This window comes from Carassius carassius, chromosome 33 (genome assembly GCF_963082965.1).
Source record: "Carassius carassius chromosome 33, fCarCar2.1, whole genome shotgun sequence".
NCBI classification, from domain to species: domain Eukaryota; kingdom Metazoa; phylum Chordata; class Actinopteri; order Cypriniformes; family Cyprinidae; genus Carassius; species Carassius carassius.
The window spans coordinates 18,014,934-18,087,022 of record NC_081787.1 but is presented as its reverse complement, the minus strand read 5'-3'; the positions used below and the strand labels follow the sequence as shown (position 1 = coordinate 18,087,022).

The 72,089-nt window shown below is 36.6% G+C and overlaps 2 protein-coding genes across 2 annotated transcripts in view; one reads left to right on the top strand and one right to left on the bottom strand.

The window, feature by feature from the left end:
• LOC132113897 (PH and SEC7 domain-containing protein 2-like) overlaps positions 1 to 19,979 on the bottom strand; it is a 40,369-nt gene extending 20,390 nt beyond the window's left edge. Inside the window, exons 1-3 of the mRNA XM_059521945.1 lie at positions 19,741 to 19,979; positions 10,337 to 10,785; positions 8,241 to 8,948 (exon numbers count right to left, since the gene is read on the bottom strand). Of these exons, the coding sequence (XP_059377928.1) occupies positions 8,241 to 8,948; positions 10,337 to 10,707 (1,079 nt within the window). The 5' untranslated portion in view covers positions 10,708 to 10,785; positions 19,741 to 19,979. The remainder of the gene's footprint in view (positions 1 to 8,240; positions 8,949 to 10,336; positions 10,786 to 19,740) is intronic.
• Positions 19,980 to 33,923: 13,944 nt separating this feature from the next.
• LOC132113896 (SH2 domain-containing protein 4A-like) lies at positions 33,924 to 50,933 on the top strand. Its single transcript, XM_059521944.1, has 6 exons — positions 33,924 to 34,093; positions 37,242 to 37,622; positions 43,458 to 43,605; positions 44,040 to 44,130; positions 44,898 to 45,171; positions 50,390 to 50,933. The coding sequence occupies exons 2-6, from the start codon at positions 37,442 to 37,444 to the stop codon at positions 50,536 to 50,538; spliced, it is 843 nt and encodes a 280-aa protein (XP_059377927.1). The 5' UTR covers positions 33,924 to 34,093; positions 37,242 to 37,441; the 3' UTR covers positions 50,539 to 50,933.
• Positions 50,934 to 72,089: the final 21,156 nt, after the last annotated feature.

Here is a 72,089-nt window from a genome sequence, read left to right as displayed (position 1 = left end):
TTGGATGAACAGAGCGAGGTGTGAATGAGTTCCTGCATCTTGTCAATTAGCCAAAATCAAAAATCCCCCTTTGTGTGTGTGTATTTTCTTACTGCAATACATCAAACCAGCAGGGTCAGACAGAAATGCATTATGCATCAGAACATGCAATGAAAACATTCTGGTTAAGATGGGAATTTATCCAACCAAACACACGCTCACACTAAATAGACCTTTAGGCTATGTATTTTATCCAAAACCATTTGATGAGGGAAGAGATGAGAGATTAAAAGGTATAGTTCACCCGGAAATTCTAATTCTGTCCTCATTTACTCACCCTCACATCATTCCAAACCTGTTTGCATGTCTTTCTTCTGTGGAACACAAAATAAGCTATTTTGAATAGTGTTGGTAAACAGATAATTTTGGGTCCCATTGACTTCCATAGTATTTTTTGTCAATACTATGGAAGTCAATAGGACAAGAATTCATTTGGCTACTGATTTCTTCAAATCTGCAAAATATATTATCTTGTATTCAACCAAAAGGACTAAAAAGTTGAAAATTAAGACAGAATGTTTTTTATTTTTGGCTGCACTCTCCTTTTAAAATCTAACTTTGGATGAGACTGGGGTAAGTTGTCACGTGGGCAATGTTTTTTTTATTATTATTAGTGTTTCTGTATGCTGGTATTGAACACCTAGTTCAAACTAAGTTTTAAATTACAATAATGAATGTAAACTCTTTCCTTTAAACTAGTCTAATGTCATCATATTTTTGTACAAGCTTTGAGTAACAAGTGAATACAATAAAACCACACTGGCATCAATTCAGACCAGAGTCAAATAAAAAGATATAAAAAAAGATTTTATATATTACATATTGATGCCCCCCCCATCATAAATGTCAGGTCAGGGCAGACTGAAGCATCTTTATTCCAACAAGTTGTCACATATCTTTACAGGTTGTAATTTTATGCAAATAATCAATTATAATATTTGCTGGTAAAAACAATAGTTTTATGTAGTTTATGTATTTGTTGGATTGTATCCTTTTAGATTTTTTTCCCTGTTTTGTTACTGCTTTAAGATTGTAGTTGAAATGCCTCTAATAGGCTAACAGCTGGTCATGTTGCATGTTTTGTGCATGTTGTCACAAAAGGTCGATGTCTTAAATTAACTGTATCTTTTTTTCCCTGATATATAATGGTGGAACTGTTCAAGAGCTTATTTTAAGACTTCAATGACTTCATAATAATAACAATAATAATAATAATAATAATAAATAATAATATTGTTTCAAAAATAAATATACGCTAACAAATTGGAGTAAAACCGTGAAACTAGTTCCGGTCACCACTATAATATTCAAAGAGTGTCCCATAGACAGGAAAAACAACCAACAGATGTGTCCAGAAAAGACCAAACCAGAAAAAAAGAAAACTCAATACTTTTAGCTTCAGTAACGTCCCTTAATAAATTTCACATAGCACAAGAATAAAACTTAGGCCAACACTTAATGACACAAATTCAAACTAAGTTTCAATTTTTTTTGTAAGTCTATTGCGTCAGTTGCAGGTCTTTTAAAGCGATATACACTGTGTAGAAGAAACAAAAGTTAGAGAGAAAAAAACTTACAGAAGTCCCAGAAGAAGGTCGAAATGCACTTCATATTCATCTTTCCACATCTTTCACTGGAGATCAGACATCAGTCCCGCGCGGAGCGAGAAAAATCCCTTCAGCTCCATTCGCCTTCAGGCGCTTTACGCAATGAATGATCAGGTTTTCCCCCAAATGGAACAAGTTTTCGACGCTTTTGCGGCTAAAAGGGGCTTTCTGCCGGTATGTGTCAACGCATCCCGTTTATGGTCTTCGATAAATAAATGTTTTGACGCGACTAACTCAAAGAGAAACCGCGCGCGCGTGTAGCTCCGGCTCGTTGGCGCAAACGTCTTCCCAACGTGAAGTTCCTTAAAGTCTGACACAAGGGAAGGGGGCGGAGAGAGGCGCTCTGGATGTATTGGATTACTCAAATTGAGTCCTGCTGGGGCCACATTTCCATATTTCCAATGATGAAGTGGCGATCTGGACCGGAGCCCGGGAGCGCCAGGCCGTAGTCTGGACTGTCTCGCGCCGCCGTGATTACTATCACAGGCGTGCCTCTCTTCATCACTTACACTCATCGATGTCAAACTCGACTGCATTTAATCATTAGCATAACTAACAGAAACAAAGACGAATAAAAACAGTTATTTTACCGTCATGGCCTGGTATATCAGCAAGTAATATAAATAATACAAAAGTAGCTAATTTAAACTTGATTATAAATAGGTCAGACATCATGGAATCAAACAAGAGACCTTTATAATACTGCATAAAAATATGACACGATTTAATACTCTGACATTCTGAGGAAAATTAATGAATGAGTGAATTCATGTATAAATATTGTTATGATAGAAATCAATTAAATTTTTACTGTCTATTGGATCTCAACTATTCCAATCCAATCTACTAGTTAGCATTTTCGTTTCTTGGTAACTATTAAGTAGATAGTAGCCTTAGAGGTAAAGTTAATAGCCATTTCATTACCACAAGGAACAAGTAAAATATTTAAGCTCACAACAAACTGGAACATGTGATGCAGCGCAATAACATTTCCATGTGACTCATCTCCATAAAGGCAGAATGGATACAGATAATGTCCAACACACTCACACACAGACCATGACTTCATGACAAAATGCTCTATCATTCTGAATTCATCCAGCTGTAACACTGTATATTTAACATTTGCAGTTACCTCTTCAAGATCAGGATGTGGGGCCAAGCTGCTATGATGTATGATACAATAAAGTGCCTTGTTAATGTGTGTGAGTGTAGTCTGTTATCTGGTATATGCATGCTTCAGTAACCTGCAGCCACAACATGTTTGTCTTCTCATCAACAAACATCAGATCATTCAGCTGAATGACCATCATAATTGGTTACAATGATCATCTCAGCTGACGCCGCCCTACAATAGAAAATAATCTTACTGTATACTGTCTCTGTCTGTACTTGACCATTGAGAAACTGATCTGCACCAAAAGTGCTGGCTTTGAATAAACTATATTTTAAATGTATGTAATTTGATTACATTTCTTCTTTACTTCTCTATCTTACCATTTGAAACTTGGCAGTACTGCAAACATTGTTGGCTCTCTTCTTGGAGAATTTTATAATAATTTATAATAATTTTATTATTATTAAAGTATTTATTAATATTTTTAATTAGCTTTATTATTATTTTTATTTGTCATAGTTATGTTTATATGCATATATATAGGGAGAGCACAGATTTACTTAGTACACTTTAAAATGATTTCAGTTTGTTGCCAAGGCAAAATTTCATCAATGTTTCATTCATTTTCAAATGTTTTCTTAATCTAACTTTTATATTTTCTATTCTTTTAGTATTATTTCAATTACTGAAAACAAATTTGAATAGTTTTAGCTTTAGTTAACAATAAAAACACTGTTTGGAGACTGTTTAGATTATATAGAATTTATTATTTATTTCTGTCACAAAGAAATTCTGGCTGGATGACATGCACATGGCTTTTTCACAGCTCTTGACACTTCACTGGAATACCCTTGACCTGAGATTTCATTTTAGCATTTTTTTCAGGACTTAAAAGCTAAAAGCTACAAAATTACAGAAAGGCACCATAAAAGTCATTCTGGACTTCAGTACATTTATTTTTATGGTGCTTTTTTTTTAAGCTTGACAGTTCCAGTCCTCATTTACTTTCGTTATAATGAATAGAAGTCAGGATATTCTTCAAAAACCACCTTTTGCGTTGCACAGAAGAATATAAGTTATCTACGCAAGTCATATGGAACGACATGAGGGTGAGTAAGTGATGAAAAATGTTTGTATTTGGTTGAACAATTCCTTAAAACATTTCTTCTCCATTCTTGCAGTAACTTTAAGCTGCTGAGCAACTGACAGCAGTACTGAAGTGTCAGACAGAGATAGGATGGAGCTAATTATAGACTGGGTTTAAACCCAGTAAAGAAAGACTTCTCTGTGATACAGTTTTGCGAGGATTTAACAGCACGGCACAGTGCGAATGACAAAGACCCATCATTATGTATTCTGACACATACACACACACTTATTAATAACATTTCTCTCTCTTCTTAGCTTTTGGTGTTACCTCTACGGTGACCGGAGATTATTCTCTCTACGTATGAGTTTAACTTCTGCACTTCTAATAGCTCAGCAGAGTCTCACGGTCAGCTCACTTTCATCTCGGCTCATCCGCGCTCCATTAGCCGGTCCACACACAGTGCTAAAGAGGCTTTCTGCTCTAGCCAGCAGTATTTCCTTGAGCTAGCAAACTAACTGACCCGTAGATGTTTAACGGCTTATGCTCCTGAAGACTGAAGTAATGTATTCTAAAAAGTAATATATTCTGCTAAACACCTAAATGGTCACTGATTATTGAAAAGATCGTTACCTATACAGCAAAACATTTTAATATGTAATAATACATTTTATGAGGATGATTTAGGAGGATCAAATTACTGCATTCCATTTAAGTGTTATGAAGACAAATATTTTTTTATTTTCATGTTAACTGTATATATATATATATATATATATATATATATATATATACACACACACATATATATATTTATATATACAAAAGTTTGAACACACCTTCTCATTCAAAGAGTTTTCTTTATTTTCATGACTATGAAAATTGAAGAGTCACACTGAAGGCATCAAGGGTTATTTGACCAAGAAGGAGAGTGATGGGGTGCTGCGCCAGATGACCTGGCCTCCACAATCACCGGACCTGAACCCAATCGAGATGGTTTAGGGTGAGCTGGACCGCAGACTGAAGGCAAAAGGGCCAACAAGTGCTAAGCATCTCTCGGGGAACTCCTTCAAGACTGTTGGAAGACCATTTCAGGTGACTACCTCTTGAAGCTCATCAAGAGAATACCAAGAGTGTGCAAAGCAGTAATCAAAGCAAAAGGTGGCTACTTTGAAGAACCTAGAATATGACATATTTTCAGTTGTTTCACACTTTTTTGTTATGTATATAATTCCATATATAATTCCACATGTGTTAATTCATAGTTTTGATGCCTTCAGTGTGACTCTACAATTTTCATAGTCATGAAAATAAAGAAAACTCTTTGAATGAGAAGGTGTGTCCAAACTTTATATACTAGTAAAATACTAATAGAGTAAGCAAAATGCCTTTCTCTTTGTTGTACGAAAGTATGCATGTGTGTGTGTGCAATGTTTATCTCAGCCAGTGTGTATATGTCAGAAAGAGAGAGACTGTCTGTGTGTGTGTGTGTGTATAGCTCTCCTGCATCCTGTAGGGATAATCATCAGCTAGACTGCACTCATCCGCTGATCCTACACACACAACCAGGATGGAGCGGAACCAGGCAGGAAGTTTACGCGCATGTGCGTGTGTGTGTGTGTGTGTGTGTGATGGGGGTGCAAATGAGTGTAGTTTGTGGGTGTGTGTGAGACAGCGAGAGATAAAGAAAGAGTAGATGAATATTTTTTTTTTGTGTGGATAGTTGCAGGGTTCAGAAAGGCATGGGGGTGGTATAGGAGGTGAGTTCATGGCTGAGATGATTGTTTCTGTGCCTATGTCACCAAATGGGTGAAAAAAAAACCACACAAACTAGCGACTGCCTGTGGTACAATTCATAAAAATGCATCACATTTCATGTCACATATTGACCTTTTCTAAGGCAGTCAGAGCTGACAGATCAATCACCTAATCAAGTCTAAACTCAGGTCAGTCTCAGTGGAGAGGTAATGAAACATGGACCTTCTGAAAATGAATAGATTACTCTTAAGATGGCAGGAGAGAGTGTTATAAGTTTCAGCAGTGTGAATTCCTAATTGAAAATCATTGCTATTGTACATAAAAGCATGCATTCACTTGCACACTCACTCATGCTCCGCAAATAATGCTTTGAACAACTGAGGGATTTGTTGATGAATAGTTTGGGACTCGCTTGCAATTCCTCTCCAATGCACAGCTATATCCTAGTTTTAGGTAAACAGGGATTTCCATTAAACACTAATCTAATAGTCAATGATGGTCTGTAATCATCAGTGTAACTAAAGTCCATATTCAGGATTAGGATTGATAAAAAAATATAATAATTCAAGAAGTGAAAACTTGTATCCGTTGACTGAAAATGTGAATATTGAAGTGACATGTGCCCTTCAATGTTTACGGTGGTTTTGGTCCTGTAAGTGAGGCCTCTGGCTAGCATTCAATTAAAAATGTATAAGAGATATTGATAATTTTTTTCACATAAACATCCTCCTGAATGCAAACATCCTCTCCCTTTAACTAGAAATTGCAAGTAGCAAATTAAGGTGCATAGCTGCAACGTAAGCTAAAGGCTGTTGGTTTTTTAAATAAAGACGCTTTCTATATTTCCCACACCACCTTCCTGTTTGAAAAAAATTACGCATCTGGTCCACAAATGATAATGTATAAAATAGGATGAAATAGATTAGGATAGGATTTCTATTTATATAAACTTTTCAGTTTTTTGTCTCGCACAAAACTCATGCAAACTATGTTTTAATTAACTCCCTTTGCAATCATGATGCTTGTGAGACTCTGTGGATTTGCTAATTACCAGCATATGCTCTTTTCCTTCTGTTGGCGACTGTAGACACAGTGCAGCACTTGTTCTATTCTCTGTGATGGTTTTATCAACCATATTCAACCACCATGCAACTCTAAAGAACTACAAACGAAGAACACATGTGGCTAGTGTAGCATTATCAGCCTCTAGTAGACCACAGGCTAATAAAGTTAGCCACTACTGCTGAAAGAGGGGAGTTTTAATGAATAGTGTGCAATATGGAGATCAACTGGATGCAACAAAATGTAGCATTGACTCTGTCAGTGAATGAAAACTAACTGCATAGATACAGAAGGACACTAATGGACGTATAGACAAGTGGCAGTTGGATAAAGCACAGTGTGCCTGAAAACTAGAGCAAGGCTCTCGTCGTGAAAGAGGGAAGCCAAAGGCGATGATGTCACTCCCTAAAAACAATGCCTCATTCAGGCAGACTGCGGGACAGGAAGCTGCTAGTCATTTAAAACTGGGGAGAAAAAAAACGACAACATCTGCTTGCTGCGTCCAGTCCAGTTGGACGCAGAGAGAGGGAGAGAGAGACGGCAGCAATATTAGATCTATCCTTCATTGGCTCCCAGAGGTGGAAATCTTTAATCTTAGATACTGGCACAGATCTGTGCAATATAAAGAAGTTTCCAGTTGGCTAGATCACAGTGTATTACTCTCTTTAAAATGGACACGATAGGCTACCCTCCTAAATGGTCTCATTTCCAACCCAGGCTCACTGGAAAATGTGCCTGTGGAAACATTTCTGCAAAAATATTAATATTACGATGCTTCTTGCATGTTTTGCGACACTTTCAAAGTGAAATGTCCAGTGAGTTGCACTAAAAGCACTTGCAGTTTTATCCAGAACAGATGAATTCTGACAATGTTTGCTGTTGAATGTATCATGGAAATTCGTAAATTAAACTCCCGGTGAGTGGCTTTAAAATGTGAAAGCATATGCGAGATAAAACACATCTGCTTACTTCTACAAGTGACTTGTGTTTCACGGGACTTGTACCCGGGTGCTCTGCATCACAAGTGCAGCGCTGTACCAGGTGCGCTACCAAGCAAGTTCACTACTTCCGAAAAGCCACACATTTAGAGATAGTTATGTGATGAAAATGTCATGATGAATTCATTTACAAATCATGCACTATGGTAAAAGTGTTTTGTGATCATAACATACACTGTAGTATTGTGCAAGAAACTCTTTATTAATCAATAATCTGCCCAGTAATCATGATTTGTGCAAAAAGGAATGCAAGTTGTTGGTATTTTACTGCTACTATTGTTTCATATCACTATTTCATTTGGAATTGTATGTGTTTGTACATTTTTGTAATAATGTTTTTGAATTGAGCCTAGGTTGATCATTTCTATACATTTCTGTTCAGAGTAACAATTGGCAAACAGTCATTGACTGTGGATTGAATCTTGACTCTAATCCAGAGGAACCATTGTCTATGCTGGGATGAAATCATGAAGCATGAGACTTGTTGCTCACTAGTTAAAGACCATGTTTTTAACTAGTGCTGCATGCCATCTACTGGGCAGATAGAAAAAGAGATTTAGTTGCATCCTTACCTGATAGAGTTTGGCATCGTTCCTCCATTCTCTCCATTCCCAGGCAGCTCAATGTGGAATCCATTAGGGATGCTCCATTGTGCCGGCTGGCTCAAGACATTTTCCGACCTGCTTCCTGGAATAGTGGTCCGTAGTGGACTTGCAGAGCTTGCTTCATCCCTTGCCATCTCCGTCCCAAGCTCAGCCTCACTCTCAGCCCCTTCCTGCACGGTCTCCAGCTCCAGTTCTGGAGGTTCAGGGCCTACTAGGGCCCTCTGCTGGATGAGAGGGGTGAGGGGTGCCTCAAAGCTGACGCAGCTGTCTGTCTCATCAGTGAGCGATAACACATCCAGTGAATCCAAACTGCTGTAGCAAGTCCCGCCTCTTAGAAGCTCTGACTCGACGATGCGTTCAAACGTGGAGCTGAAGCCGTCCTGGGTCTCTTTCGTCCTGTCGTACTCTTCCTCTCCGTCGTCCTCTTCCTCCTCCACAGCCGTTGTCTTGGCGACCTGCTCCACAATGCTCTCAAATGTAGAGCTGAAACTGTCCTGATTTCGGGGCTCCCTTTCCTCTCCGCCGTCCTCGTCCTCTATCTCAGCATCTGCTTCTTCTACGGAGAGCTCAAACGTGGAGCTTAAGGCGTCTAGGTTCCCCTGTGCTGAAGGCTCCTCCAGGACCCCCTGCTCATCCTCCTGCCCTTCGCTGTCATCTTCGGTCCCGTTCTCAAACCTGCGGTAACAAAGATGCCAGGTAATGTATTCCCAAATGTATCTGGTAAAAATCACATCACACAGAAACACCTGGCTAAAGAGGTCTTGCTTTTGACTACACAAAGGCTCTTAGCCTGGCTGGCATGCAATGCATGTGTTCCTATCTTTAGTTGGGCTGCTGTCATCGCTACTGCAGCGGAGGAGTCCCAGCAGAGAGAAGCATCATTCAGGACAGCTCCCCTGCCATGTATGGTGCTCAAAATATCTCCCCACCCTCATTGTAACATGCTGCCACACTATTGTGAAGCCTGACACTGAAAATTGCACAGTTAAAATCTGTAATATACATGTTTTGTATTCAAAATATTTCGTAAGACATGACAAGCCAGGAATTGTGAAATTCATTTCACTGTAAAAATATGGAAGCCTTATCTTTCAAGAGGGTTTATTTACCTTTTTGGGTCTGTTCAGACTACAGCTTGATCCTTTCTTGCAAGATCATTAGGATGTGTGTTTTGGAAGCCAATTTTATTTGTTATGCGCTTTTGACCAGTGAAAAATTCACAACTGGCTTTCTTTCAAGGGTCGGATTTTGAATCAAATTGGGCACAGAAGTCAAACTGAAATTAGAGTTGAATTAATAGAAATAAAAATAAATATTTAAATACTGGATTAATGTACATTTCTTTGATTTTAAATACGTTTTAATTTCACTTTCTTACATTCAAACTGCAATTCTGCTTCCTGTTTGCTTCCTCAATTTAAATTCAGTTTAAGTTCAGGATTTTCAATTCCATTCTGAAGAGCACAAAACTTATTTTTTACTATAAATGCTGATTCAGGGGCTTATGCGTATTATTATTAAGTATGTCTACCAGTGCGGTTACAGTTGAGCTACAGTCTTCATCAGTCTATTCAAGTATATTTGATATATATAGGTGAATATTTGAGGGGTTAAGTACATTACCATTCAAAGGTTTGGGGTCACAGTAGGATTTTTTTATGTTTTTGAAAGAAGTCTGCTATTCTCACTACGGCTGAATTTATTTGATAAAAAATACAGTAACAAACAATTATATAGTGAAATATTAAAATAACTATTTTATATATTTTAAATTTAAATTTATCCCTCTGATGGCAAAGCTGAATTTTAACTGAAATCTTCATTACTTCAGACTTAATTTTTTAATACATTTCATAAAAATTTTCAGGATTCTTTGATGAATAGAAAGTTTAAAATAACAGCATTTATGTGACATTTATTTCGATCAATTTAATGCATTCTGGCTGAATAAAAGTGTATTTTGGAAAATGTCCAAAAAAAAAAAAGATTAAAAGAAGAATTATTGCTTCAGTCTGACAGAAATAAAACTTTTGAAATGTAAATGTATATCTTATTTTACTAACCTTAGAGCACACAGGGACTTGGTTGAGTCGTTTTCTGGGCTTTGAGGCAGCAGCGACTGTGTGTCTTCACCTTCACTGATGTCCCTATTACCATTTTCTGTTACAGGATCTAAGCAGCTGCTCTCAATCTCACTGTTTCTACCTTCCTCTTCTAATGTCACCTTCTCCTCTGCACTGGACTGTGTGTTTCTGTTATTCTCTGTATCTCCATCTTCTGCTTCACCTTGCTGTTCCTCCTCTGTCTTTGTCCCATTGCAGGGCTCCAGCTCTCTCGCCATTGAGCCGTCAGCCTCCTCCTCTCCAGGGGCTGGGGGTGTATCTGGAGGTGGTGTGTCTGTGTGTAGGGGGTCATGCTGCCCCTCCTGACTCATGGTGGCCTCCTCAGTCACGGTGTCCTGGCAGCCTGGGGTCACAAGGTCAGGAACAAGGGAGGGGGGTAGAGTTCACACCTATTAAGAAAGAATGTGAGACACAGCAATGAGATTTTGGATAAAGGTGAGCCCTGAATAATAAAGGACAGTGACCTACTGAAAAAAACTGTCTATTCATAATCTATTGAAATCTTAGAGATATACTTCTTTTGACATGCTCTTAAAAACAAAGGTTCTAAAAGGGGGCTTTTGCAGTGATTCCAAAGAAGAATCATTTTGGGGTTTTGTGGAATGGAAAGGTTCCATGGATGATAAAGGTTCTTCATAGAACCATAGTTGCCAATAAATAACCTTTATTTTTAAGAGTGTAGAATAGACTCGTGTGTGATTACAGGGGTCTTTAGCTCAGGAGACGCATTTGATTTGCAAGAGACTTCTTCCACTTTTGCTCTTCATTTAATCCCAGTACTGTCTAAGAGAAACAACAGAAACCATCTAGAGATTTCATTTGGGATGTTACTTTCCCATTTGCTGAATACTGCAGTCCATCAAATCAGACAAGAGGTGTAAATGTGTCAGGCCTGCGTGTAAGACCACAGCTCACTGCACATTATAGATGACGTTAAGCATTCCGAAGACTGAAGTAGTCAGGTGCCAGGATCTTAAAGTTTAAACAGCAATTCAGACTCCATTATCTGCCATAATCTTTGTGTTTTATCAGCCCTGCAGAAGTACAGGCCGGATAGAATGCATTATCTTTGACTCAGCAAACCTGATGCACCACTGATGTTTTACAAGCTAGAGGCAATACAACACACAGACCAGAACCATCCGCGGAGGGTGAATTTAAGGGTCAATCTGAGTCTAATTTTAAATGCTGCTCTGATTTCTAACATCTGCTCTGGTTAATCTTTCCTAAACTCAGACAGTATCACTGGACAGGACAGATGTTCAGTGGCACATTACAGCAGTATTCACCAACCCATTTTACTTCTGTATTGTTACATATTTCCAAGTGCAACAGGATATTCAGTCAATACAAATGGACAAGACTTCACTTTATCCATTAGATGTTAACTGCATTGTGAAAAGAATAGCATCTGCCGAACATTAATCAATAGACTGCATAGCGATGGAAAGACTGATCCTTTAAATCGCTTGGATATTTGAATCTCATTCAACAAAATAGACTAGTCTTTACTCAGCAATAGCCAAATTCCCAGAAATACTCCAGTTAGGTATCACTGTAATGCATCCAAAGACCAATTATGATGAAGTCCCGAGTCCCTGCTGCGTTTTCTGATCCATATCTTTCACTCATTTGTCACGTGACGGATGCAAAAATGAAAAGTTAAAAAAAAGTGGAGAAAGTTATTACATTTTGAGGAAAGATTACAAATAAATGGACATTTTGTGGACATTCTTCATTAAGAATAATGTGCCTTAAGGAATCTGGCATAATAAGATCAGGAATGTGTTGTTAGAAAAAAAAAACGGGTCTATTTCATTTTCACATTGACTTTGAAGCTGAAATCTGCTACTAGCATCACCAAAAAGAAATGCAAAATAATGACAAAACAATTCACACAGCTTTCCAGAATACTACCTCCCCTAGAGTGTTCTGGATTGGTCGATCCAATAAGTAGCTCCGCCCAAAACTTTTAAAACACGTCTCTTACGCTGACCAAGGCTGCATTTATTTAAAAAAAATTAATAAATACTAAAAGATCTAAAAAAATACAGTAAAATGATTTCCAGCATCATTACTCCAATCTTCAGTGTCTTATGATCCTTCAGAAATCATGCTGACATGCTAATTTGGTGCTCAAGAAACATTTCTTATTAACATGAGAACAGCTGCGCTGAATATTTTTTGTGGAAACCGAGATAAATCTTTTTCAGGATTCTCTGATAAAAAGAACGTTTAGAAGAACAGCATTTATTTAAAATCTTTTATAATTTTATAAACATTTTTAATGTCAAGTTCGATCTTTTGAATGATATATATATAGAGTACAGTTGTCGCTGCATATTAACTGAGAAGTACATTGAAGTGTGTCTTTTAAAATCATATTCAGTGCTTTTTCTCTTGGGCTCTTCACTAAACCCAGTGAACAGGACAGATGCTACTTGGTACATCATGACATGTTTAACACTCTTTTACCAGATGAAACCAACTGGACAGACACACAAACACAGGCTGGAATATAAACAGCATACATATAAAGAAAATCCCTTTCTTTGGCAGAGAAACAGTCCAGCATCCTCTGAGTTAAATGTGAAGCTCAACCACTTTCTTACGCAGCTCTGACTCAGATGGTGTTGTTTTAAGCTTTCTAATGCCGGACATTTGATTAAATCAAACCGCAGTAAAACACAAGTTTCCATTACATTAAAGCTCTATGGCCCAAACTGCCATTACATTAGGCAACAAATCAAATCTCGTCATGTCTATATTCAGTGCTGTCTGACAGAATAGACACCAATTCATCTTAATCGTACCAGTTACACATAATTAGATCGAATCAGGTCAACAGTGAGTGAATTGTGTGCAGTTTCCTACATTATCGTAACCTTTACCTCGGTACTTGCGACATGGGAATTTTAAAAACACACAGTCTCGCACCATTCAGAACATTTCGATGTGACATTTAGCAAAAGACACTCTCAGAAAGTTACCTTTGACCTCAGCTCCTCATTCAAACACACCTGGTTAATGTTTGACATTCTGCATGGGTGCTCAGTACCCAAGGTCCATCCCAGCTGCAGATGATCTTTTCACATGGAAAGCACATCAAGACTCACATGCATGATTCCATCACACAGAAACACATGATCAGGCCCAGCTGCTGTGAAGCAGTGATGCCTGTTGTCATGTTGGCTATTCCTCAGAGCCTCTGCGTTCTGTAACTGCCAGATACCCATAATTCCTACAGCAGCAGCACACGCCCAACAACATTACAGATCAGTCACTGAGGGTGTATGAGTGTGACGCAAGATATGTCAAGATTTGCCTGTATTGGTACTAAAAACAGGGAAAAAATAAGGATATCTTTTCTGAGAAATTAGGATGATTTAATTTTTTTTTTTAATTTGTAATTTGTCAGCTCCGAGTAATGTTTCTAATCACTAGCATTATTACTATTTCAATTAAATGATCTTGTGTCATACTAAAATCATCTATATTGTGAAGCCCACATAATAGTATGGGAACAAGTTCACTATATCTAACAATCTCGGATGTCCTCAAGTTCAAAACAAAACGATTCATAAAGTAAATCATTTATTTTATTCTAAAAACACAGACTTCCTTTAGAGTTAGAGGTTTGGTCATCAGTGTTAGAGTCTTCTGTGTCTCATTTAGATGTGTTTGTGTGTGTTCACTTGACTGATTGACTGAGAGACAGTAGGGTCTTCAGGGCGATCGATTCTGTTTAATTACTTTCCCTGGACCTGTCCGTCACCTTCACTCTTAACACTCTTAACACCACACACACTGGCACTCATATGGCTACTGGCCTCTTAACAAATACACACACAGTCACTGATAAACTCAAAGAAAGGCCTTATCTTCAAATCATCAATCCTCTACTCAATCACTGCCACCTAAAAAAACCCTTCAACATGCTTTCAGAGAGATCTGCCTCCACCTTTTGTCTGCCCTGTGATATTTTGAGGGAAAATTTGCTCATTTATATGTGTTGGGTTTTCTGCAAGTATCTTCCAACAGCTTCTGCTTAATCTCACATCTTTATTGATTGGATTACTATATTTCCTCAGGGATCATGGGTTGACCACAGCAGGGGCCTGAGAAAATGTGCAAAGAGGCAGAGAGGAGAACAGAGTGCTGCAATCACAAAAAAATAAAAATAAAATATGCAGTTATTGCCATAGACAGCTCTTTCTACCTGTTCTGACCTTTAAAAATGACTGCCAATGGTGTAATTCACGTTACCATATGAGAAACATTTTGGAGGAATGCAATAAAAAGCATCACAAACTCGCAGCCTTTCACAAAATCTGCTGCATAATTAGCAGTTTTTGTCTTAAATGTGAAACACATATATTCATAAATACAATGAAAAGTTAAGGCCTTTATCTTAGGTCCTGCAATCAGTTCTCAATATATATATATATAATGGGGTATGACAAGATCTCGTGGTCTAGTGGAGATCCGACATCTGACTGGTGACAATATCCTCGCCCAGACCTTTAAAATATATTTTCATTACACTAGGTCTTTCACCAGCAGTGGTATGTAAGATATTTTATGTCTGCATAAGGCAAGTGGATGCATGATAAGCAGGAAAATTACTCAGTGGAGTCTTCTCCATCCAGTCATAAAAACAGAATTCCCAGTTTAACGCAGAATGTGATGAAATTTGTCAAACTTTGAATTAATTAATCAATTAAAACAGGGTCGTTACACTTAAATAAAATCACGATATGTATCTGCAAATATAAAGCTGCAAAAGTCAATTTAAATGAATCCTGCATGTTCTCCGTGTTTCTGATAATGAATGGCGCAGACGTGCGGTTTCATTTTCTACACAGAAGTGCGCCTTATGCTCGTGGTGATTTTAGCGTCTGTCATTTCACTAAATGAGGACGGAAACACATAAATAATCTCCTTTAACTGCTCTGAGAGTCACTTCATGAGCATTTTAATATTTGATTTGAGTATAAAAACTAGCATCATATTACGTACACTGTAAAGGTATTCACAGCAACCTGTCAAAATAAAAGTCTGGTACTATTTTTCAGTAGAATGTACTTAGCCTACTACTACTACTACTACTACTACTACTACTACTACTACTACTACTAAAATTTAATTTAAATAGTAAATTCCCTTTGTTTGCCAGAAAAATAAAGTGTGCTTAATTTTCAATAATTAAAAGATAAATGATAAATTAAATTAATGTTTTATGCCTTCATTTGATAACAAGAAAAATGTAAATACACAACACATAATTTCTAAGGGAAAAAAATTCATATGGCTACTAAAAATAATATTAATCAATTAAGTTGTTTATACAAATGAATTACTAGAAGTGCTACTTGGGTATTGAAAGATGTATTCCTCTGGTGCTCTTATAGGAGATCCAAGATATTTCCAAAATAAACAGTAGTTCTGAGGCACTCATATATATATAATATAAGTTAAAAAGTCTTTATTTAAACTTGGCTATCCATTAAAAACATGCCAACATGTTTCGGCCTCTATGGACTTCTTCAGGGCAAATTCAAAATATAAGTCTATAGACTGCATGCTATATATCTGCATGTGGTCACATGACCTAGAAGCACAAGTGTTCATCTGCACAGGTATCACCTGACAAAGAGCAATTACAACAAGTAACTTTAAATAAGACAAGTCACATTTTCAATATTTAACCAATTCAACCAATTCCCACATCAAGATAGTTTAAAATATCAATATATATAGATACATTTAACAAGAGGTTGCTTTGTATAAGACAAATTCAAATAATTAGACATGCTAAAACACAGAATTTGGTAACAATAAAAATCTAAATAATATAGTGAGAAAAAATATATAAAAAAATTCATAGGGCCCAATCATGTAATTTTTGTTACATTTTTAATAAATTGATGTGAAAATGTATACGTTTCGTGATTTTAATTAATAAGACATGCTTTTTAATTAATACAATTTAATTTAACAATTAAAAAGTTTGGGAACCACTGCATTATTCATTTAAATGGATACATTTATCGTGTTAATTCATATTTATATATATATATATATATATATAAAGTGGAAATCAGTTTACTAAATAATAAACTTGACTGACTGTTTCACTTCCGCTTTAAAGGGATATTTGCGTCGTTTATTTATTTATTTTTTAATCATACTATTTATAATTTTTGTGAAATTATAATCTTGAATTACTTGTCTGTCAGTTGAGTTTGTGGCAAAACCTGCAGTGTTTATGTTTATTACTGCATAAAATTTATTAAAATAGATATTTCATTTCATAAAGTAAAAGATGATTTCATAATGCACCTACATTTTTTTTGCATTTTGTGTTTTTCAGTTGAATAAAATAATATTTTTCCCTATATATTTCATCATTGAGGATTTCTTTAAAAAAGTCTAAAAATCTTATCTCGTTCTCGTGAACCCAGTCTCGTGTCTCATCTCGTCTTGTGGTATAAGTGTCAGGTCACACCCCTTATTTATAATTATATAGAATTATATTTATTAGAATTGTATGTTATAAAGTTGTATTTATATTAATTAATACTTAAGATATTTATATATATTTTTAAATAAATATTTAATATACAAATTTTACTAATACTTTATTATTTTTTAATAATAAAGTTATAGTATGTCACAATACAGAACACAGCTTAAAATTTAACTTCAAAAACTTTTAATTTAAAAGTGTCTTAAATGATAAAAAAACAAGTAAAAATAAAAAAGTCTAGTTCAACAATATGAGGCATTCTCACAATTATGAGGGTTAAATTAAACAAAGTCTCTACTTAGTCTAACCTACACTGAACAAAATAATGAAAGCAACACTTGTTTTTGCCCCCATTTTTCATGAGCTGAATTTAAAGATTTAAGACGTTTTCTATGTACACAAATGGCATATTTCTCTCAAATATGGTTCACAAATCTGTCTAAATCTGTGTTAGTGAGCACTTCTCCTTTGCCGAGATAATTCATCCACCTCACAGGTGTGGCATATCAAGATGCTCATTAGACAGGATGATTATTTCATAGGTGTACCTTAGGCTGGCCACAGTAAAAGGCCACTCGAAAATGTGCAGTTTTACTGTATTGGGGGGTCCGAAATTTTGGTCATATGGCCCCCCATAATCGTGTTAAATAATCGTGATTACAATGCCAACTGTGATTATGATTTTTGCCATAATCGAGCAGCCCTAGCATAACCTCGATCCACAATGTTGACATCAGCAAACCGCTCACCCACATGAGCATGCAGATGAGCTTCCCTGAGACGGTTTCTGACTGTTTGTGCAGAAATTCTTTGGTTATTTAAACCGATTGTTGCAACAGCTGTCTCAGACGATCTTGGAGGTGAAGATGCTGGATGTGGAGGTCCTGGGCTGGTGTGGTTACACGTGGTCTGCGGTTTTGAGGCCGGTTGGATGTAATTCAAATTCTCTGAAACGCCTTTGGAGATGGGTTATGGTAGAGAAATGAACATTCAATTCACAGGCAACAGCTCTGGTGGACATTCCTGCAGTCAGCATGTCAATTGCACGCTCACTCAAAACTTGCAACATCTGTGGCATTGTGTTGTGTGATAAAACTGCACATTTTCGAGTGGCCTTTTATTGTGGCCAGCCTAAGGCACACCTGTGCCATTATCATGCTGTCTAATCAGCATAATGATTTGCCACACCTGTGAGGTGGATGGATTATCTCGGCAAAGGAGAAGTGCTCACTAACACAGATTTAGACAGATTTGTGAACAATATTTGAGAGAAATAGTCCTTTTGTGTACATAGAAAAAGTCTTATATCCTTGAGTTCCGCTCATGAAAAATGGGGGCAAAAACAAAAGTGTTGCATTTACAATTTTGTTCAGTGTATTTAGCCAATCTATTTGTCTGGGACTGTGAACACAAAAGAGAGCCATTATATCACAAACAAACACTTCAACCGCTTCTCCATCTCTATGCAGTTCGGATACCGCACGTGACCCACTAACCCTCTTCAGACGCGACATGACACCGCCGCACACGCAATCGTGCGCGCGCAGACAAACAGGCGCGCACACACAAAGATTGACCATTACAAACGATCAGCACGAATTTAACTCTCTCGGGAGCTGCAGTGCGCTAAATATATCGATGCTGTCTACCTTACCCACATATAGTCGGCTGCGTAATGCTGCCTTTTGTGCGTAACGGGTTACGGGACATCAAGATAGAAGCTTCAAGATTACTGAGTAAGTGTAGACTGGGTTTTTTTCCTGACATGTCAGGGGTACTGTGAAGGAGACCACCACCGAGTAAACGAGTGTGAGCAACTGAGCCGTGTGTAAATGTGATTTAAATCACCTCGTTCTGTCACCTCCACTGCTGTCAAGGTCAGACGTCCTATTGTATCACGTCACCGTATCAATTACAACGTCTACACTTAAATCATCAGAGGGATATGAATCTCAATAAAGGCATCCAGTTTCAGGCTTACACGCACACACCTTTTTAACAGGTAGAGAAAAGGACAAGTAGTCATTTAGGGCGTCTTGTGTCTCGTCTGGCACTGGGATGTCTGGTTGTCTAACGCCTGTATTCCCACTGTTTCACTATGATAGTTGGCTAACAGTAGATCAGTAAGCAATGCTATTGCACTGCATTGCATCGTCAGACATAAAACTGCATGCATTTAAGATGCATCATCATTTGCAACCATAGACTATGCATAAGGCTGGTATTAATGTAAGATACTCTGCATCTGTTTGAAGCATCAGCTCACGTTTTGCCTTAAATACAGCCTGTGTCTAACACATACAGTGGTTCCTTGTGTTTAAGGCACCGTGGAGTAAAACACACACACATACACACACAGAGAGAGAGAGAGAGAGAGAGAGAGACTGAATCGCAGCCATGTTATCCCCAGTCTCCCAGTGCAGTAACCATGACAACAGGATGGCTGGGAGACACTGCGCTCTCTCAAAAGGCTTCGGCTGGTGCTTTCTTCCTTCCAAAATAGACCCCAGAAGCTTTTCAAGATCAACTCGTCCTCCATATAAAAAAGAAGGGGTCTCTCTCTCTCTCTCTCTCTCTCTAGCATTTAAAACCACCCAGGCCATATATTTAACATAAGAACACGTTGCATTTTAATGCATACTACAGAGAAAATAACTGCCGGCATTACAAACACATGCAACTTAAAGTGGAAGCTTTAAATGTTCATCAAAGAGTAAAAGCATCGACGTGAGCATACCATCCGTTTGTGATGCATAGCATGCGTTAACCCAATTATAATCGTCCCAGATGAATATAAATTATATAAGATACTCACCACTAAAAAAATTATAAAATGGCAATACAAATCCCTCTTGCAAATGAAGCAATTGTGGCAGCGCGCGAGACTTGTCTCCCTATATCATCCAAGCGGATCGATTTGCTGTTCTTAAGGTAGAAGCTGTGTAAAAGGCATTAACAGAACCGAGTCTGACACCTGCCGTTTCTTCTCGCCACCGCGTGGATAGCGTACAGCGACCGACAGACCGACCGGCTACGCGCAAGAGCTCGGTTGTGTGTGTGAGTGAGCGCACGAGCTGCGGCGGCAGTCTCGTGCCCCCGCGACGCGCTGGACGACCAGCAGTTCAGACTGTTTATGTTTCTCACAGTCTTTCCACATCAACAATACATTATAAAGCACAACTAACGCGCACTGGGGGGTTCTAAGAGAATGTTCAGACTCATTGGTCTTGTATAAGCCATCATGACAATTTAAAATCAATATGACACAGGAAAAAGGCATTTTCAAACAATGCTTGCTTTCATTTCAACAAAATTTAGGGCACTGGAATATGAACAAGTGATCTGACATGTATTTACTTGTAAATGTTTTCATATATATATATATATATGTGTGTGTGTGTGTGTGTGTGTGTGTGTGTGTGTGTGTGTGTATGTGTGTGTGCAAATATCACATAATAATTTATATTACATGCAAAAAATCCAACAAAAAAGCACTCTGAAGTGTATCATAAGCTGTTAGTCTGAGGCAACAACAACAACAACAATAATAATAATAAACTCTATGATAGTTAATAAAAAATCTTGAATGTTTCATCAAATAAAATGTCTTGATTTTTAGACAGGTGTAGGCATACCTGCCGAATTTGAACTGGGATCTAACCCAAGAAGTCCAGTACAATCTTGAAAAGAATTACACTGTAAAAGGAAGAAAAACTAAACAGCTACTGGTAAGTTTATGGACATTTTTATTTTACTCTAAAACACAACACAATACTTTGTGAAAAACAGCTCCGCTAAAACAGCGCAATTCAAAACATGGAGAAATCTGTGAAAAATCAGTACAGACAATTCCTAAATCATACACTATTTTTATGGATTTTTACGGACTCATGGAGTTTGAGTAAACTAAAAGGTGTGTTTTGCCTTAAAAACAAGTTTTAACTTGGCCATTAAAAGTGACATTGTTACTATCCTGTGATGTTACCCTTTTATTCTATTGTGTACCAAACATCTTTCATAAATATATGATATTGGAATATTCTTAAAAATTAGCATAATTTAAAAAAGTTTTGAATAATGCATCTAATTGAATTATTTAAAGGTTTACTTACAGTTACCAAGATGGCCCCATATAGATATAGTGTGACAATTAGCCCTGTTCTCACGTTCTCCTTCTACAAAAAGAGGCATTTGCATACAATGTTGTTTAAAAAAACCCTTTTGTAATAGCTAGAAAACATCTGATATTCTATCTGTGACTAAGAGTGGGAACACTGATCGTCTGCACTTGAAAAGAAAGTATTAATGGATCTATAAATTATATAGCCTTAATTAAGCAATAAGGTATGAGAGACCATGCTATACTGTGAAAAAATCCCAGCTAAAGGTGCTCTTATAGTCTTACACTAACTAGCCTGTAAATACATTAAACGTGATCGTGTGAAAATTGCAATTTAGGACGCTGTATCTCTGTGCTTGTTTAAGTCAGAGGAAGAGCAATGGTGTTGAAACGTCACTAACTCAATAAAAACGGGTCACTTGGAGCTGTCAGTTTTTGATAAACTCATATATTAGGTTTTAATGGGCAGGTTTCTCCTGTTTGTGTGTAATTTGCATTTTACGCCAGAGCATAAAAATGAGCCAGTGAACACCCACGTTGTCATCCTGCTGTTCATTCAAGGAGAAACCGGAAAAGAAACCAGTATTAAAGAGAGAGGAAAAAAATAAAAACATACCATTCACCCTTGCTAATAGTACTTAAGGGACCTGACGGTGGGTTTATGGGGTCTGCTTGTGTAGTTGAGTGAGATAAAATTAAAATTGTGGGATCAGGACGACTACAACAGCAGACCCCCAGACACTGTCGATCTTAATCACTTATTCATTAGACTTCCACCCTCTTCCTCGGTCATCCTTTCATCCCATGGGATCCGGTGGAGGCAGGTAGGGGGTGGGTGGGACATCCCATTTCGACTGCAGAAGGGATCCTGAAGGAGTGTCCATGTTAGGAATGTCACAGGAAGGTGGAGTGTCCTATACTGAAATGAGGGATGAGAGGAGACAAAACAGAGGTGTTTTTTGGGGGGAAGGGTGAGAATGGAAGAAAGGTGTCATAGAGCTTAAACAGATGGAAATTATTGTACCATGGATGGATGGGTGGGTGGGTGGATGGCTAGACAGATTGGAAGATAGGTGTGAAATGAGCAGTTAGAAATGAATCTGTAAAAAATAAGGCAGGCGTGTTAAAAAAAAATATTTTCTGTCATTGTTTACTCACCCTCGTGTCCTTTATTTTTATTATTATTATTTTTTCAGTGGAACACAAAAGTGATTTTGAAATACAGCTTATACAACTGTATAAAATATCTTTCGTACAGCATGAACAGAAATTTGTAATTGTTATTGACTAATTCTGCTCAACCAAAGTGCTGAAATATATTTCACGTTTGTGTTCAGATTTAGGAAAATGGCATTACACATCATTTTCATGCTATCAAAATGCAGTTATTCCAATTCTGTTTATTCCGTAAAAAAAAAAAAAAGTATATGGTTCAAATATTGCTAGCTAGTGGAACAAGAAATATTCAATTGTATGAGACTGAATCAAATTGGATTAATAGCATTTTTTTTTTTACAAACCTGGTTATTGTGTACAGTATACCTAAAACAGTCAGTTTAATAGCACTATAACAGAAATCACACCTTTTTCTCTTATGTATGACTGACTCTCCTCACCCAATGCTTTCCTGTCTGCTCTCTACTATTCTGTCTTAATAAAGACATAAAAAGTTACACTTAAAAAAAAAAAGTACTGTTCATTGTTAATTCAGATCAACTAACATATTTAACCAGTGTTATTAAATGAAATCTTACTGTAAAGTAATACCAAAATACATATTTAAATAATATATATTTATATAAGCTATTCCTTTAAAGAAAATTAAGATATGGTGGCTGGGAGGAATGCTTGGGTAGGCTGATTCAGTGATAGATGTATGATGGATAGAGGTTGTGATGGAAAGAAATTAATGATGGATGGACAGAGGGAGGGAGAAAATAGAGCGTGACTTAGACGGGAGACATGGGAAGAGGAGAGAGAGACTAGCTTCAGGGATACTTAGCAAGCGGAGACAGTAAAAGCCAGGGGACAGCATGGACTGCATCTGATTGGTCATTTGTAGGTCTTCAGGTCCAGGGATAAGAGTGAAAGAGACGTAGCCAGTTTCCCAGAGGCCTCTCCTAAACCCTGGACCACTGCTCCCAATGGGCTGTTTTCTCACCATACAATGGTGAATGTAAAGATGTCTGGCGGCATTCAGAGAACTGCAGTGTAGGCACAAGGCATTGTGGGTAAACTCCATGGGGACAACCAGGTGAGGGAAGCAGTTAATAGAAGCTGAGTAAGCGGGATAGAGGTTAATGAGGGGGTACAAAATGGATAAAATGATAAATGTAGTTACAATGCAATGTCATTACAGCATTAGAACTTGTAAAAGCTTTGTTCGTCATGGGAACACAATTTAACATATTTTGGATACGTTAAAGGCTTATGATTGTCCCATAGACTGCCAAGTAAATAATCTTAAAAAAATAGCTTAAATTGTGTTCCGAAGACGAACAAAGCTTTTACGGGTTGGGAACGACATGGGGGTAAGTGATTAATGACAAAATATTCATTTTGGGGTGGATTATACCTTTAAGGGAGAGGAGAATATGAAAGATGTTGAGATGCTGAAGGTGAACGGTTGCTGGTGCTGCGCTGACATTTAGGTTGGTTCATGGAGGGACGCTTTTGGTTCAGCTGTACAGTGTCAGTCCAGTGAACAGGAACCAGTCATCCCTTGATATTTGAAAAGCCTGACAAGACCATAATATCTGCAGTTCTGCAAAGAAGTGTGTGTGTGCTTTATAGTCGCATGTAAGATCTCTAACTACACAATCTATTAAAGACTAGATGTTTACATTATCTGAAGAAAACATAAGTTGTGCTTACCTGTGCAAAACTCACTGCCACCATGTGGTTTAAAATAACAGCACACAGAAAAATCCACATAATTTGAGGTATCATTTATCTGAAAAGACTCTAACCCTTAAAGTATAAACAATAGTTGATACTGCCTTAGCAAGCACCATTAAGTATGACAAATCTGCTCATGTCTCCTATCATCTTAGAGGTGTTTGAGGCCGTTTATTTCATTAAACACTTTTAATGAGTTTTGGATGAGAAATGTAGCATTTGATGGCTTTAAACACCTCCTTGATCTGCTGCAAATTACTGCCAGGACGTCTAATGACAGAAATGTCATACTTAAATGTCAGAGTATTTAGCCATAATAGAGCGAAGCGACCAAACAAAGGACCTGAGCATTTATCTCGCCGCCACTGCTGCAATCTCTACACTTTCATTAGGCAAATACAATACCATCTGATCACTCACTGTTCTTCTTTGTTCTGTGTGATTTCCTTCTGTGTAAGTATGTTTGAGATGGCACAAATGCATTTGTGCGCATCACCATGACTGCTGACTATGCTGAAACAAAAAGATACTGAAAAAATGTGGAATAAATTACTGTGCCGCCATGGCCTAGCCTGTGTGGATGTCTGCTACCATGTTTCATTGAGCCCACTGTTGCCACCCTTTATTTGCACATGCTGTCTGTCTTGTTGTCTGCTGCAAAGATTAATAGAAAAAGTATATTATTCAAAATTTTGATTATAATAAGAAATGTTTCTTGAGCGGCAAATCACTATATTAGATTGATTTCTGAAGTATCAAGAAGACTGGAGTAATAGATGTTGAAAATTCAGCTTTTAATCATAGGAATAAATTAAATTTTAAAACAAATTCAAATAGAAAAAACATTATAAAGCTGGCTTGAAAAAAAGAAAAAACCTTACTGATCTGCTATATAAACTACTAATACTTCTTCTGAGCCAAAATTGAGCCAGTATTTCCTCCTTCAGCTTTAAAGCTACAATCACCAAACTCGGGTCAGACCTTCAACCTGTTCTGAAGTTAGTTGCTATGATTTTTCTAACTGATCCAACTTACAGTTTTCATAAAAATCAAGATTAAAAATCATAATAATTCCATAAACTTACATTGACAATGTTCAAATGACCCAATTCAAACTCCAAATATCAAAATTCAAATCTAAACTCCCAGAATACTTTGAGATTTAAGGGATGTTTTTATTTAAGATTCAATCAATCAATCAATCACGCTACCAACATTTTATCAACATGCTAAATCATGCTACCAACATGTCAATCATGTTAAAAACATGCAAGCAACATGCTAATCATGTTAGACACATGCTAACAATACTTATACCAGGGGGGCAAGGCTTCATATTTTATTGAAGCTTCCCTGGGCGCCGCCATTGGTTAGCGGACCCCCAAGTGCTGTTAGCATTCCATTGACTCCCATTCATTTTAGCGTCACTTTGACAGCGAATAACTTTACATCTGAGGTGTTTAAAGACTCCATTTGTCCATTAATTATTTCTGAAGAAACATGAAAATGTATAAAAGGCCCCATTACCTGGTATCTTATCTTATGGCCCCGTAGAAGCAGTTTTTGTAAAAATAGGCTAACGATTGCGTCATAACCTGTGACTCTCCGTCATACAGTAGAGAAATTATGGTATGGACTGGAGGAGAAGCTCGCAGGCAATCTTTTACTGTCTATAAGGCAATCGGGGGGAAGTGGAGGCATAAAGTCAAGGGAGAAGCCCATAGAGAGTCCATAAAAGCAACGGGACAAAATGGTTCAACAACATCTGCAAGATTCGGTGGGTGATTCAGATTTCTCTTGGCACAGCGATTAGAAGACTTACAATTGTCAGACAGGTTGCTCACATGACATCTACTGCATCAAGCTCAGTTTGAGTCTGTGCAGTACGCTCGACCCCCAGGAAGTGCGTGCTTCTAATTGACTTCACTTGTCTCCGTTGAATCCAATGGGGTCGCTGTGTCCATTTCTTTTACTGTGAATGACTTATACAATAATCATGCTAGACACATGCTAGCAACATGCAAACAAACTGCTAATCATGTTAGAAACATCATATTAGCATGTTAATCATGCTAGAAACAATGCTAGCTACAGAAAAACAACAAGCTTATCATGCTTGAAACATGTTAGTAATGTGTTTTATCAACATGCTTATCATATTAGAAATGTTAACATGTTTATCGTGTTAAAAACTTTAATCATGGTAGCATCATGCTAATATACTAAAAACATTGCCAACAACATGTTAACAACATAGTAATCATGTTAAAACAAGCTAGAAACATGCTAAAGCGTGATAGCAACATGCTGATCATGTTTGAAACATGCATCTGATAGATCTAAACTTTTAAACTTCAAGATTTTACAAATGCTTCAAACTTTCAGTCAAGTTTGCACTGAAATTTGAAAGCACAACCAATCGCTGCCACAGACATTCTTACATAAGCAATGCCCATGTGTGCATATGAGAGGGAAAACAAAAGCATGTTGGTTTGCACAATGTGACATTTACACAGTATTGCGACATGGTGACGTCATGTCACAAAATACAGAGCGCATAAATATGTCAGATTCCACCTGTCATGCGGAAAATTGACAAAAACAACAGAAAACCCAATGGGAACCAGAAATAAAAATAATGTTCATGTGACTCCCAGTGCTTACCAGATGGCGGGACACGATTATGGGTGTCCAATAATGAGCTAGTCAGCACGGGTTAGCATCAAGAGGGACAAGAAGCAAATCTGACATGCAGACTTATCTATTTAATTACCACACACTCCTGATGTGTATGAGAAAGATGGTTGAAGGTTTATTTGGTTATTAACACATCCATTATCACACACACACACACACACACACACACACACACACACACACACACACACACACACACACACACAAATACAAACACTTATTACTGGCTGAGCTTTATTGATATTACAATGCTTGGTCCAGGTTATGAAATAAGGCAATTAGCAGCTCTTGCAAAGGCAAGCATCACTATCACCCGAGTCATATCTAGAGAACTGCATGTGGATTCTTCTGATATGAGCCAGTAATAGGGTTGTGCAAGATTCAGAACTGAAGAATTGGCTCAAATTTAAAATCGAATTTGAATTCAGTTGGCCACACCCCACAGGAATTTGAACTGGAATGACAGGAAGAGGAATTTACTGAACAGCAATGCAAAGAAATTCAATGCGGATATCACATTCTCGGAAATGAAGTGTTCTTTTACCACAAATGCTAATACGTTAATTTAATATATTAATTATAATAAGGCAAAATTTCTATAAGTGGCAGTCTATAAGAAAGCATCTATCTATCTATGCATCTGTCCTACTTATTAATCTAGATATTTAACTAACATTCAAACCTTTTTGAAATTCAAAACGTTTAATTTGAAAAACAAATTTTTTTTCTTTTGTAAGTTTCTAGCATCCTGTTTAGCTCAATTCAAATTCAGGAAATTCCCATGATGTGAAAAACCATGCCAAATAAGCAACTGCCCCGTACATCCAGAAACCACATAACAGGAACCTGTCAAGGCCTTAGCAATGTGGCAGCAACTTTTGCACAGGTGATCACCATTCACATTCTCTTCAAAAAATGTAGTTAGTTAGTTTATATACCATTCAAAAGAAATGAATAATTTTACGCTGCAAAGACACATTAAACTGATCAAAGGAAAGATGTGTGTGACACTGAAGACGCTGAAAATTAAGCTCTGCTATTAAATTCATACATAAATATTTATACTGATAAAGCAGCAACCAATGAGTATGCAGAATTCAGGTCCCCTAAAATCAGTGCAAAAATATGAAAAAGATTGTCAGATTAATTTTGTTCCTGCCTGTCACTCAGAGAATGAACAGAGGACCCAGACTGGAACACAGGAGACTTAAACTCTTGTTCTAGTGAAACTGCAGAGTAATACAAACATACACAGAAAGAAACAGAGGGAGGGAGAGCAAACAGAAATAAAGACAGAGGGAGAGATTAACTGGTGAATGTTGACCTTGCCAGCTGGTGGTTGAAGGCGCTACTCACACACACACACACACACACACACACACACACGGATATAGCTGAGTACACGAGCTGTCAGGTTGGCACTATGATGCAGTGGAGGAGGGGCCATATAGGGTGTGAGTTTATACCAACCCCTAAACATCCTCTCCAACACAAACACTCCACGTGCTTACCCAAAATCCCATAGGCTGGGTGTATCTCCGTTCACAACTGGCCTGGCATGGGCCATCACAGGCCTAAATCACATCTGATCTTTGACGTCCATATGGTCAGTTCAGCCTTAGCAGCAGATCTCACACTACATCAACAAATCTGCTTCAAACATTTGCTTGGTCTTCATCCAGACAGCCATGATGCACACTGTAAACAAATGTTTTCATCGTTACATAAACAAAATCTTTTTTTATCTATTAAATGTGTTAAAATAATTTATTTGTATTCAATGAGGGCTTAGAGTTTCAACTTGATTTTTTTATTATTATTTTTAAAGTGGCCAGATAAACTGCAATAAGCTTAAGTAGTCAAGTAACTTTGACATCACTTTGATTTTACTTAAATCTTTTAATTGTTTATTGTTAAAAATATTTTAATAAATATTTAATTATTCAAAATATATGCTTTTTTAAAAATTGAAATATTTTAACTATTTTAAAAAATATTTAAATATTCCTTTTATTTATTTTAATTTTTGGATTTTTAAGGTTATGAATTTGATTCCCAGGTGAATGCATGAACTGATAAAATGCAGAACTTGTAAATATATTTAGCAGTCCTGTTATTTTTTATTTATTTTTTTGACAGAAAGTGAACACCACTGTAACAACACATATTACAGACTTTAGTATCTTTGTTAGATATTGAAAAGATCATTTGAAAGAATAATTTGTTGTTCTACCCACCAACGTGAGGCACAAAGGGTTGACGGTGACGCTTGAAGGTTCTGCATTGTTCGGCAATGGACAGTCATTCATTTTATTCATAATCAAACTCTGTCTCTTTAGAGTGAGAAGAGACATTTTCTGTATCAGCATCATAAATCCTTGTAGAACAGAGCATCCAGGTGCAAAAACAAACATCTATTCACACTCGAGTTAGAGAGCAATATTTCTGAAAAGAGAAATGTGTTTAGTTCACATCTAAAGAACAATGGCTCGAATTTGGTGTAACACACAGAGCTCAAAATATCTATTGTACATGAATCTAACCATCTAAACATACAATCTATGCCAGTTCTTTAATCTTTAATATTTGTAAATGTCTTTTTTTTACCAATCTTTAATAATGTACAGTTAGTAAGAAAAATATAATTTGCACGTTTACAAGCTAAAACCTAGTGCACCACAAGGGGGCGTTGTTCTATAGTGAATTTCACTATGACCATTTAAACTGTAACTGGAAATTGCTTGAATTATGAATTATTGATAGGGTAGGCATTATATTGCAGATAATCATAAATTGCCCTACATTTCACATTTGAATTTTAATCTAATTACTATTTAGTAATTAACCTAACACTTTCACACATTTATGACAATAGTGAAGGTCCATTGTTGGGTTCAAAGCTAAAATGTTTTAGTTGCCCGCTCAGATGATTACCCATTTAAATCTGATTTTAGACAGACTGATATATTTCCACGGATATGAACCCTAATAAGGATCTGACCCAGAAACCATCCTATGTCACATTCTCACGTTTATGTTGACATTTCAGGTCAGGCCGGTCCTCAATTTGAGTGAAAGATGAATAGATGAAAAGAAATTAAATTTCCCAGACTGTGGGAAAATAACTCTATATGAAACTAAAATGATCTGGGTCTGGGTGCCTCAGAGAACAAATACAGTACAGAACATATATTTTGAAAGAATGATTTAAGAAAGAAATTTTTCATGATAATTATGCAAATTATCAATAATATATATATATATATATATATATATATATATATATATATATATACATATAAAATACCACAATCCTTTGCAGTAATTATTATCAGTGGTGATTCACACTAGATTCACGTTTAAATTGCAAGTAAGTAAATTTTAGTTATATAGCACATTTAAACATAGCAAAGTTATCCAAAGTGCTGAACAATGTAAAATAAAATTAATATATAAAAGGAAGCACAGAAAAGAATCGAGGGACAGATAAAAGAGCCTTGTCAGCGGATCTTAAAACTCTGGTAAATGGCAAAAGAATAATAAGATCTTTAAGATAAGATGGAGCTTGATTATTAAGAGCTTTAAAAACAAACAACAGAATCTTAAATTGAACTCTAAAATGGACCGGAAGCCAGTGAAGTGAAGCTAAAATTGGAGTGACATGGTCATATTTCTTTGTACAGTGAATTACAGTCATCTAAACGTGAGGTAACACAAGCATGAATAACCTTCTCCAAATCTTGAAAAGACAAAAACTATTTAAGTTTGGAGATGACCCGTAATTGATCAAAACTCTTCCTAATGACAGAATCAATTTGTTTGGACAAACAAATACCCATGTTTCTAACCTGTGAGGAAATGGAGGAGAAATGATTGCCCAGCTCTTTAATAATAAATGTCATTTATAAATAAAATTGCAGTACATTTTTTTTTATAATAAATAAATACAAATACTGCAATTCAATGTTTTTTTAATCTGCATCAGCATAAATAAGGCAGTATAACAAATACTCATGGTGTAAATATTTATATTAATAAAAAATATTTAATCATTTTTAGAATTACAGTACAGAGGATTGTTTTTTTTATCACAACATACACATTTATATATATATTTATTTATTTTATTACAATTTTTTTTTTTTTTTTTTGGAGTGAAATGTTACCTTGAAAGGTTTTGTGGGACTCTTTCTCTTACAGCAAAAAGTGTCTAAAGTGACACAACATTTAACATTAACACTACTGTGACTGCTGTAGAATCTCATAGGGTTTTACTGCAGTGTAAAAAAGATTTTTCTAAGTTGTAAATAAAGATATTTGGAATATTTTGTACAGAAAAGTCAATAACACTTTCTGACTGAGAACGCTGAAAATCCTACACCAGTGTTCACCCCAGTGTGGGTGAAGGAGCTTGATCAAAGATGTTGAGATCCCTCAAGTCTATTTTGAAGCTGATCACAAACACAGTCCCAAACCCCTGGAACAGGAACTGACTCGCTTTGGAAGTCACTGTGTGTCATATGCTGTGTGTGCTGTGTGTGTGTGAGAGTTTAAATATACCGTATGAACCCTAACCTGCATTATACTCCATTGTTGTGTATGCGACTCACGTGGAGCGAACGGTACTCACATGAACCCACGCGGTCCATTTCAAAACGAGTGGCGAAAGTCACATGACCACAGCGCATGAGTCAGGGAAGAGTAAACAGGTCAATATACTTAATCAGACACTTGCTGCTTTTCAGAATGCACACACCCACATTTCATGATTCAAGTCATTTCAAAGGAAATTTTTAGGGAAATTTATTAAGCATGCTTGTAGGAGAACAAACATTGTGACATCATGTGAAAATGAATTGTGTTCTATTTTTTCTTTTAACAAATAATTATCTGTGTTAAAGACATAGTTCACCCAAAAATAAAATTATGTCATCATTTACTCACTTTTTTCAAAAGAAATGTTTTTTAATTGTCCCCATTGACTTCCAGTGTATGAACAAAAAACAATGAGACATTGCTCAATAGATCTTTTGTGTTCCACAGAAGGAAGACAGATATACCGGTTTGGAACAACATGGGGTGAGTAAATGATCATTTTCCTTTTATGGATGAACTGTCCCTTTACCAGATGCCTCCCTTCATTGTGGGTGTGTAACATGTTTAAGTCATGACTGTGTTAAAAACAAAAGTCAGGTGATTGTGGAAAAGGAGGAGACTGTTTACAGAATAAATGCTGGTGCTTTTAAATTTAATCTGAGTCTTGTAGTAAAACAGGTTCATTTCCTTGTTGAATTAACCTTGACTTGCAAGGCTTGATGGGAAAATCACCTGTTACCACAGATTAAGCACCATTATTTTCTAGGGCTAAATTTATCCTGTACTAACTGGATAGCCTTTAATTCACATCTTTACACTTCGGTTCTGCCCAAAACACAGCCCCCGTGGCTTTCACAGATCTATTTAGTCAGAGCTCTATAGAGATGCTAGTCTTTGGGTTTTGTGATGTGTGGATGTCATTGTTCTCTGAGTCCTTTATTGCGTCTCTGTTGTCTTTGGCACATAAGACAAGACACCAGGATACATTTCAACCATATGCAAAAAACATTCAAATTGAAACATTTTGTTATAAAAAATAAATAAATAAACCATAAAATATCTAGTGTAATCATTAAGTAAAAATTCTAAAATATTTTATTCCAACTTACCCAATGATTATTTTGATTAAATCATTTTTTATATTTTCAAATGTACTTGAATTTAAAAATATTAAGTATCATTAATTCTTTAAATAATATAACTGTCCCAAAATCCCCAGAGGAAAGAAAAATAACAATGTGAATCATTTCTCCTAGACAGCAATAACACTGAGAGTGTATAAATCTTAAGTATGTCTCCAGAGCTTCTCAGTCTGCACTGCAAAAAAGAAAATCTCTCACGTCATACCCTCAGTTTTTACCTCAGTGGGTTTGTGTGGTCAAAAAAATAATAATTTTTGAGTCATAAATATTTAGACACTTTTCTATTCGTCAATGAAGACATGTAAAATAAATGTGCCCATTCTTAAAAAGGCCAACATATTTTATATGCTTGTCTGGTTTTCTAGTAAATGTTAATAGTAACTTTATTGAACTGATTCAGTGTTTTTTTTTAAGTTTTTTGTTTAAGTAAATAATAAATGGCAGTTATTTTCTTAAGAATTTCGGTGAAACTTTTAATGACACTTTGGTCACACTTTATTTTAAGGTCCAATTCTCACTATTAACTAACCATTAACTATGATTTTTGCCTCAATTAACTTCTAATTTGCTGCTTATTAATAGTGTATAAGGCAGTTGTTAAGTTTAGGGTATTGGGTATTATGGATGCCATGCATTATACGTACTTTATAAGCACTAATAAACAGCCAATATGTTAATAATAGGCATACTAATAAGCAACTAGTTATTAGTGAGAATTGGACCCTATACTAAAGTGTTACCGATACTTTTTCTCTTTAGTTAGACCACCCAGACATTTTTGTCTCGATGTCCCAAAAAACTACATAATTACATAATTATACAATAAAAACATGTTCACCTTAAAAGATTATTCTAATATTTAATTTAATCTAATATTCTAATATCTAATATTTTTTTGCATGAATTGAATTTAAATGAGCTTTAGTATGGTCACAAAAAGGTTTTATATGTTAAGATCAGATAACGATATCAAACATTAAATAACAATAAATATTACTTTTTAACAGCACTAATTGATTTTGGTTAATATTACAATGTATAAATTACTTTTAATTTAAAGTTAATTTATATAACTGTAAGTATTATAAATAAACAAGAATTAACGACGAAAATCTGTATAAATAAACATTAAAGACTGTTTTTCATGGTTGGTTAATGCTACTTAATGCATCGGTTGAACTACTTAAAAAAATGATGTAGGCACAGAAACAGTTTTCACTCTGAAATTGATTATAAATTTTTACAAATAATTACAGATGAAATGACAAGTATTAAATGAAATTTAATTTTAGATGAAACTCCAATGATCTTTTTTTTATTTACAATTCTGAAAAAATATTTTTTTAAAGCATAATGAGCGTATATTGTTAATTAGTTACCATTTCCCATATATAAACATCAGTCTAACCTGCTGATTTGGCAATTCAAATGTAGCTGTTTTTGTTCTACCAATGAATCTTATTGAAACGGACCGAGAGGGAGAGGCAGGAGACAAAGAAGAAGAGTTGAAGTGAGGAAGTCTGAGAGAAGGAGGGAGAGAGAGAGAGGGAGGAAGGGAGGGAGGGAGGAAGAATGCTATGATGTCACACCAGTAGTGCACTCAAATACAAAAGCAGCTGAGAGAAAGACACACACACACACACACACACACACACACGCTGCCTGCTGCCTGTTTCACTAACACAACTCCACAGAGCACATCTCCAGCTCTGAATGTAAGTACTAGTTCACTTTTCTCTCTCTCAGCACACTTCATCAGCACTCAGCAGTCGCTTTGTCCTCATCTTTACAGCTTTTTCATTCTCTCTCTCTCTCTCTCTCTCTCTCTCTCTCTCCCATGTGCTGAAGAACTGAAACTGTTTTGGTTAGAGTTAAAGTTACAGTTTGTCTAATGGCTGCTTTCTCTCCTGCTTTGTTTCTCATAGTTGCTCTTTTTCCAACTTTGAATCTTTTGTGCTGTGAGTCTTTGTGTAAATGGCTCAGTCTCTATTGTCCATTCCTAATGTACCAAAATTTAAAGTATTCACTGAGTGCATCATCACAGTTTTAACATGTTATTTCAGCTGCATTTGAACTAGTGATCAGGTTGTTAGTTTTGCTTGAGTAAACTCAGTTGGTGTGTGTGTGTTCCTTACCACTCTAATTAAAAAGCACAGATGTTTATTAATTTACTGCTGCTTTGTTGGTTTTGAATGGCTTTGTTAGTTGTTTGGTGAAGAAACATGTCTGACCTGATGCAAGATTGGTTTTGAATAGAGAGGCTCTTTGTTTGAGGAATGGTGTAGCATTAGGATTATTTTCTGGCAGAGAGAAATAAAGAAAAAAAAAGGGAGAGTTAAGGACTGAAATGCTGTAGTAATCTGTGTTACAGCAACAGGGATGGAGCTACTGAATGAAAAAAACTAAATAAAATGAATGAGGGAGATAAATATAGATGCTCATTTAGCCAAAGTCAACAGAGAGAGGAAAATCACACAGAGCTCTGTAATAAAACAGACTGCTATTGTCAACTCAACTGAACAGCAGTCTAGATCAAACCATAAAACATAAAACTTTTTAATTAATTAATTTTATTAATTTTTAATTAAGATAATTTTTCACATCATGCGCTCAATTTATACCTGAATGTGTTTTCAGCTCATTTATGATGTCACAAACAGGCTTTCTGTCACAACACTCATTGACTACTTCTTGTCAATCCCAATAATGCTTTAGACTTTTTAAGATCAAAATAAGTTATATTTATAGGTTTATATATATATATATATATATATATATATATATATATATATATATATATATATATACGCACACACACACATAGGTACAGCTCAATAAATTAGAATGTCGTGGAAAAGTTTATTTCAATTCAACTATTGTATTAAATAAATTAATTGCACACAGACTGAAGTAGTTTAAGTCTTTGGTTCTTTTAATTGTGATGATTTTGGCTCACATTTAACAAAAACCCACCAATTCATTTTCTCAACAAATTAGAATATGGTGACATACCAATCAGCTAATCAACTCAAAACACCTGCAAACGTTTCATGATCCTTCAAAATGATCACTCAGTTTGGTTCACTAAACTAAACAATCATGAGGGACTGCTGGTCTGACACAGTTGTCCAGAAGACAATCATTGACACCCTTCACAAGGAGGGTAAGCCACAAACAACAATTGTGACTGCATCATATAATAATTATTAATTATTAATAATGTTCATCGTTTGGCTGACTACGCCTTGTATAGATTTTCTAAAAATCCTCTCATACATGCACAAACTGACAGTCACCAGTCAAACTGACAGTGACATTCACCATTTAATTATCCAGCAGGATTTAGCACCTGGCTACACTGCCAAAAGCACCAAAACTTGGTTAAATGACCATCGTGTTGGTGTGCTTGACTGGCCCGCAAACTCACCAGACCTGAACCCCAGAGAGAATTTATAGGGTATTGTCAAGAGGAAAATGAGAAACGAGACCAAAAAATGTAGATGAGCTGAAGGCCACTGTCAAAGAAACCTGGGCTTCCATACCACCTCAGCAGTGCCACAAACTGATCACCTCCATGCCGCGCCGAATTGAGGCAGTAATTAAAGCAAAAGGAGCCCCTACCAAGTATTGAGTACATGTACAGTAAATGAACATACTTTCCAGAAGGCCAACAATTCACAGAATATGTTTTTTTTTATTGGTCTTATGAAGTATTCTAATTTGTAATTAATAGAATTGGTGGGTTTTTGTTAAATGTGAACCAAAATCATCACAAGTAAAAGAACCAAAATGTAGACTTCAGTCTGTGTGCATTGAATTTATTTAATACACAAGTTTAACAATTTGAGTTGAATTACTGAAATAAATGAACTTTTCCACGACATTCTAATTTACTGAGATGCACCTGTGTGTGTATATATATATATACACAATACAGTATATATATCCCATGACAACAAAAAAAAGGTTGGTCTTGTCACACCAACTTTGATTTGGTGGATAAATGCTTTGGATTATTAATATTTTTTTTAATAATGCTTTATTACATATTTGTAAAGAAATAATAAGACAATGACAAACTACTTTTGCCAATATATCAGATTTTCTTGAAAGAGACAATGTTTAGAGTCTACAGACAAATATAGCAACTAGATATTTTTGATTGTAGCCCAAACCATTATATATATATTGGTATATATATATGAGGTGGTTTCATTCGAAAGAGGACCTCTAGGCGTACACTCGATATTCGTTCGAGAGGGTTCCTTGAGCTTAAGGCATCCCCCAAATTTGGTGCTGATCCGCAGCGCTGTTACGGAGATGTGACCGTTCAAAGTTTCAATGTTTTTCCACAGACTTAAGCTTTAAAGCGTTTCATCCAGATCGGCAGTAGCAAACAATGGAACGCGGTCTACAGGACAAACCAAGTAATTCCATCATTTCAAGCTTTTTATCTTGATCTATATATATATATATCGGTCAGACTGTAATATATATATATATATATATATATATATATATATATATATATATATATATATATATATATATGTGTGTGTGTGTGTGTTTGTATGTGTGTGTGTATATCTTATGAATTTCCTATCAAGTTGTTATGTGATGTCATCTAAGACCTTCACTGAACCTCCTATGCTATGAAAGAGCAAATAAACTGCTCTCTGCTTGGAGATTGGAAATTGGAGTGGGAAGCTTTGTTGTTTTACAAGTGAAATCAGGATTAATTACTACAGAGATATAAAGTAGTCGCCCATAAAGAAGTGCTGAACAAAAATGGCAACAGATGCTGTAATGGATCTTTCTTTCTTTCTTTTTTTACCTCCTCCCATTTCTCTATCTCTCTCTTAGGCTAGAATCACATGGCCAGAGCGTGGGACAGAAACAAACTCAACAGCAGGATCTAAAATGCCAATCTTTGGAAGATAGAGGGAGCTTTTGTTTGAAAAAAGGACGACAAGAATTCCAAAAAAGGAGCTGGACTCCTCAGAGAGCATTTTTGTGTACCAGCACAATTATTCAAAAGCCTACAACATTCATACAGACACAACATGCTGCAGCAAATCCTAGCTGATATGTACATCGACCCTGATGTACTAGAGGCCTTAAATGAGGAACAGAAGAAGATTCTGTTCTTCAAAATGAGAGAGGAACAAGTCAGGCGCTGGAAGGAGCAAGAAGAGAAGGAGGGCAAGGAAGGGATGAAAAAAGAAAATCTCCGGCAAAAGAAAGGTATGAACTCACACCCTTTCTAAAAATACAGCCACGTCTATCATTCTGTAAGCATCAACAGGAGACAAAAACTATTTACAGAACAGTATAATGTTTTTGCATGTCTCTGTTTTTGCACATTCTTGTGACATCTTAATTTAACCTCACAGACCCATTCGGTATAAAGTGAGCACAAGGTGACATTTTTTCACTTGCTTCTGATGACATGTTTCAGTAGTTGAATTGAACCCAACGGAAAGACTTTTGAATAGGGATTTAGAGAGCAGCGCGGTGAATATGGTTACATTCATACAGCAGTGCTGAACATACTTCAGTTCTGTTAGAAGAGAGAAAGCACACTTCAGCTGTTAAAGAGTTTGACAATAGCTTTATATGACCAAAATCACTATACCTCACAGTTTCAAAAGCCTTATATATATATATTTATTTTCTTTTTTTAAATATATATATATAATATTATAAATCCGCCCATTGGCCTCGGACCATCATGGCCTCCTAACAATCCCCATATCCACTGATCGGCTTCATCACTCTGTCTCCTCTCCACCAGTAAGCCGGTGTGTGGTGGGCGTTCTGGCGCACTATGGCTGCCGTCGCATCATCCAGGTGGATGCTGCACACTGGTGGTGGATGAGGAGATACCCCCTGACAATGTAAGCGCTTTGAGTGCCTAGAAAAGCGCTATATAAATGTAATGAATTATTATTATTATTATTAATAATAACTTAACCAAGCTTCCTGTTTCAGTTATATCTGCATTTGATTTTATAACTGATAACTGACATTTCGATGTTTCGATATTTTGTATAACAATCTAAGCATTATAGTCTAACAGTGCAATACTATTTCAACACGTACAGAGCCTGATTTAGTAAATTCACCCTTTGTTGTGTGAATGTAGCCAATCAGAGCGTGATTCACTTTTATTGAATCTCTGTGCAGATCCTTTTACGCATTTCCAGCAAACTATATGAAAGCAGCTTCAAAATAAATTTTAACATGCCCTTACTGATGTAACAGGAAAATCAATGCCTGTGTGAAATGTACCAACGTCATTTCAAGGAGAGCACATATTTTAAAGGGCCAAAGGAAATGAAGTGACCTGAAAGAGAGAAAGAGTCACATAACAATATGACAGAGACATGCAACAGCATGCTACAGCTACTGCAAGGGTAAAACCAGAGCCAAATTCCAGTTATGCAACACTGACCTTGCACCACAGCACAATAATTACATGCAAATCACCTTGCAGTAGATTACTGCTTATCTCCATAGCATCAGCATTTGTAAGTAGTTGTTTGGGATCTAACCCCTGTAATGCTTTAGGGGCCCAGCCACTGTAAATACCTCTAAACATTTCAGGCCTTTCTAACACTAATGCCTGAGGATGTGCTTTGCCAGAAATTTGGGCATGGAATGTTCTCAGGAAGCACAACACGCAAAAACAAAGCAATTATAAAAGACCCATTTCTGGATGCCCAAAAGAACCTTTCAGTGAACAGTCCTTGAAAGAGACATTTTTCAAAAAACTCACCTTTTGAATGCCTTTTTTGTTCCTTTTTATTTTTAAAAAATTAAATTTAGAAAATTTACACCAAGATGTAGATGAGTTCATCGGAACAGAATTGGAGAAATGTAGCATTAAATCAAATGTTCACCAATGGATCCTTCTGCAGTGAATGGGTGCTGTCAGAATTTGAGTCCAAATAGTTGATAAAACATCACAATAATCCACAAGTAATCCTCACGACTCCAGCCAATCGATTACATCTTGTGAATGGAAAAGCTGGATGTTTGTAATCCATTCATCATTTGTAATTAGTTGCTTCTGGCTACAACAAGAGTCCTCTATCCATAATTCTCCAGCGAAAAAGTCTTCTTGTCTGATTAAGAATAATATGCACAGATCAGGCAGTGTTTACAATTGAAAACAGTCCAAAACGATTCTACAAATAAATGTGGATTTTGACGTGAGAAGATGGATGGAGAGACCATTATTATGAATTATGGACTTTTTTTGGCCAGTAGCAAGTGTTAAAAGTTAAAATGCCCTAATGATGGATTTGTTTCTTACAAACACACAGCTTTTCACTTCACAAGACATTAATTGCATGACTCTTATTCTGACTGAGCAAGTGATAATAAGGATAAATACATTCAATTCATGTTGATGACAATGGAATCCAGCTGAACAGGAAATGATGTTTAGAACAGCATTTGGTCAAGAATGTAAATAACAGGTGTCAAACCCAGTTCCTGGAGGAACACAGCCCAGCATAGTTTAGCTCCAACACACATAACATGTAGTTTTCAAATAAGTCTGAAGAACCTGTTTAGTTGGATCAGGTGTGTATAAATAGAGTTGAATCTAAACTCTACAGGGCTCCAGCCCTCCAGGAACTGAGTTTGACACCCCTGATGTAAATGTTCCTATCAATAGTGCTGGAATTCCCCCCCGGCTTCTGTTTCTTATCAAAAAAGCATCAAGTCACATGGGCCACATGTAGAGACCTGCTGTGTCACAGTCATGCAGTTGGACTCTTTTTCATTTACTTTAGGTTGACATGAACACAGTCAAATCTCTTTCGGTACTCTTTTGATTTTCTCTCCGTGGACACACAACTGACACAGCTCATGTGAAACGCAGCTGTGTCTGTCTTTCTCTCACTCAGCACTTTGTGGCTGGTTTCAGTTGCCTCAGCTGATACTGTGCGTCTCAGCTCTGCATCAGGAGTAGTCGAGATAAATACTGTTGAAATTTTTGTACACAAACAAACAAAACTATTAGCTACCACTGGAACTTTGTACTCGAGACTCTTTCACTGCCCACTGGAGAGAAAATGACCAATGAGATTTCTGTTATGTCAAATTGTTTCTCTTTCACAGCAATCAGATTAAATGGATAGCAAATGGAGACTCTGAGGTGTGGTCAAACTAAACATAAGCCTGTGGAATTAATGCAGACACCTAATATGCGTCAATGAAAATGAGCAACAGGATGTGATGTCACACTCACTGTCTTTGTAGCATGACCAATCCTTTTTTTTCATGGACATTTCCTCTAAAGGTGTGAATCATTTAGAAGCACACATTAGTCCAGCAAATCCTCAGCCAAAAGAGTGAGTTTGTGAGCTACACAACTAAGTTAAACACTTTATAATAAGTTTTATACTTTACAATATGTTCATTGTATAAATAAAAGTTGGTGTTTTTCTGCATATTATAAGTTGCATAACTATTATATCTGCATTAATGATTCCTGATGCATTAACTAATGTGTGGGACATAACTGTCCTCTTTTTCTTTTTGAAGCCTAAATAATAGATTATACATATTATATCAACATATAATCACTACTGAAAATTTTAAGCATTCAGCTCTTCTTGATCTTGTTTACATTCTTTAAAGTCAAAGATATCAACATGAACTCAACCTTTTATCAAACTCCAAATAAGACCAAATAATCAAAACATCATCATTGCTCTATACAAGTGCTTCCCAACCTTCAAGGACCTCAAGGCACCGTCCACAACAACAGTTAAAGACCTACAACCTTTCCAGCTGTTCATGATTCACTGGATAAATATTCAGCTTAAGGATTTGAAAGAAATATTTTTCTCACAATATCTAGCTGATATACCTAAACTATTTTGTAAAGCTTGGCATACAGAAAGTGTTTATTCATGAAATCCATCAAAATTATCATGGAATTATATGATTTTCTTAATTTACATAAATTTTTCCAGATTTAGAAATCATACTTTTATAATTAGGCTTCCTTATATCCAGATTTTTTTTAGTTCTTTGAGAGAAAGCTTTTAGAATAGTTTGCTGTGGGTCCCTGAGAACCGCTGACCTGTTCTTCTACTATATGCCAACAATAGTCTCATTTATGATAATTTAAAGAGTTTAAATGGATAGTTCACCCAAAATTGTAAATTCTCTATGCTCTAATCTCGTTGTCCGGGTGTGGGGTCATAGTGCTTTAAGAAAATGTCCTCAAAAAACACATTAATCATCACGCAGTTACCTTTCAAAAACACACACAATGTCTTAAGCAGCATTTGTGCTTGAATGTGACCCAGGCAACAAGCAACATACAAACAAACAAACAAACACACACACACACACACACACACAAAGATCTAACCATTAGTGTGTCAAAACACCTTATAAAGATGTGTGTCAGTTTTATTATATAACTTTTGTAGTTTCAGCTACACATACTGAACATTTCATCTAAATTCATCCCTGCATGTAAGTAAAGCCAGTCTGATCTGCTTCGCTCTTAGATGTAGCGTTGCTTCTGTCAACCTGGAGAACCGGTTCTTTACGTAACCCTTTCTGCTGGAGCTGTGGGGTGTTATGTTTTCTCTTACGTGCATGCAAAAAAAAAATGGAAAGGAAAAACAGATCATGCCCTGCTTGAACAAACGGTTTCCTGCTGGGAAATTCTTGACATTTTTTTAATTCCCATATATGCATGCTATTACTATGTAATTTTAGATTATTTATGAGGTGAACTGAGTTTTAGATTATATGAGGTGAACTGTGGTCCCCTACAATCAGCACAAGGATCCTCTTTGTCACCTCTTATGTAAGAACTACATAAGTTGATCACATTTCATTTCTTGCCTTCAGACATTTGGTGTAATCTGAGAAGATTAAATCACACTGAAATAATGATGAGGGTGACAGAGAAGGATTCACAGCCTTTATGGGTCAGTGCAAGTGTCTGTAAGGTGATAATACAAGCCTGATGCACGCTGGCATTGACACCTACACACTGAATAACATTAAAGGGTTAATTCACCCAAAAATGAAAATTATGTCATTAATAACTCACCCTCATGTTGTTCCAAACCCGTAAGACCTCAGTTCATCTTCGGAAACACAGTTTAAGATATTTTAGATTTAGTCCGAGAGCTCTCAGTCCCTCCATTGAAGCTGTGTGTACGGTATACTGTCCATGTCCAGAAAGGTAAGAAAAACATCTTCAAAGTAGTCCATGTGACATCAGAGGCTGAATAAAGTCGTAATTTGTGTTATTTTTGGACCAAAATGTATTTTCGATGCTTCAACAAATTCTAACTGACCCTCTGATGTCACATGGACTACTTTGATGATGTCTTTATGATGTTCTGGACACGGACAGTAGACCGTACACACAGCTTCAATGGAGGGACTGAGAGCTCTCGGACTAAATCTAAAATATCTTAAACTGTGTTTCCGAAGATGAACGGAGGTCTTACGGGTTTGGAACGACATGAGGGTGAGTCATTAATGACATAATTTTCATTATTGGGTGAACTAACCCTTTAACACACTTCTAAACCAGAGCAGGTGACCTATGTACATTATATGCAGGATCAATTTCACCCAATGTCACAGCGCTATCTGTCTGTGAAAATGATACACTACAGAGTGTAATATTAAAAAACAGGTCATGGTTTGGCTGGTTAACATCTCAAATAGGTCTCTAATGCCTAAAAAAAAAAAACATCCGTTAGTGTTACTAAATAAAATATATTGCGACAGAATACAATTTTAAAGGGAATTCGGTGAAAAAATATACTTTAAACAGGTCCATGCTAAACTGCCAACACTCAACCTTTTGAATCTAGTAAAGACGATCTAAATAACATGAAATTACAGCCTCTTAAACCTCACAAATACCCATTTTCTTTGTTCAAAATGAAAGTAAAAGGCCTAAACATGTGCTCTTGTCTCTGTTGTGCATCTTTGTCTTCGTAACTTAATTGTCTCTGTGTTGCTCATTTATTTATTGTTTCTCAGATATTGATTTTCTTGACTTGTTTATTGTTTTGTCCCCAGGCCCTTGTAAAAGTGTGAGCTGGCTGCTTGGCAGTGACGGTGACGTACATGTGTGTATTATCGGAGAATCGGACGAGCTCAAATCTCCACAACTCATTCTGTCCGAGCCGAAAAACAAAACTGCGGCTAACCCCAATACTTTCAACAGGTACAACACCCTCAATGATAGGTAGAAATACACTATGGAAGGGATTATGGTTGACTGTACATTGTGGACATTAAATATTGATTGAAATTAATTTTGATTGATTTGATTGATCAAAAGTGACAGTGAAGACATTTACAGTTTCCATTCATCACTATTCGAAGACTAATATGTATAATATTTACAATATGGTGAGCATCGACCCAAATCTATTGAATGGTAGAGTGCTCAGGAAATCTAGTTGCCTTTTAATGTTCATTGGACTAAAATATCTGACAGCTGAATACTAGCTAATATAGATTCAGAATCAAGTATCCCAGAGAATCATATAATAAACCACAATAACAGCAGGCAGAAATACACTTATACCACGCCACAAACATTATAGCAATATATTCTCAAACCACAGAGTTAAATGTGCTTTTCTTTGTTCACAGAGCAAAAGCCGAACCTGTAAAGAACAGCTTGGCCAAACCCAGCAGAGCACAACAAACCAGCACAGAGCCAGGGATCCAGCTACTGCTCAAGGTAATAAATAAATAAATAAATAATGTTTTGCTTCTGAACTTATGTTGTATTGGACAACACAAAATGTTTTATAAACTTTGCCATAAACTCCATAGGTCTAACATAATGTAAAATTATTACATTACATAATTTAGCAAGCACGTTTAACTAAAACAACGTACAATAGAGGAATACAAGTGATCCATTTTAAGGAGGCATAGGCTGAATAGTAAAACCACTGATCTGTTATAGATAATATAATATAGATCAGTGAGTAAACCATAAAAAAAAAAGAATCACATTTGTCTTTTACCTTTGGTCATTTTTATTTTTCAGGATGGCAATGTCACAATATCTCTCCGTGTCAGTATCATGACTCGCTTCTACTCTTTTTAAGAGCCTGTTTAAAGACGTTTTTATGAGAAAAAATAAGCTAATATCATTAGCTTAGTGTAAAAACAATAGATTTGTCATGAATGTACATGTGAGAAAACGCACGTGTATGTGTGTATGACTTTAATAATAAGAGCATCAATAATAATAAGACCATGGGTGTGTGTAGTTGGACAGGCTAGGCTCCCCTGAGCAGATGGTTTAGAGCCTGGGCAGAGAATTAAACGGTATCAGATGGCATCAGTGCCATGTTGCCAGAGGGAATACACACACACTCAGACAAACACACTCACTTACTCACACAAACACACACTTACATCTCTCTTTGTGTCTCTAAATTTGTCAACTGCGATTTTATAAGTGTTTACAAATGAGTTTCATTTAACCCGCCACAGAAACCAGAGGAGCTGAGTGATTCCACGACAGTCTCAGACGAGTCTAAGCAGGACAGCAGTTGTGATCAGTCAGCTGAGGACACCAGGGGCCAAACAGATGACTCAGACTCAGGCAGTGCGGAGGAGGACATGGGCCTTTACAAATCACATATGAGCAATGCAGAGACAACAGTAGCAGACAGACTCAGAGAGCTTCAACTGCACAGAGCGATGAAAGAGCATCTGTCAATCAACAACATGACACACCCACTGGACACAACCACACCAGACAAAGGTAAGAGCACAGAAGTAGAATGCTGAATTAATCCCAGGTATTCTTTTATTGGTGCCAAATCTAGAGCCTATATATATATATATATATATATATATATATATATTTGTTGAAAGTACCGGGGCCAAATATATATTATTTTATAATATTTTTACAGAACTAAAACATAAAATAAAATGAAAATAAGCATAACAAGATTATCGACATTTATCTTAACATATATATATATATATATATATATATATATATATAGAGAGAGAGAGAGAGAGAGAGAGAGAGAGAAAGAGAGAGTTATTTAGCAGTCCAAAGCGACTTACAAATGAGGACAATGGAAGCAATTAAAATCAACAAGACAGCAATGACATGCAAGTGCTATAACAAGTCTCAGTTAGATTAACACAGTACATGTAGCAAGTTTTTTTATTATTAGTAGTATTATATAATAAATAAAAAGAAAACAGACAGAATATAAAAAGAATAGCTAAAGAGGCCTTTTTTTTTTTGCTTTTGTTAATTGTATACAGTAGTCAACATTTGGATCGAATAAGTTCATCAAAGTTGTCCTGAGACAAGAACACATTTTGATTTTAGGTTTTAGGACAAATTTGATGAAAGGTTTTGATCCACTTCAAATGTTGACCACTGTAATAAAAAAACAAACAAATAGAATACAAAAAGATTAGAAAAGCTAGTGGTTTTTTTTTAGCAGTTAGTAACTGAATAGAGTGCAGGTATAAAGGGGCAAGTTTTTTTTAAAGAATGGAATGAGAAAAAAGGAAATATATATGATTAAATACATAAATATTACTGTTTAATATTTTATATTATATAGTTTAACAATATATTTATATTAGTAAATATATAAATATAATTAGAACAACTATTCAACATTTGTCCTGATAAGACAAATATCAATAATCAATGACCTCAAATACATTTATTTTCAAAATGAAACAATTAATAAAATAAATAAATTACATATTTTTATTTTTATTTATAATCAATACAATTGAAAAGTAACGGATAATTAATGATCCCATATACATTTAGTTTAAAATGGTTTATTAAAACCTTACATTTAGAAAAGGACATTCATGTTGTTGTCAATGTAAATGGACACCAAGCGCCATCTAGTGGACTTTTAGTGTCATTGGCACCGTCGACAGTAAGACCTGCGTGCGCCACCTACAGGATACACTAGTCACAGCAACACTTTCCGTTGTTTACCAGCTGTAGATAATATTTCTAAAACACGGAACTATGCGATGGTCTTTGCTTACTAAAATGCTGCACTGTCTGCAAACGTAAACATCAAGTACCACCAAAACTCCTTTGGTGGTACTTGAAACAGAAAGCAAATACGGGGTCGCAGGATTCCAACATATTAACGTGTTGTGTTGTTTGTGCCGTCACCTCATACTATTGCACATACATGTGTATTTGTTTAATGTTAGAGTGGATAAATGATGATTAGCGTGTGAGTCATTTGTAGGTTTGTGTGTTTTTGTGACTCAATCTGTGCGTGCCGTGAGCACGCGCGCATATCTGTTCTCTGGAGCGGGAATTTGCGCTGATCCCACGTTTCCATGGCGACAGCATAACGCAGTCAGGGGTCACGGCTGCAGGGATCGACCAGAGAAGCATCAACAGGAACGCGGCTCAACTCCCGAGAGAGAAACAGAGAGACACGTGACTAAACTAGATCGCTCCCACTATAATCAACACAGCTGTCTAGTACGGTCTAGTATCTAGATTTGTCACGTGGTACTGCCTGCGTCACTGTCGTGACGTCATATAATTTTTCCTTTATTGTTAAAGCGATCTTAAGCAACAAAATAGTCCGAAATACATTTATTTAAAATGAGAGCAGGAGATTTATAGCAACAGAAACCGTTTACACTGAACGGTATTTACAACGACAAACAACTACCAATTTTATTTTCAACATGCGAAGATTCAATGTATAGTTATAATCTGAAATTATAATTATATAAATAAACATATAATAAATATATAACATATAAAAATGACATAAATATGTTTTTATTTAGTTGTAATTATGTTTTTATCGTGTGTGTGTGTATGTGTGTGTGTGTGTGTGTGTGTGTGTGTGTGTTTACATCTGAATATAAAGCTGAATATAAAGTGTGAATATATAAATGTAAATTGGAATATAGATATAATTCTAAATATACAAAACTAAGTATAGAAATATAAATCATAAATAGCTATATGTATAGAAGTAAATCTGAATATATAGTTATAAGTCTGAATATATATAATAAAATAAGAAACAAAAACATTTATATATCAAGATTTGTATATATTCAGACTAATAAGCTATATTCATATTTGATATACCATTTCTTTTTTTTACATTTACATTTAGTTATTTAGCAGAGGCTTTTATTTTACTCTTTTATTAGTTTAGCCTTTTATAAAACTATATATGTATTCATTTTTTATTAAGCTTGTCAGTACATTCAGGGATTTTGTATATATACAAACATTTAACATCCTGTTTCTTATTGGAATAGAGAATAATAATTGCTTAAACATGTACATATATTACATTTATAAATTATATACATATTAACATAAATTGATATTACAGTTTATACTACATTTTGAAAAGACACATGACACACATGAGTGTCAATGTCCCCAAAATGTCTTGGTGTGCATTGCATTGTCGGAAACTGAATAGATTGTTTTTGAATTTCTTTAGATTATTTGGAAGAGTGTGTCATTGCTGATTACTTTGCCACGTTGCACATTTTCAGTCATTATTATGGGAATGATATTGTTTTGCCGTGCCGATGCTTGCAACTCAGATATAGAGATTGCGTCACGTGAATACAAGGGGGGAAAACTAGAGGACATAATAAAGACCCCCACATCAGTGTGGAAGAAAAAAAGTGATGGCAGAGAGTTGGTCTCACCGGAAAAGTGTGAAGGGGCGGAACTCCAGGCTTAGACCCCTCAGGGAGAGTCTAAAAATACAGTTCTCCACAGACTCTGAGTCTCACTCTCCACAGCATCTGTCTCTGAAGTCACCCACACTCCCCACATGCGTCCTCCCCATCTTACCCCCCCATTCCCCCTTTTACTTCATTCACCCCTTCACCTATTCCCTGACCACCTGTCTCACCCCGTTTAACACATTCAAATTGAGTCATCACTCCCATAGCCTTTACCCTCTACCTCACTCTCGTGTTATTTGTACTCTCTTCGTCCTTTACTTTCTTCCTCTCACTTTTTCCTCTTCTGCCTGCTGTCGCTCTCCTTACTTCTCCCTCTTGTGACCTCTAGACCTGCCTTGAGTGGGTGGAAAGGAGGATCAAGAGAGAGAGAGAGAGAGAGAGAGAGAGAGAGAGAGAGAGAGAGAGAGAGAGAGAGAGAGAGAGAGAGAGAGAGACAGCTGTGGAATAATCCCCGGCGGGTTTGTGTCAGGGATCTAACAGCTTTTTAAAGTCAGCAGTGATTTACAGACGGTCAAAGTCTCGTAATCATGAATATGAATATGAATATATATATATATATATATATATATATATATATATATATATATATATATATATTACTGATTCCAAATTGCATGACAAAAATATTATTTTGTAACGTAATCCATTACATTACACATTTTAGGTAATATAATCAGACTACTTTTAGATTACTTTTAACCTAACTCGTTTGTCACATTGATTTAAATAGGATTATCTTGTACCATATTGATATAAAAATAAAAAGAGAAAGAAAATATATTCCATTTGTTGTCATTAAAAACATGGTGTATTAAACATGATATCATGTCAAGGTTTCCCAAACTGTGGTTTGTGAAGGATCTCAAGGGGGATTGTGAGTTTAATGAAAAGCTAATAATTAGACCTAATTAAATCATAAAAATGTTAAATTAAAATAAATCATTTTAAAATCAATCAAAAAAAAAAAAAACTTACTGAGAAAATGAAAAACTTTGTTTAACTGCATGTCATGTGAAAATAACCAATTTCAGAGAACCAATTAACATGCAAATGTGATACTTAATTATTAAAATATTTTTTTTTAAATCTCAGGTGTACTTCAAGTAAATATATTATGAAAGATGACAAAAATTTTGTGAATTTGTGCATTTGTGTTTGAAAGACCAAAACCTTCCTTATTTGAAATTTTGTGAATTTGTGCATTTGTGTTTGAAAGACCAAAACCTTTTATTTGAGTGAAAATTCAAATAAAAATGTGTTCATCAGTAGTTGATGAAACCTGAACCTTCTTAAACCTGAAATGATTTTTGTATATCCAGTGGTCAAAAGCTGTAACCACTTAACTTATGACTGACCTCTGTGTGAATCTCCACAAAACTGGAACACTAATGAATGTATAAGCAGTAGGATTATTTTTCTAATAATTCAACAGCCCGTCGTCAATTATTCCTTACTTAAAACGCGATATTCGATGATAATTGTGTGTTTTCACTTGGATGTGTTAAATGCAGATCACAAATTCCAAGTATGGGTCACCACACGTCACTTCATTCATATATACAATTAAAAATAATTAAATACTATATAAATATTATATGACCATATTCAGTTAGTATGATGCTATTTTATATTATTGTAATTCAAATTTTAAAGCTTATAGTTTATATACACATAAATCAACATACATTCAAATTTATTTGAATTTATTTACTATCTTTTTCATGTTTTGTCTTCCACAATAAAAACATGATATTCAATGATTGTCTCTGAATAGCACATGCAAGCTCTCATGCCTTGCGCTGTGTGAAATACAGATTGAAAACATACCTCCACTGTATGGCTAGATGAAATATAATTCTCGACTGGATAAAGCAAACCAGCATCTCACTAGTAGTAAACAAGCGTGAGTCTTATTTACTGATGTGCAAATCCATGTATGAGTGCACTCGATGCACAGATCATACATTGCATTTATACACAGACATGTTTCAGTAAATTCACGTTGTTTCCACACACATTCAGGATATTGTTTTGATTTGTCTTGTGTATGTTGTTTAGTCATACTGAATGGATCTGTGTATTGTAATAGGTATATGCAGTCAGGTCAAGGCAGTTGGTTTAGGGTTTTTCTGTTCAGTATGACAACTTGACTTGACTTGTAAACAAACTCTTTGCTGTTGCTCTGTACACATGATATACACTGTCTAATGATAGTCTTTGTTCTCTTTTTCTCTAAGGGGTGGTGAAAATTAAGGATAGCAGTCTGACATACAGCAGTCGTGTGGCTCAGCTCAGGAAGAACTTCAACACCACTAATGCCCCATGTGTCAAACCACCAATCCCCAGCAAGCCCACACACCTACTGGCCTCCCCCTCTGTAAGATAAATAAAACACTGCTACACACCTGAAACATATCCTTGTGTATCCAAAAATCAGCAAAATGAACTAAAACTACTAGAAAGACCTGCGTATACCTGAGCGTATGAGCAGATCCAGGTGTGGACGCAGCTGGAGACGGATGTTGACGGAAATAAAATGCTTCTTATAACCCAGCTCGAGCCATCACTCTTTAGTTTTCACACTGTTTACAGAGGAACATGGTCTCCAAAGGACTCAAAGAATTGTTCTGCCTTTACAAAATGTTGTTTATTTTTTTTTTTTTTTTTTTTTAAATATAAACTTTGTTTCCTTATGGGGAGAATGACCAAACTTACTGTGTAATGTTTGTATAAATAATGGCTCATCTTTTTTTGTCTGGTTGTAAATAATGGTGTCATATTGTATTAAATAACACAACTCATTTTAACTAGTTTTGAGAACTGAATGCTAATGATTCCAGTCCCTCCAATATGAGACAAATGGATGGATGGATGGATCGATAGATCTTCAAAATGTATTTCCATATTATCGCCACATGTTTGGTAACTCAGTGGCATCTGGTTCATGATGGAGACAGTCAATAATTTCAGACTGTGTAACAACAGCTGGGATAGTTATCATCGGTGCGTCTGATTGGCCGAGACAGACAGCAGTGCCGGGCCATCATGCTTACCCTCTTGTCTCAAATGAGCTCATGCAGCTGAGTTACTGACCTCTCCCTTATTTTCCTCCATTCTGCACTTCCTCTAAAGGATCAGGGGTGGAAAAAGAAAGACATGGAAGTGTATGGAAATAGTGGGAGCACAGTAGTAAAGATCACTGAGCACAGAGGAAAAGATAGGAAAGAATGACATAGGGAGATGGAAGGAAAGTGGAGATGTATTAAAGAGAATGGGTTGCTAAATCTCATAAAATTTTCAGCTGATTTTTCTTTAAGATGGTATTTAAGTAACACCAGTACTGATGAAATCCTTCTGTTGGAGCTGTGGCCCCTGGTTTGCACATATGCTTTGGAAGTGGTGGTCATTGGGTGGTCTAATATATATATATATATATATATATATATATATATATATATATATATATATAATCTAATGGTTAGAGAGCTGGACTTGTAACCTGAAGGTTGCAGGTTTGAGTCTTAGGTCCGGCAGGGATTATAGGTGGGGGGAGTGAATAACCAGCACTCTCTTCCACCCCCAACTGCTCCCCGGGCACCACAGCAATACAGCTGCCCACTGCTCCGGGTGTGTGTTCACTTGGATGGGTTAGATGCAGAGCACAAATTTAGAGTTGTATGACCATACTCAGTTAGTATGATGTTATTTTATATTATTGTAATTCCAATTTACTTCCTTTCTTTTTCATACTTTGTCTTCCAATTCACCAAAATTTTACAATATGTTCAGATACAACCATTAACACATTCAGTAATTATGATGTTAAAACTACTACTAAAAAAAACATTTTAACATCAAGACTTTTTATGCTGTTTCAAAAATGAGTTCAACACTGCAGCTGGAACTGTTTACCAGTTCAGTGCTGAACATGGTCTGGATCTGTCTCAGCACATTTAAGAGAAGTCGGACTGAAAGCACACTCTGCAGTGACGAAGCCTCTCATCAGCAGAAAGAATGAAAAGGCTAGACTCACATTTGCTGAGGTCCAAAGTTAACTTTAGTAAATAGAGCAAGTTTAATTTATTTGAGACAGATGGGAAATATTTTGTTCACTGTAAAACTGGGGAAAAACTGGAGCAAGAGTATGTAAAGAAGACATCAAAAGGTGGAGGAGGAAGTGTCATGGTTTGGGGGATGTTACGGTCCTCTTATACAGACACATGCCAGACTGAATGCAAATGTTTATCAGAAGCTCCTTCAGCAACATCCGGTTCCTTCCCTGCAAGCATCTCCCAATTACCCTGCAATTTTCATGCAAGACAATGCCCCGTCACACTGGAAAACAGGTTAAGCAGTTCCTTGAAGCTAAGAACATTGCAATAATTAAATAGTTTAGAAACTTAAACGCTACATGACATTCCTCACTAACAAAGTAATAACGGTACTGTTCTTGAAGCAGTTGAACTTACAGTTTTGCTATTACTTCACTTTTAATACCAGGTGTAAACAGGGTCTGACACTGCTGCCGGACACTGTTGAGAGACACAAATCAATGACTCAAGCCTCCGTTATTAGCTCTAAATTTGCTTTTTTTGGTATTAAAAACAGTGGCGTGGGATAAGATGTCTTGAGGTGTGATAACCGTGGTGTAAGTGGAAAAATGTACTCCAGTCCCTTGAATTATTAGAAAATAATGCAAACCTGACACTTCACATCATGTCTGTAATATTTTCTTATTCAATGGCCCTTCGTCAATTATTTCTTAAATGTATACTGTACTTTGAATAGTTATTTATTTATCTATTTATTTATTTTGACTGACGTCACCTCCAGGGGGAGTTCAGTCCTTCACATTGACTGTAAACATGCATTCAGGTCAGAAACACCCACTTTTCATGATTCAGTCAGTTCCCAATTGGCAAAATCACTTTTACTTTGAATATTCTGTTTGCAGTCGAATAAAACAGCCTGTGTTTTTCTGACTCCTCGTGACTAACTTCATTCTATAGCCTGCACAAACATTACACAAAAACAACACCCTGTTAATACGGGATGATAGATTTAGTTCAGATTCTCTCAATGATCTGATGCAAAGAACTGGTCTAGGTGTGTGTTTTCAAAACTCAACTAATGATGGCTACCTAGTAGAAATACTTCTGATTTGTTGATGGCGAGAGAACGGATTAATATTTCATAAACAGTATCACTGCTGTGCGCGAGGTGCTGCAGAGTTTGGGGGAAGCTGCTGTGTATCTCCAGTGATACTTTATGTCTGTTGTCACTGTAGTGACCAAACCGGTGTAGAATTTTTACATGAGAGGAGAATTGATATTCCCTCTCTCTCTCTCTTTCTCCCTGCTTCCCTCTATCTGGCTCTCTCATCTAAGCTTCTACAAAGACCACGACTGTTTTGCTGTTACACTCAGATGCTCTGAAGAATCTTCCTGGAGGAAGAGGAAGGTGGGGGGTTTCTCTGAGTGCGAGGAGGACAGGGGTACTCAGGCATCGTAAACCTTTTAACCGTGCGCGCACACACACTCGCAATTCCCTGCATTGGGATTCTCTGAAGGGACATAAAAAAGACTCTGTTGTGTGCGGGAAGAGAGAGAAGCGCATCACCACCTCCACCACTGTTACCCAGAGAGAAAAAAGTGTGAGAGAGAGAGAGAGAGAGAGAGAGAAGGGGAGAGAAAGTGGGAGATAAAAAAGTGTTGTGGTGGTCTAGCAGTGTAGGCTGAACCTTGGCTCCAGTGACCCCTGGCGAGAGTTCTCTCTCTCTTTCTCTCTCTCTCTCTCTCTTTCTGTGTATCATTGCAACATGTGACAGGGCTACACACACACACACACACACACAGCCTCACCCCCTCAGGCAAGAGTGAAACGGTCTGCAGCGAAAGTGCCAGTGTGTGTGTGTGACCAAATCTTTTCTGGTAAAACAATCCCTTCTGTGTGTGTGTGTGTGTGTGTGTGTACTTGAGGCTGCATGTGCGTGTCCGTGCGTGCGTGTCTTGCAGTGAATGCTCTACTGGGTTTTTTCCTCCATGATTAATCAGAGCGAGGGCAGGAGGCCGAGGGCCGAGGGGACTGCGACAGCTCCAACACGCTTAACCCTTTAATGCCCATTCACACACGGACTGGAGATCCACACTAAACAAGACCTGTAATATCACAAACACTGAAACGATCTCGAACTAATTAGCTTGAACTATTATGCAGCACAAACACTATTAGAGATTAGGCTAATAGTGCGCAACAGGGTTTTAGCATTAGGATATGTAATAATTGTCCAATAAACCGTTCTATGACATGGATTAACCAATCAGTTCTGAATTGAATCGTGACGTTACAACCTTCGACCGTAACATTACAAACTAAATAAAATCAGATACATAGTCTTCTTACATAAGAACTGCTTGACATAATATATAGCTAGGCTACTCCAAGACATGATATAGCTACGAAAAAAAAAAAATATATATATATATATATATATATATATAACTATATGTTTTCTATGTGATCAACACTACGATTCAACATTTGGTGTCGATAAGAGGTTTTTTTATGTTTTTGAAAAAAAAGTTTCTTATGGTTCTTAAGGCTGCATTTATTTTTTCAAAAATATGGTAATGTGACTAATAATATTCCAATTTAAAATTCCTGTATTAAAATATCATTATTTCTGTAATGTCAAAGCTGAATTTTCAGCAGCCACTACTCAGTTTTCAGTGTCACATGATCCTTTAGAAATCATTTTAATATGCTGATTTGCAAACTTTTCAGAAAAATGTCTCATTATTAATACGGAAAACAGTTGTGTTGCTTAATGTTTTTGTGGAACCTGTGATATTCAGGAACAGTATTCATTTTAAAGCAGATATCTTTTGAAACATTATAAATGCCTTTACTGTCACATTTGATCAATTTGGTACCTTATGGCTGAATAAAGGTATACATTAAAAAATATAATAATAAAATAAAAAAATACAAACACAGAAATCCCCTACAGAGATGAGAAAGACCATTTCAAACACATTCATCACTTGTCTGTCATGCTGAAAACCAATCACGAGCCCACAAAGACACATGATGAAAATTCACAGGGTGAGGGGCTGTCAATCAGACATAATCCCACCCCTTTGATTTGATTATACATACAAAGTTGTGATTTTGTGTCTTTTATTCTATGTCTTATGGCTTAAAGGCCAGCTCTGTATTTATTATTATTTTAATACTTAGCAAAATTATGCCTTAGCAGATATACAGTATCAGTAAGAATTTTTTTTTTTTAAATGTGACAATAAAGACATTTATAATGTTTATATTTGTTATAAATTCTGTTCTTTTGAAGTCTCTATTTATTAAAAAAATTGATCACGGTTTCCACAAAAATATTAAGCAGCACAAATGTTTTCAACCAAATTTGCATCCATTAATATTAAATTTGTATAATAAATCCTCAAAATAATAAAAGATAAACACTGTACGTTGGCTGTTATGCAATTTTTTTTTTAATATTATATAAAAAAAAAACTTTGGTTATATAAAGCGATTTTCAATCTTTAATAGCTGAAGTGTGTGTAAATACCATGTGTTTTTTCTTTCTTCTAACAGAACTGAAGTATATTCAGCACTCCTGCTGTATGAATGTAACCTTATTCACTGTGCTGCTTTCTATTCAAAAGTCTCTCCATAGGTTTCAATTCAACAACTGAAATGCGTCATCAGAACCAAAAGAAAAATGTTCACTTCATGTATGGGATTTAAATGCTGCCATGATTCAAAACTGAAAATAAAGTTCATAAACTATACAATTTATAATCCAATTATGTCACAAACAGAAGAATGTGTAATTAATAACAAACACTGTGACCTGTGACACAGAGATACAGAAAAACATTTGGCTATTCTGACTGTAAATAGTTTTTAGTCTCCTGATGATGCTCAATGACATATGGGGCAGTATTCTGTAGAAAGAGAATAATAATAGCCTATGTTTGATCAAATAAATGCAGGGAGTTTTATTTTTTGGACTATTGAAGGATGCATAAAGCACATGGCATGCAGCAATGGTCTGCAGGGTTACAGATTACAGCTTCACTCATACGATTCACTCTTAAAGACCCTATCGTTTTCTTCCTGGTTAATTATGCTGTATTTCCTATCCAAAACAGGAAATTGGTCCTGGACATACTTGTATAGCAGGGCTTGTATAGCATACTTGTATAGCAGGGCTCCTATCTTTTAAAATATGCACTTTTTTTGGTCAAGAAAAAAGTAGACACTTTTGAATGTGTAGAAGAAGAGTAGGCACGCTTTGGAACATGCTATCAGTTTGACAACTGCATTTTTTTTTGGACTGCTCTGTCGCATATTACATGCACCCTGTCACTGTAATCTGGCCTGTCAGTTATCTTGTCACAGTTAATATCCTCCATATTTTATTTAACTTCCTACTGTATTTGAAAGAAAAGAAGTAGCACGTTGATCTGCCAGTCGGGTCTTTATGCAGAGATTTTTTTTTGCATAATGACGCATTTAAAAGTTAATGGGCAAACTAATGTTTATAAAAGTTCACATTGTTGTTGCAGATTTAATATTACACAGATAACATGAAATAAATATTTTTTACCAGGTGAAATGTTTATTATTAGTAACTCAAACCCCTTTATCTAAACCTCTTCTTAATCATTGGTCTTGCACATACTCCATGTTTGTAATTTTTTTGTAATGCTATTTATTTGTGTTTGTAGTTCTGAACCGAATCCTTCACTAAAGCACAATGGATTTTGGGGCAATATTATCCATTAGTGTGTGCACAGATCCACACTTCATAAATCGACCTGAAATAGTAGACTTTTGGCATTCTCCTTTCAACATATATGCTTTGGGTCACACAATTATTCTTATCTTACTATTTAGTAAAATTATTATAATGGACATTAGGACACAGGGTAAGTTTGATTTTTGGAGGAAGTTAATAAAAAAAAAAGTATGTAACTGTTTTAGCGCAACAGAGTGCGTTTAGTGCTTGTATATAACACAATCACAATAGAAGTTATATTTGTTATAATTCTATATATTAAATTATCTAATAAGTTATATTTGCTCAAAATTCAACCCAAAAATGATTTATATTTTATCAAGCTAAAATCTATTATTCAATAATCCACTGAATTTAATTAAATACTTTACAAATTAAAGGTGTTTAATATTATTTGATAATATCGTTTTTTAATAGTAACTTGGATGCAAGCCCAAGTCTACCATCATAATTAAAACAAATTTTTAAAAAAAGTAAAAAAAAAAAGTTTTATAAACAAACAGTTTAAACCAATTTTTCATGAGTAACATTCAAAGGCGTTGAAATGTAAAACAACACATTTACATTTGTGACAATTGGTTTCTTTATTTATACTGCAAACTATTTTTTTTTGTTCTGGACAGTCAATCCAAAAATTATCTATATTTTACATAAACACATAGAAATGTCTAATCCACTGCTGTTGTTCCTAAACATTTAATAAGCCTAACACCTTTGCCATAAAATATTTACTTAAAATACCTTCTGATGTATCTTTCATTTTTGGGAACCCCCTATCCACTGAATAAAACCAAATACTTTACAGATTAAATGTGCTTCATTTTTTACAACAATCTTAGTTTGGTTTCCGAACACAACAAAAATTAGTTAAATGCATTGAGTTAAATAGATTTTTTTTTTTTTTTTTTATTATTTAAGAAAGTAGAGTCATGTTGAAACATTAAACAGACAATAAACATTTGTGACTGCACATCAGTTGGGATCAGGTCTATTTATATTTAAATAATTTTTTTAATTTTCTGTTTTCACTTTAATTGTAGTTACATTTTAGTAATGTTGTTGTTGTTTCATATGTATATATATATATATATATATATATATAGTTTTTTATTTTTTTTATTTATTTTTTTCAAGTAACAAATTCTTTTTGATAGTTTTAGTTTTCATGCTAGCTAACTATTCAATTCAATTCAAGTTTATTTGTATAGCACATTTTACGATACAGTCATTGCAAAGCAACTTTACAAAAAAATTAAGTTCCTACAATATTTAGTAGTATCTTATAAGTGGTGACTGTCAGTTTATGTGCATATGACAGTATTTTCGGGAAAATTGATACAAGACGTAGTCAACCAGACGATGAACACTATTAACAGCAATTATTATATGATGCAATCAGACTCATAGCAAATTTGCTAGTTCTGTATGTTGTTTCAGGGTTAGCATCATCTGAGGTCCTCTGAGGGTCAGCATCATCTCTTCTCAGGTGTTCTGGATCCAGACTGGAGCTTGTGTAAATCCTAGTTACCACAGGAAAACAGAGAAACAAATAGAGACATCATTAGCATAGCTGCTGTTCCAACAAAGTAAAATTAATTAGTTTAACCCAAGCTAAAGAATAAGAATATGCATTTGATCAGATATAACTGCAGTCACAAATTATGAGATGCATTATTCGAATGCTTGGCGAAAAAGATGTGTTTTTAATCTAGATTTAAACCGAGAGAGTGTGTCTGAATCCCGAACATTATCAGGAAGGCTATTCCAGAGTTTGGGAGCCAAATGCGAAAAAGCTCTACCTCCTTTAGTGGACTTTGATATCCTAGGAACTACCAAAAGTCCAGCGTTTGTGACCTTAGGAAGCGTGATGGATTGTAACGTGGTAGAAGGCTAGTTAGGTACGCAGGAGCTAAACCATTTAGGGCCTTATAGGTAAGTAATGATAATTTGTAACTGATACGGAACTTAATAGGTAGCCAGTGCAGAGACTGTAAAATTGGGGTAATATGATCATATTTTCTTGACCTGGTAAGGACTCCTGTACCTGTAGCTTGTTTATTGAAGATGCTGGACAACCACCTAGCAGTGCATTACAATATAGTCCAGTCTAGAGGTCATGAATGCATGAACTAGCTTTTCTGCATCAGAATCAGGTAACATGTTTCAACTTTTTATAACTATAATGACACTTTGGTTCTATTAATACTGCTAATTATTTATCTGCATTTCGTGATTTGTTTAATTTCAACAACAAATTCTGTTCACACATGACCTCTAAATGGGAATTCTGTTAAATCTACAGAAAAAGCTGTGCCTATTGACACAATTATTGTCTTTCATACATAAACACACTCAAAGGACATTGTCACGGGTCATTGCACAAGACACTACAATAAAACTACAAAACGACTGCTACTGAACCCGGACAATCTGCAACCTTGTCTATAAGCTTTGTTTCTCATTATGCCACAGTTGTTTTCATCGAAATATCCTGTCAGGAAGGGAAGGATGTCCACTTTAAAGAAAGAGAGGACGACACTGGGCAGACGCTGAGGAAATGAAATACAAGAGACACCTACGTGCAAGTGAACAGACAAAGGAGAGGGAGAAGGGGGAGAGAGGAAAGGAACCGTACCACCAGCAGGCCCCTACAGATCTGCCAAACTGCTAGAAGAAAAACCCTGTTTTATTTATAGTGCGGTGTATCCGTGGAAACCCGAGAGGTCACTGCAAGCTAGACCTGTATTTCACCCTTGCTCAGGGGAGTAGGATTTCATGGAGAGGCGCTTAAATGTGTGTGCGTGTGCATTTGTGTGTGTGCGCACAACGCAGAACCGTGACTGATGGTGGTCACGCAGTCCCTAGAGCGGGCAGCCAGGCCCGGTGCATGCTGGGATGTGTGCACAGCACAGGAGGCAAGAGAAGCACAGGCAGAAACTGCGTCTTTCTCAGCGCCGTACATCAGAGCGGTTTTTGTTCATCCAAACACGTTTTCACTCTGTGGGAGAGTCCCGGAGTATCAAATCTCACGGCATTAGTCAGGGTTGAGCACAAGGTTTCATGTGATACATGCAAAATCTCACCACCAAACGTTTAATTGCCTTGCAAGAATTTTGATCCTTAACAAATTCTGTCATTTTACAGAACTACAGATTGTATATTGCAATTTAGCTCTCTGTGATGGAACTATTTATAACCATTGCTCATAGTTAGGAATAGAGATCTGAACAAACCATTAATGCCATGTATTATTTTTCTGTGCGTAAATTATCCTGCACAATTGGCGCTAAAGACATGAGTGATGCATCATATCCTGTTACTTTTCAAAGTGTTGAGTTTTATTTTTATTCATTTATTTATTTATAGCCTTGAGGATGATAAAAAAGGCAAATAAATATCATAGGTCTATTGAAGGAGCCATATGTAGGGTAAATTTCTTATGTTTCAACCTTGAAAAAAAGCTACCGAACATTTCCCCAGATATTACCCATGAAGACGTATACACACTGACCTTATAGTAAGGCATATTGTCAAAAATGGAGTCAAAAATGGGGCCAAAAAATGTAAACCTATTGTTTACTGAAATTGATTAGAAAATAATACAGTTTTATTATATTAAACATTTAAATATTATTAGTAAAGCAAGAGACAACTTCCATAGAAATGTGCATTTAAAATGTATTATAGGTTATTTTCTTCACATTAAAACAGATGTGCACAAAAAAAATTATAAAAATAGAAATATTTAAAGCATAAAAATAAAAATACATAAAAAAGTAAAAAGTAAATTATGACAATGTAAAAGGTAAGGCAACCTGGCCCTTTATAAATGTGACAGCATGTGTCACATTCCACCGATATTGCCCAGGAAAAAAATATTTAGTTCATTGAACACGTTGATCTAATAGTGAGGCATGTTGTCAAAACTTGTTCATTGACACTAAAATACTGAAATCACGCACAAATTAAACTTATTTGGGAAGAGTAGTTTTCTAAACTAATATAAAATAAAACCCTTCTTCTACAATGTACAGTATTTGTATTTTTATTTATTTTAACATCTTTTGAGCAAAAGTTTTTTTTTTATGAATTAAACAAATGTATAATAATCTAAGATTTCAAAATACATGTGACAATTTGTTCCAATTTGACATTTATGAGAGGGAAAAAAAGCTAAATAAATACTGATTGTATTTATTTGATAGTATATGTGATGTATTATAACCATTTATTATCTTTTGAGTAAGTTTAACAGTATAATTTCCAGTTTATGCATATAAAAAGCACAAATGAAAATCATATATAAGAAAGAAAGAAAGTTTTGCTCATTAATGAATTGTATAAAATTAGAATATAAAACACATGTGACAACCTTCTAGTTTATAAATGTGATTATAGGCCCTGAAATTACATTTAAGTAAAAAAAAAAAATAATAATAATAATTTTGAGACTTTGCCATTTAATTAATTTATATTTTTTTAAATGAAATGTTGTTTCAACACAAAAAGAAACTACTGCATCACACTGAAAAAAATTAACAAATAAATAAGATAACAAAATATTTTAAGGCAATGGGGTAACAAAGTTTTTTTAGACTCAAAAATAATTTTTTACAGTGGAGGTAACCTCCTTACTACCACCTAACAACCACATAGCAACGCCCTGGATAGCACCCAGAACACTCTAGCATTGTAGCATTAACTTTTGCACTTTCTTAAGAAAGTGTAAAAATCTAGTATTTAATTAGTAAACTCAAAAACAAACCGTTTAAGTTTCCAGTCCCTGCATTGCATCAGCTGAGTTAACATCGATGAAAAACAATTTCCCTAACAAGGACACAACTGCCTTACAAATGCTGTCTACCTGAGAATCATTAAAATAACTACCACATTTTCTGGACAAAAACCCCACAGTTAAGCGATCATTATTTAGGTTGCAAATCTGAAGGCCAGTTGTGAAAATGAAGACTAAAAGCCTTCTGAAGACGCTGAAGTAAAACAAATGCATAAATTAGGAAAAGGCTACCCAACAATACCCAACTGCTGGATGTCCCAGAGAGTGCTGTTGTTCAATTATCAAGCAGATCAAACAACCGAGTTGCCGCCTTAAACAAAAAAAAAAAAAGGACGTCCTGTGCGAACAAGAACGGCACATGTGAGAGAAACCGCAGAGGAGCCAACGATCACTTTGAAAGAGCTACAGAGTTCAGCAGCTGAGAACAGAGTAAAGGTGCACCAGTCAAGCATATCAAACGGTCTGATACTATATAGCCTGTATGGGAGGGTGACACAAAAGAAGACATTTCTCAAAGGAACCATATGAAAGCACGTCTGGAGTTTGCCAAAAAGCTTAATAGCAGGCCGGTTACAATGTGGGAAATGATTCTGTGGTCAGATGAGAACAAGATATAGAGCGTTTTAGCAAAAATTCAAAGCAGTTAATGTGGTGTAAATATTACCTCACCACACAAAAAAGCACCATGGCTAGAGTGAAATATAGTAGGAGTTGCATCATATTGTATGGCTGCATTTTATCAGCAGGGACTGGACATCTTGTTAAGATAGAAGGAAGGATGGATGGTGCAAAATATAGAGAGATACTGGTTTGAATACAATACAACACCGTATACCACAGTTTCATTATTATTATACTAAACACATCACAGATTCAAAGCTGAACCAAAATATGAATTTGACTGAACATTCTAAAAAATAAATGCTCCAAGTAGATATTTTTAAGTTCTTCAAAAGTCTTCTTTAGAAAACCATCAGTATACTGAAGCTTTAACCCATGTACCAGCTGATTTAAAGAACAATGAGACTTTTTTTTCTATCACAGAATTCATATAACAACAACAATAAACAACAACAACAAAATATTAAAATGCCTTCTTTTGTGATAGTTATACAGGTTTGGGATGACATGGGTGAATAAATGATGACCGAAGTATTATTTTGGGTGGAACTGTCCCTTTAAGAGCAAATCATTAGATCATACTATTTGTACGGAGCATCGCACATGACATGCAGGATAATGCCGCGTTCCAGGCAACCCGTAACCCGTGTTTTTCCAACCTTCTACCCGTGAAACTGCACTGGAACAGCATAAAATAGCAGGCTAAATCGTGTGCACGATTTACTAATTCGTTCCCTCAATGTTCTAAAACGTGCACACGATTACTATTGCGTTCCCTCGATTTACTATTTCGTTCACTCGATTTATAAATTGTGCGCAAATCGAGGGAACGCAATAGTAATCGTTTGCACATTTTAGTACATTGAGGGAACGAATTAGTAAATTGTGCGCAACAATTTATGTATTTCTTTCTTGCATGTCATGACAGGGCTCCCTGGTCTGATGCAAGTTTCACATAATATAAATGGGAGACTGGGGTTAGTTGTCCAAGTGTGGCATGTTGTCAAAATATAAATGATCAGTATAAATGAAGCTTAAAAGAATACAGCTTTGTAAACTTAACTAAAATTAATCTAAAACAAAACCAATCTTCCACAATATATCAGTATTTTTGTTTAAATTTAAATGTATTATATTTATTATGTATTATTTATTATAAATTAAAAAACTAACATCTTTGGAGGGAAAAAATCCTTTTTAAGTACAAAAACGGCAGGTAACATAAAAAGAAAATGGCCAATTAATCAGATTTATAATATTCTAACATTAAAAATACATGTGACAACTTGCCCCAATTTGACGTTTATAGAAAAAAACATACAGTGTAACTATTTTGATAGCATTAGTGTTTATCTGATGCACTATATTATTTTTATATATTATGTTATTAACAGTAAAGAAAAAACATAAAAAGGAAATAAACTAAATATATAAAAAAATGTATAAATATTATTTGCAATATTTAAATGTATTATGAATTATTTAATATATTTTGAAAAATAAATAAATAACAATAATGATAATAATTCATGTGACAACTTGCCCCAAATTTGACATTTACGTGAAACAAATAAGTGTTTGATAGTCTTGGTGTCTGCCTGATGTTCTTGTCCTCTTTGTAATGAAACCAGTGCCATTAGCATCCAACAGCAGTTTGTGTGTGTGTGTGTTTGATGAGTATGTGATGGAAATCTGATTAGAGATAAAGCTGTAAACTTTGTTAGCTTGCAGAGGTGACAGCGTCAGACACGCTAGATCAGACAACCCCCTCCTCTCCTCTCTTTCTCTCCTTCTCCCTATCTCTCCTGCTCGCCTTTAGGCCAATTCAATAAAGCCAGGCCCTTATTTACCATCAGACAGCACGGCAACACACTGGACTGTGGTGAGAAGAACAATGGCCCCTTACAGCCCCGTCTTTACACAACACTACCCATGGCTGACACTATCCCAGCCCAGCCCACAGGCCCGATGCCGCGCTGATAGAGATCAGAGTCACGCTAGCTTAGATTGAGCTCATACAGAATGAGTATGGGGAATCAATCCTGCATTTTAGGACTTTGTCATGCTGTTGTGTGGACTATTTGCTTGTGGGCTTCATTGTCCATTTATATAATGTCATGGTTTCATTGTAATGTAAAGGACCCCCTCGAAAATGAGATGACGCATCTCAAGAGGTTATCCTTGAAAATAAAGAAATAAAAAAGAAATAAAGATATAAGGAGTAGGTTTAATTCTGTCATTATTTCTGTCATCATATTGCCGCTCACATGCTTTTCTTCTATGAAACTGCAAAAAAATTTTTTTCTTATTTTTCATTTAAAATATCAAAAAAATAAAAACTAAATGCTAGAAAATAAACGCTCCTGTACCTAATGTAAACTTGATTCCCTGATATAAGGAAAGGAACATTGCATTGACACACTTACTGGGAAAAGTGCTCTATCAACTTTCTAGTGCTCTCAGTGTCTAAACAGGCCAGAGTGCTCAATATACACTCTAAAAGCATGCACTAGGCAGAGAGGATCGGGACCTGTGCAACATCTAGATTGGGGAGCACTAGAAGGGTCATGGCTTGTGCTCTAAACAGAGTGGAGAGCACTTTGGGCACATACCCATGTCTCGGTTTGAGGACGACTCTACAGTCATTAGGCCCAAACTCAAGACAGTAAGCACTGACTGACAGTGCTTACAAGTCACCAACTTGCTTGACCGATGCTAAAGCCAAAAGGACGGTGATCTTAAAAGACAGGGGCCACAAGTCATCAAACTGGAGCGGCTCAGAGGGAGGGCCCCATAGAGCCCTTAAGATAACAGATAAGTCCCGAGTCAGCACAGTATGAGGGCGAGGTGGACTGAATCTCCAAGCTCTCTTCAAGAACTTAACGACTAAGTCGTTTCTGCCGACTGACTGGCCAGCCATGAGAGAATGATTCACCGTGATGGCTGCCACATATACTTTGAGCATGGAAGTGGTGTACTCTTTATCCATTAGCTCTTATAGAAAGATTAGCATGTTTTACATGTCACAAGTAGACGGGTCCTCATTCTGTGCTGCACACCAGTCAGAGAAGATTGACAATTTAAGGGCAAAAGGATATCTTGTAGATGGAGCTCTAGCCTCCAAAATGGTATTAGTTACACTCGCGGGGAGCTGCAAAGACTCCCATCAAGGGTCCAGACATGAAGGCTCCACAACTCTGGCCGGGCATGCCAAATTATATCCCTTGCTTGCAAGAGAAGGTCCTCTCTCAGTGGCATCAGCCAAGGTGCTGCCGATAGCAGCTGAATCAACCTGGGGAACCACATCTGATTCCTGCAGAGTGGGGCCACCAGGAGTACTGAGGCTGCCATGAGGCAGAGCATCCTCTGGAAAGCCCTGAAGGAATGTGAAGTCCCTGATTTGAATTACGCTGCTAGTCACTTAGTAGTCAGGGAGCGTTCCGACATAATCCATGCCCCCATTCAGGCAGAATTGATAGCTGTCCCCAGAAAGACTACTCCCTGGCTGGGAGACAAGGAGCCCTTGGCTAAATTGATTCTCAACCCAAGGTGCTCCAGGTGACTGAGCAGTAGCGACTTCTGAGCGATGAATTCTCTTTCTGACCTGGCTAAATCCAGCCAGTTGTCGAGGTAGTTCAGAATGTGGATTCCCATCTGACTGGGTCTGAGTCAATCATCTTTCTTGGAAATGAGGAAGTAATGGCTGTAATACATGACTTGCTGTTTGCTTGAGCAGTCATTTCCACCACTCCTTTTGCAAACAGTGTTTGTACTTTGGACCGGAGAACCTGAGCATCACTGTCCCGTACTTAAGTCTGAATAACACCTCTGAAGCTAGGTGACCTGCAAGTGAACTGAAGCGCGTAACCTCATTCTATGGAACCCAACCTAACACATCCGGGATTGCTTTTCAAGACTGAAGCCAGTTAGAAAGTGATTGTAGTGGCATTCGTGATAATGAAAAGAGGATATGCTCTTTTGAGTAGCAGTTAGCTTGGGCTCACTCTGAGTGAGAATGACAAGCCCAGCTTGAATGTAACTTCCAATGCTTGGTGTTAAGTGAAGGGATGGAGAATGAGTGAATGCTTTCTTTGAGGTAGTTTTGTCCTTGGCGAGATCTGACCCTCTCCTCTTTCTCTCTGTGTTTGGTTTAGGACGGCTTCTGAGGCTCAGGGTCCACTGTCACTCTGGGGCAGGGACCTTGCTCCAGCACCACCACATTTGCCATGGCCTTGCATGGTGGCCTTAATGGCATGCAGAGCCAGGTCAGTCGCTGTGTGCAGCTCTCTAAAGCCATTAGTACTCTGGGCAGATTTGTTCATGGTGCAGAGAAGTTTGGCCTGAAACAATTGAAGCACCACTATCGTGTGAAGCACCGAGACAGCCTGGCCAGCTAGAGCTGGGAGCTTGCTATAACCCTTTTTCTTCATCGCCATCATCAGTGAAGAGTGTGTGGAAGTAGATATAAGGGGCGGGCCACATCCTGGTGAGTCAGCAGGAACGGAGCATGTTGTTGGCAGGAGGAATGTTGACCGCATCCCTTCAGGCACCATTTGTCAAGGAGGCCGTGGGTGAGCTCTTCCAGTGCTGACCAAGCAAGGACGAGATTCTCCACAGCCTTAGTAAGAACTCGCTGTCCACACTGGGCTCTGTTGTCTGCGTCTAGAGGCAGGGTTTCACGCTCTTCACTGGAACACGCCCACTCTTTAGCATCGAAAATCATTAATGACATGGAGTCATCAACAGCGGCTTCCTCCTCAGATGTACCAAAGGAAATCAAGCTGCTCGCAGCTAACAAGGGGTGCTGATCCTTACATGTGAGGCACACTGGCAAATCGAGGCATTGTGGGGGGAGAATGAAATATGCGGGAGCTGTGCCAGTGTGAGTTCACTCGAGCCTTGTGTTAAAACCACGCTGCTCTTATGCTCCTAAGGGAGAGAGGAAATGGGAGAGCAGAGTGGGATGGACCACCTTCATTAAAGAAGGCGATCCGCGAGTGGAGAAGGGTGAGACTCAGGCTCTCGCAGTGAGTTTATGCTGTATCAGTGAGTGCAGCCTCTACATAAGTGCTGCCCGTACAGGTTACTCACTAATTGTGCCCATCTGCATTGTGCAAAGTTTCCATGCACTCACGGCGTGATATTTGCAGCAATGTCGCTGAACATTTGCACAGAAATTGCTCTTAGGTGTGCTGGATGACAACCAGGTAAGGCTTCTGGCTTCTTCCACTGATGGGGGCTCCTTCTACAGCAGCGAGCAGCAGGGTGAACAAAGCCGTGCTTCTTTCTTTTTCTGCTTTTTTGCTTGCAGAGTCAGCAAGGAGATAATGGAGAAAAGTTCTGACAAAATGGCGCTCAGAGCCGACTTATATAATGGTTGGCTCTTCCTTTTTGGTAAGTTGATGCGCCGTTGGTTTGTGCAGCTACATGAACGTAAACAAATCAGGCTTCAGTAACAAGTTAAAAAATCTACCCAAATAAGACAAAACTACATTAATAAAGATACATTATCTGAAAACAAGTCTTTATGTACTATGCAGTGTGGCATCTAAAACAAGATAAAGTAGATTTATCTTGTCTTAAAGAATTTTAGACTTTAAATATTTGGACCTGTATATATACATGTGTGTGTGTGTGATAACACTGAACAATGTTTTAGCAACCATGGGCAAAAAAAAAAAAAAAAAATTAAGTGCCATTCACACTAAGAATGATAACTCTAACAATTACTATATCTATACATTTTTATTTTATAAAAATGTTTATTTAAAAAAAATACAAAAAAAATTTTAATTCATTCTTATTCTAAAACAACACACAAGAACCATACTGTTGGATTTTCAACAAAACATAAGAAAAATAAGCTTTTTGGGCATTTAAAACATTAAAAGCAAATTTTTTTCCCAAACAGGAAATGACATAAGGATGTATAATGACAGGATGTTCATTATTGGGTGAACTATCCCTTTACTGGTATATTACAATACCAAAGACCAAGTAGATGGTGTAATATTTTGTTCCCAGTAGGAAAGACTTTCACAAAGACACACAGACCATGACGTCTTGCTATCCAGCATGGCAGGATCACACACACACACACACACACAAATACACTGGGGTCAGTGTTGCTCAGTGAATTAGTCACATGGTTGTGTGTTAATGAAGAAAACCTTCACAAACTATTTAATCATTAACATCAGGTTTCTACTGCAGCAGCGGTGCATTCTCCCACCCGATCTTAAACACACACACACACACATACAGAGAGAGAGAGAGAGAGAGAGAGAGAGCGACACTCGCTGTCTGTGTCACACTCAGCCCGGTTCGACTGCATCTCCTGAGACAAATCCATTTTATCTCTGCATCTGCCTGTCTCCATCTCGCCTTCGCTGTCTCACTGTAACACACACACTCACTCTCTCGTTTACTCACTTACACATTATCTGCCTGCTCCAGTCTGCTTGCTTTCTACTTCCTGTCACGCTCTCTTTATCTTTGTTCCTCTTCCTCTCACAACGCACAGACACATAAACACAAACATGCAGTGCTTAGATCATCATATTTTACTGTACTCATAGTCTATTTTGACAGTCGTAGGCCAAAAACACACCCCACACAGGGCCGTAGAATACATTCATGGAGCCCAGGACAATATTTTATCACAGAAGAGTAGGTTTTAAGATGACCTTAGTGACCTGGGACATTATTCATGGTTAAGGCCCTGATAAATCAATGCAGCATATGTGCAAATGTCATTTCAGTGTTTTGGGCTCTTTTCACATTCTTTTTCTATAGTGGTGAACGGAAACTACAACAAATTATTAGTATTTGCATCTCATTTGCTTCAATGGAAAAAGCAAAAAAATGGCTTTCTATTACTTTACAAAAAAAGCAAAAAAATGCTGAGAGATTGATGACTTTGGTCATGAAACATAAGCAGTGGAATAGAAAAAAAACAAGATCTCGAGACGCGCTTTTTAAAAGTTGAAAATGTTTATTTAGAATGCAGTGTCATGTGCAAGCAATGCATGCTAGCACAATGGTCAAATGCTGTGTGTGAAATTGTATACTGTCTAGTACTACACTTGTTTTGAATCTTACTTCATGACCAGTGAAAAAGTATGTTGTATGTATATAGTATGGATATGGGTAGTATGAAACTCGGACATACTACTATCTGCCATGCTACTAGCATCTACCTCTTAGTCACTTTACTGCCTCAGTTGAAACAGTTGGTTTCTGGGTACTTTTTGCTTACTGTTTTCCATATATTATGAATTTGCACATGCTATTCTTTTCACGTTTTTTACTTATTATACAATATAGAAGTAGACATATATTGACATAGCCAAAGGCGTTCATCTACCTCATGTGTCATATTGCATGTGTGCGTTGCTGCAGGGATGCTAACATAAACTTAGCATCAATTTTTATGGTCATTTTTATCTGTCAGGTCAACTACTGTCCTGTTTAGTTATATTTAGTTATATTAACTATAACAGCTATAACTACCTGAATAACAGCACATCTGGTTTAATGACACAGACATCCAAAGGAAACTCTATTGCCCAAGCGTGCCGCACAAGCCCTGAAAAGTGAAGCCAAAACATCTCGATCGCCCCCTGGTGAGTGGTCCTAGTATAGGTCATAAACCCCGCCTCCCCATGTTATTCAATGGGACGCGAGACCAACTAAACAATTAAATTACCCTTCAAATATCTTTTTTCCGAAGCTGTTTTTTGTCATTTACTGTAGTTTTTCTCACGCTAATGTAAATTCAAGTGTTCGTTTTTAAAATGAGTTGTTTTTTAGATAGTTATTTAATGCTCTAAAACGGTGGTGTGACGTCGTGATTGACAGCTGTGATTGACAGCTCTCTGAGCCGAGGAGGCACTGAAGCGTCAACAGGCTTTTTTCATGATCTTCGGAGGACTGAGGAGATTGTATTTACCTTATTTTAATGAGATTGGAGTGGAACGGAGCAGACAGAGTTCACAGGAGCAGGACTCCACTTCCAAAACAGTGCAGATTACGGTATGTGCATTCTGCGAGGGAGAGTGAGGGCGGGGCACAGGGGCGGGGCCGTTGATTTCGCGGCTTTAAGGCTTTACTTCCTGCTTGCTACTGTGCATAGCTACTGCGCAGAACTGGTCCCTAGATCGCTATCTGCGCAGGCGCAAGTCAAAGATGTCAGCGCCATATCGGGACACTGGCGGCTTCAGTTTTGACCAATGGAAGAGAGCGAAGGCGAGTCGTCCATCTTTTTTTACAGTCTATACTATTGCCCCATTGAGTACTGAAGTTCATTACCTCTAAAGAATGTTTTCGGCCTTAGCTCTACACATGCAGTATTCCTCTTACACTCACACACACACTGTGCACTTTGAATGCTCTCTCTCTCCTGTATGAAAACATATCCTTGGTTTTGTTGCCATGGCCAGTAACTAACTTGTTCTCACCCTCACAAAGCATGAGGTTTCTCTCTTTTCTTTCCTAAAAACTTTTCTAACTACCAGGTGCATCTTTCTTACTTTAGTTTCTAGTTTTAAATTGTCTCTGTCCTTCCTTATTTTATATTTCATCATTATACTGCTTTCTATATCGGTCCATCCTCCTCCACAAATCAGTAGCACTCTCTCCTTCTCCCTGTCATCCTCCCGCTCCCTCGTGCACTCACTCATCCTGCTATCCTGCCGGGCAGCAGTGCCTGCTGGCATGTTGGCAAGCTGGTGTCGCGACGGGCATGAGCCAGCGAGGACAGCAGGTGACACAGATTTGCGGAAAAGCAGAATTAGAGGTGCGGAAACCACCGAGGGGGAGCACTCACGCGGAAAATGGGAAGTCAGGGAATAAGGGAAAAAAAGGAACACTTTAAAGTTAAAACTGATTTAATGAAGCTACTGTAGAATTTGATTCCTAAATTTGATGCTGTTAAGACTGAGTTTAAGAGGAAAATATACAATGTAAGATGAATTATCTGAAAGAAAACAGCAGATAAGCAACTAACACCCAGTTAAAAGCCGACAGTCACTTTGTTTAAGTAGTTTTGTGTTGTTTTGTCATCGTCCACACAGAGTGCTGCATGTGTGGCGAGGTGATGGACCGGGTGAATTACAGTTACACTTATGAGGAAAAGTATAACTAATTGAAAAGCAGACTACGCCACCCCGTTTCACTGAACGGAGAACTTTATACAAGACACGCTGGTTCGTGACCACAGAGGACAAGAGACGTGGATCAAAATACAAAAATACTCTTTTATTTTCTCAACAATAATTTAATATATAAAAACTTTGAGGTAGACAAGTTTTGCACTGTTAAGTGTGCACCAGGCCAAAAACAAAGAAAAACAAAAATAACAAAACAAAAACACTTTTGGGCTGAGGCTTGCCAGCAGGGAGCTAGCTGGGCAGTGAGTGTCCTAAGGTCACCCCACTCATGAAATTCCACTCCACACAACACTCACACTCACTAGGTGAAAGACACACAGGCGCCCACGGCAAAACACTCTGTGAAGGAACCACCACCAAAAGAGGACAGACAGCTAGCTCCTCTGCAAAGGGCGGGCCTTCAGCTCCTGAAAGAAACAAAAACACAATATAATACACCTTCACAGTTGGCTGCGAGCTTATGAAGTTATAATAAAACAAATTCAACAAAGAAATCAACAGTCTGCAATTTACTGAGCACCGTAGTT

Excerpts from the sequence above, each read along its gene's own strand:
- LOC132113896 (XM_059521944.1), top strand. The coding sequence starts at position 37,442 with ATGCTGCAGCAAATCCTAGCTGATATGTACATCGACCCTGATGTACTA. Across the intron at positions 43,606-44,039 it reads AACCCCAATACTTTCAACAG|AGCAAAAGCCGAACCTGTAA; the intron begins GTACAACACCCT and ends CTTTGTTCACAG. Across the intron at positions 45,172-50,389 it reads CACAACCACACCAGACAAAG|GGGTGGTGAAAATTAAGGAT; the intron begins GTAAGAGCACAG and ends TTTTTCTCTAAG.